Raw genomic sequence first — 66806 nt, forward strand, 5'->3', positions numbered from 1 at the left:
AATGTCCTGCTTACAGAGAAGGGATGGGGAGTAGTGGGCGCAAGGACAGAGCTGCCACTGTGTCCATACGTGGCTAACTGGGGTGGGGTGGTGTTTCTTGGTGTCCACAGGAGCCTCCAGCGCTGGCCCCACTGTGCTGGAGGACGTGATGGAAACTGGACAGGGCAGGCTGAGCTTCCTCGGGCTGCTCCTTAAGGACCTGGCTCAGGTGGGCTCACAGCAGGATCCCTTGTCGTTAGCAAGTTCTTGAAGAGCAAGGGGTTAGGGAACTAGCAGGTTAGATGGGGCCTGGCCAGAGAGCATGGGAAGGCTGGGCTTTGAGCCAGGGCAGTCTGAAACCCACCCCTGAGGCCAGGCCCTGAAGTTAGGGCCTGTGGGGTGACCAGGGACCAACGCTGGCTCCAGTTAATGGGCTGCTTGGAGGGAGGGCCAGGCTGCAGATGTTTCTTAGATCCTTCTGGGCCAGGACACAACCTGTGGGCGGCAGCAGCTGGCTTTCAGATCCCCCAGACTCTGTCAGGGGCTCAGCACCTGATACCCGTGGTGGAGGTAGGCCCCAGAGCTCTCCTGCATCGTGAGACCAGCTGACCCCTTGCTGTCCTTGGTTGTAGCCCCAAATGCATGCCTGTGGATGCTCCCGTCTCCCCATGTGGCTTCCTTCCCCCAGGGAAGGTGTGGTCCCGCTCCACCAGCTCCTCCCTGAGGCTGACCGGCCCCATCCCAGGCCTCCTGCCGTCCTCTCCTGCTGCTTGTCCGCCACCCTGCATGGCCCTGGCCTCCAGCCCCATGCTGCCTTCCCAGCTTGGATGCTGTCATTAGGATCTCTCAAAAGTTTGCCATTCTGAAGTGTACTTCATGCTGTCTCCTGTTCTAATTTAAATACTCCCATTAGTAACAGACTCGGGAGCCATTTGGACTTCGGTCTCTGCTCTCATGGTGTTTTCTAAAGGGTTTTCCTGGAAATTTGCAAAGCAGTCATTTCTAGATGCCAGCCCCTTGCTAGTTTTAAGCTTGCAATGGCCTTGTCCCAGTTAATCCCCGTCTATTAAATGCTGCTTATCATCCTTCATTTAACAGAAATTCTTGATTTCCATGTGGCCGAATCCATCAGTTATTTACGCTACAGCTTGTGCTTTTGGAGGCTACTGTATGAATGTCCTGTGGCTGCTGTAACAAAGGACTACAACTCTGGTGGCTTAAACCACAGAAATGGAGTCATATCCTGGAGGCCAGAAGTGGGAAACCAAGGTGTCAGCCAGGCCACGCTCCCTCTGAAGGCTCCCGGGGAGACGCTTCCTGCCTCTTCCAGGCCCTGGTGGCTGTTAACATCGCTCCAATCCTTGTCTCCGTCTTCACCTGGCCTCCTGCCCTGGGGCATCTCCTCTTCTTATAAGGTCACCAGTGGTTGGACTTGGATCCCATCTGAAATCTAGTAGATCTCATGTCAAGATCTTTAACCTCAATACCTTCGCCAAGACCCCATATCCGAATAAGGTCACATTCTGAAGTTCTGAGTGGACAGACTTTCAGCCAGGCAGATGCTAACACCATGCTCATCAGCCTGGGCTGCTCCATTCCCTTTCAGCTTCTGAGGTGGCCTTTCCGATGGAAGTATTTAATCCTAATGGGCTCCACCACCATGCACCTTGCATATGGTGTGAAGTGCAGACCAGGTTGAAGTCTCCACATAAGCAGACAGTTTCCCCATCCGCCTCCCAAGCTTTCCCATTGCCTGACAGCGCCATGCTCATTGTATGTCAAGTTCCTATAAACAACCCGGCTGTTTCTGCGCTCTTTCCTGTTGCTTGAGTCTGTTAGTCTGTGCACAAGTACCACCCTTTTTCAATGATGGTTTTGTGTGTATTACATTTAGGGAAGAGTCCTCATCAAACCCCTCACCCTTTGCTCTCGGTTTTCGGAATTATCTAAGCTGTAAACGGATCTCAAAACCAAACAAAAAACCAACATTAACCCAGCTGCAGTTTTGACTGGGAATGCATTGTATTTCTTAGTCTGGGAGACAAACGACACTTTAATCCAACAAGTCATCCCGTCCTTGACCGGCGTGTCTCTCCAGCCATTCGGATTTCTTTTATGTCTTTTCATGGACTTTAAATTTTTTCCACACGGTCTCGGATGTTCTTTCTCCAGTGCTTCCCTGTATTGTGGTGAATTGTGCCTCGTCTCCTGTTGCATCTCCCTGGTGGGATTTGTGGACACAGAGGAACGTAGCTGCTTTCGGTAGGGTGGGCTTGCATTTGGAAATCTTCTGATTTTCTTGTTAGTTCTAACAGTTTGTCTGCTGATTCTGTTAGATTTCCCTTGGAAATGATCATATCATCTGCAAAGGATGGTTATTTTAAATCTTCTCTTTCAATCTTAACAGCTCTGTTTTTTTCCCTTGTCAGGTAGCATTGGCCAGGACCTCCAATAATAGGATAAATGAGCATTTTTCAAACTGTTTCAAACTTATTTATTTATTTATTTATTTATTTAGGATGATTATCCCTGAGCTAACATCTGCCAATCCTCCTTTTTCTGAGGAAGACTGGCCCTGAGCTAACACCTACATTCTTTTGGGGAGTACTTCTTAGTATTCCATTCTAATTTCTCTATTGACTTTTTAGATAAGGCTCTTTGCATGATGCTTTTAGTGAGTATAATGTGAATCCAGAGCTTATTACAATAAACTTAAATTTAATATTTTACTACTGCACGTAAATTATAAGAACCTTGACTCAAAAACCTCCTGGGGCTGGCCCCGTGGCCAAGTGGTTAAGTTCACATGCTCCACTTTGGTGGCCCAGGGTTTCACTGGTTTGGATCCTGGGTGTGGACATGGCTCCGCTCATCAGGCCATGTTGAAGTGGTGCCCCACATAGCACAACCAGAATATGTAGCCATGTACTGGGGGGCTTTGGGGAGAAGAAGAAGAACAAGAAGAAAAAAAAAAAGATTGGCAACAGATGTTAGCTCAGGGCCAATCTTTAAAAAAAAAAACTCAGACAAAAGTCCAGGGCCAGACAACTTCCCCAGTGAATTCTACCAAATAGTCAAAGAAGATCTAAAACTTATCCTTCTCAAACTCTTCCAAAAAGTTGAATAGGAGAGGATGCTTCCTAACTCATTTTATGAGGCCAATGTTACGATGATTCCAAAACTGGACAAGGAAAACACAAAAAAAGAAAATTAGAGGCCAATTTCACTGATGAATATAGTTGCAAAAACCCTCAACAAAATATTAGCAAATCAAATACAACAATACATTAAAAGGATCATACCCCACAATCATGTGGGATTTATTCCAGGGATGCAAGGATGGTTCAACATCCTATCAGTCAACATGATACACCACATTAACAAAATGAAGAATAAAAATCACATGATCTTCTCAGTAGATGCAGAGGAAGCATTTGACAAGATACAGCATCCATTTATGATAAAAACTCTCAATAAAATGAACATAGAAGGAAAATACCTTAACATAATAAAGGCCATATATGATAAACCCATAGCCAACATCATACTCAACAGTGAAAAGTTGAAATCCATTTCTCTAAGAACAAGACAAGGATGCCCACTTTTGCCACTTTCATTCAAAATAGTAGTGGAATTCCTAGCCAAAGAAATTAGGCAAGAAAAAGAAATAAAAGGCATACAAATTGAAAAGGAAGAAGTAAAACTGTCACTATTTGTGGATGACATGATTTTATACATAGAAAACCCTAAAGAATTCACAAAAAAACTGTTGGAAATAATAAACAAATACAGTAAGGTTGCAGGATACAAAGTCAACATACAAAAATCTGTTGCTTTTCTATATACTAACAATTAAATAGCAGAAAGAGACCTCAAGAATACAATTCTGGGGCTGGCCCCATGGCCAAGTGGTTAAACTCGTTGTGCTCCACTTTGGCGGCCTGGGTTCATGGGTTCAGATCCCAGGTGCAGACCTATACCACTTGTCAGCCATGCTGTGGGGAGACCCACATATAAAATAGAGGAAGATTGGCACAGATGTTAGCTCAGGGACAATCTTCCTCAGAAAACAAAAAAAGAATACAATCTCATTTGTAATTGCAACACAAAGAATAAAATAACCTAGCAATAAACTTAACCAAGGAAATGAAAGATGTGTACCATGAAAACTACGTCATTGTTGAAAGAAGTTGAAGATGACAGAAACAAATGGAAAGATACTCCATGTTCATTAATTGGAAGAATTAATGTAGTTAAAATGTCCATATTATCTAAAGCAATCTACAGATTCAATGTAATCCCATTCAGAATCTCAATGATATTCTTCACAGAAAGAGAACAAAGAATCCTAAAATTTGTAGGGAACAACAAAAGATCCTGAATAGCAAAAACAATCCTGAGAAAAAAGAACAAAGCTGGAGGTATCACAATCCCTGATTTCAAAATATACTCTAAGATTGTAGTAATCAAAACAGCATGGTACTGGCAGAAAAACAGACACATAGATCAAAGGAACAGAACTGAGAACCCAGAAATAAACTCACACATTTCTGGATAACTAATTTTCGACAAAGGAGCCAAAAAGCTACATTGGAGAAAGGAAAGTCTCTTCAGTAAACGGTGTTGGGAAAGCTGGACAGCCATATGCAAAAGAATGAAAGTAGACCACTATCTTACACCACACACAAAAATTAACTCAAAATGGGTTAAAGACTTCAATGTAAAACCTGAAACTACAAAACTCCTAGAAGAAAACATAGGTAGTATGCTCTTTGACATTGATATTAGCAGCATCTTTTTGAATATCAGGTCTCCTCGGGCAAGGGAAATGAAAGAACAAATAAATGAATGGGACGACATCAAAGTAAAAAGCTTCTTCATAGCAAAGGAAACCATCAACAAAACAAAAATACAACCTACCAAGTGGGAGAAGATATTTGCAAACCATATATCAGATAAGGGGTTAATATCCAAAATATACAAAGAACTCATAGAACTCAACAACAAAAAAACAAATAACCCAATTAAAAAATGGGAAGAGGATCTGAATAGACATTTTTCCAAAGAAGAGAGACAGATGGCCAACAGGAACATGAACAAATGTTCAACATCATTAATTACTAGGGAAATGCAAATCAAAACCACAATGAGATATCACCTCACACCCACAAAAATGGCTATTAGTAAAAAGACAAGAAATAACAAGTGTTGGAGAGGATGTGGAGAAAAGGGAACCTTCATACACTGCTGGTGGGAATGCAAACTGGTGCAGCCACTGTAGACAATGGTATGGAGATTCCCCCCAAAATTAAAAATAGAAATATCACATGATACAGCTCTTCCACTTCTGGGTATCTATCCAAAGAACACAAAAACACTAATTCAAAAAGATATATGCACCCTATGTTTGTTGCAGCATTATTCACAATAGCCAAGACTTGAAACTACCTAAATGTCCATCGATGGATGAATGGATAAAAAAAGATGTGGTATATATATACAATAGAATACTACTCAGCCATAAAAAAGATGAAATCTTGGCATTTGTGACAACCTGGATGGTCCTGAAGGGTATTATGCTAAGTGAAATAAGTCAGACAGAGACAGGCAAATACCACATGATTTCACACATATGTGGAAGATAAACAAACACACACACACGTAGATACAGAGGACAGACTGGTGGTTACCAGAGGGGAAGAGAGGTGTGGGGGTGACAGGGCTAAAGGAGCACATGTGTACCACGATGGCCGGAAACTAGACTTATGGTGGTGAATTTTTATAATGTTATAAATTTACCTCCATGTCCCTCAATTAAAAAATAAGGGTTAAAATGGAAAAATTTTATGTTACATATATTTTGCCACAACAAAAAAATAAAAATTAAAAACATCAAAAAAAACCTTGAAAAAGTATGGTTTTATTTATCTACCTATCCTTTGCTTTAACTGTCATGTATTTTGCATCTATACGTGTTATAAACCCCAAAATACACTGTTAAAATTTTTACTTTAAACAACCAGGTTTTTTAAGGAAATAAGAGAAAGAGGGTAATTTTTTCACTTGCATGTTTACCATCTCTGATACTCTCCTTTCTATCCTGTAGACCTGCATTTCCATTTAGTGTCATTTTTTCTCAGCACAAAGATTCTCCGTTAGCTTTTCCTTCACTGCAGTTCTCCTGAAAACACACTCTCAGTTTCTGTGTATCTGAAAATGTCTATAACACATTCATTTTTGAAAGATATTTTCTCTGGATATAGAATTCTGGGTTGACCACCCCCCCCCCCCCCCCGCCCTTTAAGGATGCCATTCTATTGTTTTCTGGCTGCGATTTTTTCCAATGAGAAGCCAGATGTAATTTGTTCATGACATGTACGTGTCATTCTCTTGCTGCTTTGAAGGTATTCTCTTTATCTATGGTTTTCATCAGTTTGACACAATGTGACTAGGCATAGCACATCATGTTGGGTTTATTGTTAGGAATTGACTGAGCTTCTTAAATCTATAAATTGATATTTTCACCACATTTGGAGACTTCTGGTTTTTATTTCTTCAAAGACGTTTGCTGCCCCGTTCTATCTCTGGTCCTCTTCCAGGACTCCAATTTCGCATTTTTGAATGTTTCATAGTATCTGACAGGACATTGAGTCTCTTTTCATTTTTTTTTCAATATTTTTCTTGCTGTTATTTGGATTGGATCCCAAAGAATTTTTTATTGACATATAGGATATCTATATTATATAGATAAATATTACATATATAATATATAATACATATTATATATCTACATGTAAAAATATAGAATATCTATATATTGTTATAGAGATAGTTTTCTGATCTTATGCCTTCTCCAATCTGCTGTTAAGCTCATAAAGTAATTAAAAACATTCATAATTGTACTTTTCAGTTCTAAATTTTCATTTGGTTCTTGTAAACAGTTTAGATTTTTCTGTAGAGATTCTCCATCTAGTTACTCATTATGAGCATATTTTCCTTTAAGTCCTTGAACATATTTAAAGTAGCTGCTTTAAGAGCTTCGTCTGCTAATTGGGTCTGTGTCAGCATCATCTTGGGATTGAGCTCCATTGATACTTTGTATTTGTCTATGGTCACAATTTCTTATTTATTTGCAAATTTAGCAGTTTTTGAAAATGTATTGGGTGTTGGGGATGATACGTGGTACAGACCATGTTTTGTACTCTTCCTCAGTAAAGTGCCGGTTCTGACGTCAGGAGGCCGTCGGCTTGGCTGGACTCAGAGACTCCTCGTCTGCCTGCCGTGTGGTGGCTGGAGCTCAAATCCCAGCAGATGTCCCGACCTCCCAGCTGGTGCTTTGGCGGGGCCCTGTGGGGCTCCCTACACAGACCATTACAGGGCCAGCCCAGCACTGGAGCAGAGGCTACAGGCAGGTTTTGGGGTTCCCCTGCTGTGGCTCCCCCTTTTATGCACATCTCCCCACCTTGCCAGCTGCTCTTGAGATGCAGCCCTGAGTCCTGTGACCTGACCCCTCTCCGGGACGGCTGCAGCGTCAGCTGGGTTCCACTTGCAACTGTCGTGTGGAGGTGGGAGCACCTTCCGACAAAGGTTTCCAGGGGAGATCCTGTCCAGCGTCTGCCTCCTTGGCCGTTCCCCAGCGCCTTCACACCGTTGCCGCTTTGCACAGTTTCCCGAGTTCACGGTTGCGTCCGCAGGGGCTTCGTCTGGTGCAAGCTGCTCCCCCACCTGGGAATCGGAACTGCTTTCTCTCACGTGGTTTTCATTCTCATTCCCTTATAACCAGCGTGGCTCAGCCTCCTTTCCCTCAGTTTCAGGCTATTTGGATGTCTTCCAGGAGACGCCTGTTCAATGCTCTTGGCCATTTCTCTACGGAACTGTGTGGTTTCTGTAATTGATTTGCAGGAGTTCCCTGCATATTCTGGACACATTGTCAGTTGCATGTCTGTAGGAAATATTGGGACAGACTTTGAAATGGACCAAAGGTGACTTCTGTCTTCAGTGGGAAGCAAGACACTGTCCTGCCCCCCCCAGGTGATGCGAGTAGCGGGGGCTCCGCCCTTTCCACCCTCTTTGGGCTATTTTACAGCTCTGCCCGTTGTAGAGAATCAAGGCCATGGGAACGCTCTTCTTGGAAGGATGGTTGACTCCTCCCTCTCTCAGGAGGACAAATCAGATGCATTTGAAAATGGCTCTATTCACAAGGTCCTTTAGCATTCTTGGTTCCACTACATCCACGAGGTAGTTTGAATTCTACTTAGAGCTGGTTATAAGCCCTTAATTGCTGAGTTCAATGAAGTCTTTGAAATGTGTTCATTGTCTGTCTACATGAGCCTGGTGATCACACCATGATTTACAATCAGTCCTTTAACATGTTTGAAATGTCTTCTCCCACATGGGCCCATGTATCCTGGGCCCAGGAAGTTCTGTGACCGGGGCGGGGGTGCAGGTGACCTGGTGCTGAGGAGCAGAGCTGGGCGAGGCCGGGCACCCCGTTCCTCCAGAATCTGCGTCAGCTGCTCCCTGGGAAAGCCTCCCTCAGTCCCTTTGGTTGCGGGGCCTCTCAGCTCCCGGCACTTTCCCCCTATGCACTCATCATCGTGTCCTCACTTTGCTGTTTGCGGGATGATCTACTTTGTGTCTGGGGAGTGGACGCAGGGGGAGACTGAGTGGCAGAGGCCGGCACAGACCAGGCCCGGGGTGGTGGGGAGCGTTCTGCTGGGTGCATTATGGAAGACTGAGAGGAGGCCTGGAGCTCAGAGCTAAGAGAAGGGTGTGTAGGAGTTTGCGGGGTGTGTAGAGGGAAGGGACTCTGGCAGAAGGGCACAGCATGAGCAGAGACTCTGGGTGGGAGGCAGCGAGAGGGACCCAGGTAATTGATAGCTGAGCGTGTGGGACAGGGCGCTGTGTGTTTGTGTTGCTGGGACTGATGCCCCTGTGTTGAGCCGAATTGTGTCGTCCAAATTCCAGTCTTGAAGCCCTGACCAGGACCTCAGAATGTGGCTGTATCTGGAGCTAGGGTCCTTCAAGGGGTAATAAGTTACAATGGGGTGGGCCCTGATTCAATAGGATTGGGGTCCTTATAAGAAGAGGGGTCAGGACGCAGACACTCACAGATGGAGGACGATGTGAGGTCACAGGGAGAAGAGGCCGTCTACACGCCCCAGAGAGTGGCCTCAGGAGAATCCCCTGCTGACGCCCTGATCTGGGGTGTCCCGCCTCCAGAATGTGTGAGGACAAATGTCTGGTGTTCAGGCCGCCCAGGCTGGTTGTTACAGCCGCCCGTGCTGACTAATACACACCCCACATGCGGTCCTTCCTCTGGCCTGGGTCAGTGCTGGACGCTCCTCCTGCCTGGGCCCGGGCTGGTCCTGCTCCCCACAAGGCCTGTGTACCCCCTCCCTCCTCATCACACCGTTTCCGGGCCGCCCTCCTCACCCACGGAACCGCAGGGGCTGGAGAGCCGAAGGCAGGAGCGGAGGGAGGGCTGGAAGCTGTGAGGGTGTGGAGGGAGCCCCGATGCACGACTCAGCCAGGCTGTGGGTTCCACGAGGTGTCAACATGGGCAGTTATGGAACTTCCAGGATATTTTATTGTTGTTTTAGAAAAAGAAACTGTAAAGACAATCGATGGGCTATAGAAACTTCAAGAAAGAGAAAAGCTACCCAAGCTCCCACTGTGGGCTTTCCTTTGAGCCGTCTCTCTGCGCAGGGCCCTGGCAGGTGGGACGGGGCCGCCTCTGCTTCCCATGGGCAGCCGTGTCCTCCCCGTCCTTGATGCTGACTTGCCCTTTGTTCAGAGACGTGAGGCAGGGCACTGGTTCCGGGAGCGGTGAGGTCGGGGGTCTGGCTCAGTCCACCTGCCCTGCTCCCTGAGGTCCTGGCTCTCTCCTCGGTGTTCTTGTCTCTCCCCACTGCCCCGTGGAGCAACTCAGAGTTCCTGTGGAAGGGGACTCGGGCTCCTCCCCAGGAGGCCCTCTGGCTGAACGTGGACCCTCCCCAGGTGGTGCCGCCCCCACACTCCAGGGCTCCTCCCGCGGCCATGGGCGCAGGCCCTCTTCCCAGCAGTCTACTCAGGTGGCCGTGATCTGAGTGACCATTAGGGGCACACCTGGAAGCTTCCTTGCTGGTGGACGATGGCCCTGGGGCCTCCAGGCCTTGGGGCAGATGCTCCCAAGGATCTGAAACCAGGCGTCTCCTCCCATGTCCTGGAGCCTGGCACCATGGGGTTCGCATGCAGGCCTGTCCCTGCCCAGACATACACGGGAAGGCTGGCCCCTCCACCTCCTCCCTGGTGACTGACACACCGACCTGTGGCCGTCCTGGTGAGGGATGCTCGGCCCCAAGGCCTCAGCGTCCACACAGGTCTGGCAGCTCTTAGTGGCTGCTGTGGCTGGGCCTGTGGGAATCCATTAGCCCCGCTTGGTTACAGCTGCTGTCCACTCGATTGTCCACTGGGGGTCAGGGGGCAGGATGCAGCCTGTGGTGGCTCCAAGGCCCGAGGGCGAGGTAGGGGTAGAGGTGGCCACGAGGTCAGAGGGCAGTAGGTCAGCGTTTGGCGAGGTCAGAAGCAGAGGAGCAGGTCTGCACGGCAGCTGAGCAGCATGACCTGAGGGACCCGGATGCTGTCTGGGGTCTGGGGCGGCCCTGGACGTCTGCCCAGGAGGAACGGCCCTAGACCCCTCGCCCGATCATGTTCCTGTAGTCGGGGACGATCGTCCGCTTCAGCTCCACCACCGAGGAGAAGATCCATTTCACCTGCAGCGGGTGGGCCAGGGGTGAGCGCGGCCTGGACCCAACGCCGGCCTCCTCCAGGGCCTGCCTGCCCTGCACCCGGGCAACGTGACGGTGGGGGGATCGAGGGGAGGATGACATGGGGACATGGAGGGGACAGGGAGGACACAGCGATGGGAACGTGTTAGGACAGCGATGTCTTAGAGAGCCGTCAGCGAGGGAACAGTGAGGCGACATCAAAGGGACAATGATGTCGTGGCAAAAGGACAGTGATGAGACAATGAGGGGACAGTTGTGGACAGTGAGGAGACAGTGAGGGGAGAGTGAGGAGACAGTGTGGCGATATGAGTGGACAGTGATGGAACAATGAGGAGGCAGGGAGGGGACAGTGACAGACAGCAAAGAGACAGTGAGGAGATAGTGATGGGGTACTAATGGGACAGTTTGGGGAGAGTGATGAGGCAGCAAGGGGACGATGTGGGAACAGTGTGGGACAGTGTGAAAACATGGTGGGGACACTGGGGGACAGCATGGTGACAGCGAATGGACGATGTGGGGACGGCCTGGCCCACCTTGAAGAGGGTGACGGTGGCGCTGTAGCACACGCTGAGCAGGAAGAGCGTGATGAAGATGGAAATGGTGGTCCACAGCCCGTCCAGCTCCCCGTCCTGGGTCTCGGCACAGCTCTCATCCAGGGCCAATTCTGGACAGGGAGGGGGTGGTCAGTGCTGTGCCTGCCCGAGGGGGCTGGGCAGGGCCAGTGGATCCTGGGGGGGGTGATTCTGTCTGTGGCAGAGTGGGCGGGGCAGATGGGGTCCCTCAGCTGGGCTGGGCCAGCGGGTCCTGAGGTCAGTCTCTGGGCACCAAGCTCAACCCCTCTGTCCTCCAGCTGGGACCCCAAGTCTTGGCCAGTCACTCCTGACCCAGGTCTCAGCCAGGCCAGTGGGGTACCAACGGTCTCCTCTGTTCTTCTCTGCGCTGGGCCCTCTGGGAGAAGGTGCTGAGCCCTGCAGATGGAGGCTCAGGCCCTGCCTCCTCTCTCCTGGGGACCAGGCCCAAGGGTGGGAGGGTCAGCAGAGCCTGTGGCCAGCTGGGCCCCTGCCCCAGGGAAGGGCCAAGACAGGATTGGATGTGTCCCTAGTGCATGAGCCGTGGGAGTGCTGGGGACAGCTGGGTGTGGGGGTTTTCTGAGTGTTAGGGTGTGGGTTTGTGCCCTGGAGAAGTGTAGGGCTGGTTTTCGGAGTTGGTCAGTGTGGTCAGTGTGAGGAGGAGCACTGGGCAGCCCGTGGGGCGTGGGAGGGGATGGGGGCCAGCTGGTGTCCAGGCTGAGGGTTCAGGAGAGCAGGCTCCGTGCTCTGTTGGACATGTGCAGATTGCCCTTGTGTGAGGCCCCAGTGTGTAAGGCCAGGTCTGTGTGCGTGCGCGTGCGTGTGCACATGTGTGTATATGTGTGGAGCTGGTGTGTGGGCTGGCACTGCTCAGTGAGAGGGGCTTGTTTTCAATGGGTCCGGGCTCAGTGTCCACATGGCCATCAGGGACGGTCCCTACCCAGGCACTCAAGGCCTCCTGCTTCTGCCCCTTGGGGACCAGGAGTGAGTGTCCCCACGAGTGGACAGGCCTGGCCCCAGGCAGGACAAGGTCAGGTAGAGCCCCCTCGCCTGAGGGAGGGTGAGGGCCTGATCTTGGAGTGCCCGAGGGCAAAGGAGGGCCTGTCCCCACTCCACGGGCCTGCAAGCCTCTCGTGCAGGCCAGAGCCACCAGGCAGAGCTCTCGAGTGACCCAGTGGACAGGGATCCTGGGGGACAAGGATGGGCCATGGTCCCCCAGCTCTGGCTCCTACAGAGGAGGGATGCCCTCACGTGCATTTCCCTGATGGGCTCTGGAGGGGCTTCTCCTGTTCCCTGGCCACCCTCCAGCCCCGAGCTGCTGCTGGCAGGAGGGCGGCCCAGAGGAGCTGCCGCCTCTGGTGAGGCTACTCCCTGCTTGGCAGCCCTTCCAGCACTTCTGGGTGGCCTGCACAGGTTCCCACGCTTTGAGTCTGGCCTGAGTGGGACCCACTCTCGCCTAATAGTGACAATGTGGCCTCAGAGCCCAGCTGCCCTGCAGGCAGGCCGGACCAAGAGCTGGAGCTCTGCCTCAGAAAGAACCACGACCGCGTCGCAGGGTCCCAGGGCCATGCTGGGTGCTTTATTTCATGCTGGGTGCCCAGGAGGTATGTACACAGGGGTGGGGGCTCAGGTGTCCTCGCTGGACCCTGAGAGCCCGCGGGGAAGGAGGGACGGCTCGCCGGGTGCCGGGCGTGTGGCTCATTTACCCGGAGAGTGGGAGACGTTCTTCTGTGTGTAGTGATTTTCTACAGCCTCGTGCATCACCCCACACGTGAATGACTCTCCCTGCTTCCACCTGCTTGTCTCCACGGAGAGCTTGCTGTACAGAAAGTAGGACCCGTCGCTGTTCAGCTGGGCTGGGGTGGTGCTGTACTTGCCCTCTGGCTCTGGATGCTCATTGCTCTGCCACTCGACATCGATTTCAGGTGGGTAGAAGTCCTTGACCAGGCAGGTCACGCTGACCGTGTTCTTGGCCAGCTCGTCTGGGTGTGGGGCCAGGACGTACACCTGCGGCACCCGGAGCTGCCCTGTGGGGACAGGGGTCAGCACAGACAGTGACTCTGTGGCTGGCCCCGTGGTACCCTCCCCACACCCAAATGTGCTGTCCTCACCTTTGGCCTTGGAGGTGGTCCTCTCGACGGGGGCTGGGAGGGCTTTGCTGGTGACGCTACACTTGAACTCCTTTCCAGACAGCCAGTCCTGGTGCTGGATGGGGAGGACGCTGACTACACGGTAGGTGCTGTTGAACTGCTCCTCCTTTGGCTCCGTTGTGGCTGTGTGTGTCTCCACCCCATCCACAAACCAGGTGAACTGGACATCGGGGTCGTCATGACCCAAATCCACCACCACACAGGTGACCTCAGGCTTTCGGGAAATCTTGAGGACGTCCTTCGGTTTTGGGGGGAAGATGAAGACCGAAGGCCCTCCTGGGAGCTCAGGAGCTGGTGGGGGAGACATGGCGATGGGGGTCAGCACCTGGGTGGGCCTCCTCTTGGCCCCTTGTCCCCCATGGGCCACGCCTGTGCTTGGGCCACCTCCTGGGGGTGGAGGCCAAGGCCCGGCTGACTCACCTGGGCATTTGGGGCAGGGGGAGCCTTTTACGACTGCAGAGAGAACAGAGAGGTGTTACTGAGGATGGATGGAGGCGGCCTTGGGGTGAGCTAACATCAGGGCCAGGTTTTGGCAGGTCTGAGACCAACGCCCACCTCTGTGACCCGAGGGGCTGGGTCCGGGCTGTCCAGCCTGCCCCTGCTCTGGGCATGGCAGAAACACCCAGAGGACCCCTCCCTTTGCTCGGGAGGCCTCCCCTGCTGCCCTGGGGTCCAGGCAGGAGGGTGGAGCCCGGCCTGTCTCGCAGGGAATGCCCTCCCTGCGGCCCCTCCTCTCACCGATTCTCTTGTCCACCTTGGTGCTGCTGGCCGGGTGGGCTACGCTGCAGATGTAGGTCTGGTTCAAGCTGCTCCTAGGCACAGCCATCATGCTGCTGAGGGAGTGGTGAGCCGAGTTGCTCAGGTCCAACGGAAAGGTGTGTATGTCGCCTTTCAGGGCATCACAGTTCCAGGACACAGTCACTGGCTCTGGGAAGTAGTTGGAGACCAGGCAGCCCACGGGCACCTTGGGGTCAGGTGTGTTCCCACAGATGCTCAGCGGGAAGACGTCTGGGGCCTTAGGGCTCTCTGCAAGAGAGGAGGCGTGTGACACTGGGGTCTCACCCTGTGAGAGTCTGGGCAGGGCGTCAGGTGCCCAGGCCTGGAACACTGCTGAGCCCAGCGCCCACATACATCGAGAAAGTGTGCAGACTAGATGCCCCGCGTGACTCCCTGTCTCCCAAGGCTGGTGCGTCTGCAGCCACAGGCTCTGGACTGGTCACCCAGTCAGTACTGGATGCCCACCTGTATTAGAGCCCCCTGGGGCCCCTGCCCCTTGTCCCTGCTCAGGCCTCTTGCAGGTGGCCCGTCTGACTGAGCCCTCTGTCTGAGCCCTGACTGGAGGCCCCTCTCCTCGCCGGGTTCTGCTGGTCCCCCAACCCGCTGCCCTGTGGCCCCAGCCCGGCCCTGCCTGGTGCAGCAGCCCCTCCTCAGGTGTGGTGGGCCTCTGCTCTGCATGCCTGTGTTGGCTCCTGGCCCTCAGCCTGGAGCCCTTGTCACGGCCTGTCTCTGCTGGCCAGGCCCTGTGTCTTCTGAATAGGCTCTGTAGCCACAGCACCTGGGGTCCTCTTCCCTGACCCTCCCCTGAATCCCAACCCTGCCCTGTACCCCGTCTCTGCCCTGGACCCTCTCCCCGCCCATGACTGTGTCTGTGCTCTTGTCCTGTCCCTGCCCCGGACTCTGTCCTCACCCTGGACCCTGTCCCTGACCTTGAGCTTGTCCCTACACTGGATTCCGTCCCTGTCCAGGACCCCGTTTCTGTCCTAGACACTGTCTGTGCTCTTGTCCCTGTTCCTGCCCTAGAAACTTTTCCTGCCCTGGACCGCATCTCTGCCATGGACCCTCTCCCTGCTCTGGCTCTTCTCCCTTCCCTGGACCCCATCCCTTCTCTGGTCTCTGACACTTCCCTGGACCCCACCCCTGTCCTGGACCCTGTCCCTGGGAGTCTCCTTGTCCCCCTCCCCTCCCATCCCTGTGGGCCCCCAGCCCAGCCTCCGGCGTCTGCCTCTGGGCCCCCTCCCCCCTCAGGTCATCCTGGCCAGGCTTCTTGGGCTCACCTCCGGCCCCTCCCTGCCAGCGCCACCTGCCCTCCGCCCTCCCTGCTCTTGGGCCTGTCCAGCTCCTTGCTCACTGCAGAGCCCTCCTCCAGCCGTGGTCCTTCCCCAGCACAGCTGGCCCCTGGGCGCAGGCGGGAGCCGTGCACTGCCCTCGGCGCTCCTCTCCTCTCGGTGCTAGCCTCCCCAGGCCCCCCTGTGGGCCAGGGTGCAGCCTCCACCCCCAACAGCCAGGCCCGGCCTGTCCCCTCCTCCCCTGAGTCCTGTCTGCTCAGCCCCAGGGGCCTGCCGGGCCTCTCCTCACGCTGGTAGTTTGGGCTCAGGGCCCAAATGGGCCCCTTACTCTTCCATGCACTGAGCCCACTGCCCTGTGCCACCCCACTCTGAGTCCGCATGTCTACCTGTCCTGTCCCACGTCCCAACGAGCCCCCGGAACGGGGCTGGTGTCCCCAGACCCATCTGGTCCCCTCAGGGATGCCCCAAGCCTCTTCAGCCCCAGACACCTTCCATCCCAGGCACCCCCCCCGCCCCCGCAGGTAGTCACCACGCACCCAGCCCCTCAACCAGCTCACACTCTCCTCTGGGCACAGGGAGCCTCACCAGAGCCTCGGGAGCCTCCAGCTGTCCCTGCTCCTTGTACCTACTGAGCTCCTGCCTCTGCAGGGCCCTGTTTAGCTCAGGCCATCTGTCCCTGGTCCCCGGAGCTTCTGGACAGCACTCTCTGCCTACGGCCCTCCCACCTACCCTGCTCACTGGTAGCTGCTCTGCCTGCACTCCCAGAACTTCTGGGCAGCCCCCTGCCCCTCCTGCCCTCCCACCGGCCCCTTGCTCACCTGTAGCTACTCTGCCTGCTTCCCAAGAGCTCCTGGGCAGCCCCCTGCCCCTCCAGCACTCCCACCGGCCCCTTGCTCACCTGTAGCTACTCTGCCTGCTTCCCAAGAGCTCCTGGGCAGCCCCCTGCCCCTCCAGCACTCCCACCGGCCCCTGCTCACCTGTAGCTGCTCTGCCTGCTCCCCTGGAGCTCCTGGGCAGCCCCCTGCCCCACCAGCACTCCCACTGGCCCCTTGCTCACCTATAGCTGCTCTGCCAGCTTCCATGAGCTCCTGGGCAGCCCCTACCCCTTCAGCCCTCCCACCTGCCCCTGCTCACCTGTAGCTGCTCTGCCTGCTCCCCTGGAGCTCCTGGGCAGCCCCTACCCCTCCAGCCCTCCCACCTGCTGTGGTTCACTTATAGCTGCTCTGTCTGCTTCTATCCTGGAGATCCTCGACAACCCCCTGCCCGTCCTGCCCTCCCACCTGCCCCGGCTCACCTATAGCTGCTCTGCCAGCTTCCATGAGCTCCTGGGCAGCCCCCTGCCCCTCCAGCCCTCCCACCTGCCTCTGCTCACCTGTAGCTGCTCTGCCTGCTCCCCCAGAGCTCCTGGCCTGCCCCCTGCCCCTCCAGCCCTCCCACCTGCCCCTGCTCACCTGTAGCTGCCCTGCCTGCTCCCCCAGAACTCCTGGCCTGCCCCCTGCCCCTCCAGCACTCCCACCTGCCCCTGCTCACCTGTAGCTGCTTTCTCTGCCCCGACCCCAGAGCTCCTGGGCTGCCCCCTACCCCTTTAGCCCTTCCAGCCCCCTGCTTACATGCCGAGCTCTGCTCTCCACACCCATGGAGCTCCTGGGCTGTGCCCTGCCCCTCCTTGTCTCCCATCCCCCTGTTCACCTGTAGCTGCTCTGCCTGCCCCCATGCATCTCTTGGTGTAGGCTCCTGTCCTTTTGTGCCCTCCCACCTTCCCCTGCTCTTCAGTAGCTGTCCTTCCCGTTGTCCCTGGAACTCCAGGTCCACAGCACCCTTCTGCCCCTCCTGTCCTACGATCCCCTCCACACAGCTCAGGTCCCTGAGCTCAGCCCATGGCTGCCTCTGCCCCTCCTGCATCTCCCAGTGCCCTCAGCCCAGGTTTGCCCTCCATCCTGGGCACAGTCCTTTCCCAGCACTGGGCTTTGCCTCCTGGAGCCACAGGTGCCCACCCTCTCTCTGGCCAGCTCTCCCCTGGCAGAGCCCCTGCCTGCTGTGGTCCCCTCCTGGAGGAGCTCCTGGCCCCAGTCGGGCCTTGCCCTCTCCTCGCCCCTCACTGCCCTCAGAAACCCCATATGGAAGCCCCCTTGAGACCATGCTCCCTCTACAGCTGGGGCAGCTGCCCTCGTCTCCCAGCTGCCAGCCCTGTAGCTCCGGTTCCTGGTTCGGACCCTCACTGCCTGTCTCCCGATGCCTGCCTGTAGCCGCTGAGCTCCTGCCCAGCCCTGTGTGATCTGAGATCTGAGCCCTGGGAGTCCCCGCTGGCCCCTCGGGCTCTGCTCCTGGCTCACCTGCTGCCCTCGGTCCCAGTCGTAGCCCAGGACCCTGCGACTGCCCCCTCAGGCCCTGCCCTGGGGCTCGAGTCAGCTCCTTGGCGTGGACAGGACCCTTAGGCCACCTGGAGGTCCTCTTCCTCCCCTGCTCTGAGCCAGCCCCCTCTCTGTGCTCAGACCCATCTGTGCATCCTGGCGTCCGTGCTGCAGCAGCTCAGGTCCTGGCTGGTCCTGCCCTCAGCACAGCTGGCCAAGCGCAGCCCTCAGGCTTCTGGCCTCCAGGCCATCATGTTCCTTGAAGGCTCTGGGTCTTCCCGCCCAGTCGGCGTCCATAGCCTCTGGTGCGTCCAGCTCTTTTGGTGTGGATGTGCCCCGCTCATTACTCCCTGGTGCCTGCGTCCGGTTGGCACCGTGGCCTGTAGGCAGCCTGCCCTCCCCCGTGCTGGCTCAGCTGCTTGAGTCCCTTGGAGTCATCCCTGGGTGCCTGGTCTCCCCATAGCTCTGCAGCCGTTTCCACTGCCCTGACTCCACTCCCTTCTGCCTGCTCCGTGGGGACCCCACTCACCGAGGGTGGGGGCTGTGGAGATGGCTCCGGTGCAGCCCAGCCAGGGCCTCAGAGGAGCTCCCTCCACACCCCTGCTCTGGCTCCGGGCACATGTGGCTCCTCGCGGCCCCAGGCTTGTTGCCCTCTGCCCTGCTTCCTAGGAGTTGGTAGCTGGGTCCTGGAGGTGGGAACGCCCTCTCCACGACCCTGCAAAGACTAAGAACGGGATTGAAACCAGGGGGCACCGCTTGCTTCCTGAAGTTCCCTTTTCTTCTGGGTGGTTTCTGTCTTAGAGAGCCTGGGGGGAGTACAGACGAGGCCAATGCTGCCTCAGGTGGGTGCGTGGGAGTCGGGCGGTGGCGCTCGGGACCAGGGGAGAGCGCAGGAAGCCTGAGCTCGTGTGCCTCTCTTCACTCTCTCCCTCCCACAGGGATTGTGCCCTTGGCTCCACCAAAGGCCGGGGCACCTGGACCTCTCACCTGAACCCTCTGGTCCCCACACCCCAGAGACACCTCCCCCTGCCCCGCTTAGTGTGCAGTGTGGACATAGGCTGACCTGCTCACCACCTGCAGCCCAGCCCAGGGCCTCATCCTGTCCCCCCGCCATGACGGCCCCCCGAGTAGAAAGCTGTCTTCCTCTGGGTCCCTGCCTCTTCCCTCCATCCCTCTCTGGCTCCACCCGTGGCCAGATCTCTGACTCAAGGGTGGTAGCACCCAGGATCCGAGGTAAGCTATTCTCCCAGCCACAGCTGCCTTCTGGGGACAGACAGAAGTTATGTGCGAGGACAGAGTCCACGGTGGTCCCTGGGGCCCAAAGGTCTCCTCCGTCTGAGAGGCGGCGTGCTGTCCCTCCGGTGTGTGGGCGGTCCCAGCGTCCGTGTGTGGGATCATCAGTGTCTCATGACTTGCAGTCCCGCGGCTCACCCAAGGCCCTGCGTGCACCCCTGGGCCGTCCCGTATCTTCCATGTTAGGCCTTGGATCGAGGACCCCATGGGTCACTGTGGTCCCCACCCCAGAATTGCCAGGGGCCAGGAAGGTGAATGGTGGGGTGCCGGGCATGGCTCCTTCCAAGTGGCTGGTGGGCAGGGGCTTGTGCTGTGGCTCCTTAGTTGGGCCGAGAGCAGACTTCAAGGCTCTAGGAAGTGAACCTTCTAGGAGGTGCCCTCAGATGTAGAAGGGGAGTCGACCCTCCCACTCGTTGCTATTTGCAGCACCCTTTGGTCTCGGGTCTCCCCAGAGCCACCCGTGTCCCCCAGTGGTCTCCTCCGGGTCCCTCTGCCTCCCGTACTGTCAGATCCTCACTTTCCAGAGTTAGGGTTTCTCAGAGCAGCGCCCACATCCAGGTGCCATATCCTGTCTGGTGGTTCATGGGTGTGCGGTGGGCCACCCCACAGCGAGCGGCCTCTGCAGCTCCTCCGCTGGTTTGCTCCTGCGTTGGTGGTCTGCAGGCAGTGCCGGGCTCTATGGGTGTGTGTGTGTGTGGGGGGGCGCTCCTCTCTGCTCCACTCGCATCAGCGAGGGGCTGGAAGGCTCCACCTGGAGTCCAGCGCCGGGGCTGGGTGGGCGGCCATGTTCCTTCTGTCTCTGTGATCTTTGTGGGGATTCCCCACGCTGAGTGGTGCCCAGGCCTGACTCCCAGGAGGAGCCCTGTCTCCTTAGGTCCTGCTCTCACTGACCCAGCAGTGGTCCCTCAGTGGCCCTGTCCCCATGGAGGCCGTCACATAGGTACCGTGAGGTCTGGTGAGGGAAGTGAACCTCTGCATGGGGCAGGACCATGTGATGGAGGAGCCTGTGGTCCTGGGAATGTTGCTGTGGACACTCAGAAAATGCCATCGGCTGCAGCCTTGGTGAAAGGAGTGCCCTCTGGTCCCTCCAGGGATGAATTCATGATAACCCACTGCACACTCCCGGCTGCTCTGGCCCGGCCTCTTCTCCTCAGTGCCAACATAGCTCTGCTATCTCTCCCACTTAAGGCAGCCCAACCTTGAGTTTGTGACATGGACAACTGGTCACCAGCTTTGCAAGCTGTGAGCATCCCTGTGGTTGCCTAAGAAGCACGTTCACCTCCATAATTTCTGGTCAGGAAATTTGATGCAGTAATCCATAGTCAATGTATAAATCCAAATTGGGGAGAGTTTATTATATGAGCCAATTTAAGTACAACATAGCCCAGAAGAACGACCTTCCCCATGGAAGGAAGCACTCCGGAGAAGCCGGGTGTACAGCGTGGTTATGTATTGTCTTGGAACAAGGGACATACCTCACGTATTACGGGAACATCCCTTTTACTACAGTCACAAGATGTTTTCCCAGTACGGCAGGTCAGTGGTCGCCAGATGAGCGCAGAAGGTCAGTCAGGAATGCTTAGTTTCTGGGAAGAAATGATTATCTATAAAGAAATGATGATATTGGGGGGCATGTTTTTAAGAGCATCGTTCTTAAGGGACACGTTGTCAAATAAGTGATGCTAAGCATCCTTTATGAATATCCTTGCATGTATATTGCTATTAATATAAGTGTTTTAGAAATTACATGAATTTTTTGAAAAAATTTCTGCTATGTCCTGGGCTAATGCTATCATTTGTAATTTTAGTCATTATCTGAACCCTGCTACCTTGCCTCCAGCACTATGACTCAGCATGTGAGTGTAAGCACAGTTATTTAATAAATATTTCTGGGTGTAAATGTGTAAGGAGAAAACGACCATGCTGTATTTTGTTATCTAATTTGGTTTACAGATGGCTCTTACTTAGAGGATGAGCAGGGACATTACCAGGCTGGACATCCTGTACGACCTCAAGAGTGCCCACTACTTTCCATTATCTCTGCTAAACCAGTAAAGGATTTCCTTCTACAGCCTGAAGAAATCGCAGAAGAAGAGAAACAAACATGCAAAGAGAGAATTTTTACAGGACCATGCAGATGTCTTTTGGGCCCGATAAAAAAATCCATAGTGCCTATTGGAGCACAATTGCCACTGCTCCAGCATCTACATCAATTAGCCATGGGGCACCTGAAAAGATGATTTCATGGGGAAAACAATACTTTTGGAAACTTTCTCCCACTGTGGCTCATAAAGCCATGCTCGTTGTGCAATGTACACAGAGCATAATCCAGGGACACCGCTTCCTGGGGTACAAACAAACTTTCCCCTTCCTAAGGGACCCTCTGAGGTATGGCCATTGGACTTTGTTCAGATGCCACCATCTCCAGGATGTAAATGTCTTAGTGATGATCTGTGTGTTCTCACATTGAGTTGGGGCTTTTCCTTGTAGAAGAGCAACGGCTTTAACAGTAGATAAATTATTATTGCAAAGGATAGCTCCTGTTTGGGGAATTCCTACCGAGTTACACAGTGACCAGGGAACCCGTGTCACCAGACAAATAATGAAATCTATTTGCGATATTTGGCCCAATAATGCAACATTTTAACTGAAGGCACAATCAAAACTCAAACGGCAAAGTTTTCAGAAACATTTCATCTCTCATGGCCAAAAGCTCTTCCGCTGGAGCTCCTCAACCTTAGATTTACACACTTTGGGAAACATCGGCTGCCTCCTTTTGAAACAATAACAGGATGATCTATGCAATTAGAAGAGGGAATGTATGAACCAACTTTGCTCAAGGGAGATATCTTGCATTATTGTCAAGGTCTCATTCAGACACTTAAAAGAAATGAGAGGTTGGTAGTTGACTCCTTTCACAGTGGGAGACGAAGCTCCCAGGAGATGAAGATCTTAAGGATCATGGGCTACAACCTGGAGGTTTTCTTTATTGGAAAAGACACCTGATGAAAGACCTTTTGCAACCCGGGTGGAAAGGACCACACCAGGTACTCTTAACCAATCCATGCACTACAAAATTAAGATGCATAGACTCATGGATTCACAGTTCTCATTTTAAACAAAGGGCTTCTCCAGCTGCGTGGGTGTCAGTTCCTATCTCTGACACCCGACTTCAGGTGACCAAGACAAATGTCTCCAAACCAGGATGAAAAGAAGACGCATATTTGCAGAGAGCTGTTGCAAGACTCTAGACCAGGTCTGTGTTCCCAACTTTACGTCTCCTCATTTAGATCTTCATAACGCTCAAACGCTATGTAATCGCTGCAATATTCAATTTCTAGGTTGCTTTACATTTTTACCTACGATAATACTTTACTTTCCCTCCCAATTCTATAAGATGGATTCGAACTTAATTACAAAACCTTTAATTAACCACAAAAATGTCATTTAAGGTTTTCCTGTTGTGCATTTGTTTTTTCAGTCCGCATCTGAATGGGCCTCTGATGGCAATATCTTTTTACAATGGGCACATTCCTTTGCTACACACAAAAATCTGTCCAGTTGTTGGATATGCGGCCAACTTCTCCCTTCTAGTGCCTCTGGGTTACCGTGGTGGGTTTCTCTCTTTCAAGCTATGATTGAAAAGCCTTAAAGCAGATCATTATGAGGGAAAGATCTAGTCCAGTGTTCGCAGTTTATCCAACATTACTAATTTCGATCCTGAAACATGGCCGATAGCCCAAACTACTAATGATACAGGGCATGGCTACTCTTCTTCTGTTACTCAGACCATCCAATTATCCCAATAATTTGCAAGTAAACAAAAAAACCCCAGAGATTATGGTGAGAATTATGAGAAGTTTTACACAAAAATAGGGTGAATATCCCCCAAGTCATGTCAGAATACTATCATACATAAAGAAACTGAATGCTTTGAAACAGACTGGTCTCAATGGCCAGGCATTCCTTGGGTGGCTCCTAATGGAACTCGATGGTTGTGTGGAACAAACCTCTGGTCTTGGCTCCTGCCTGGATGGCTAGGACACTGCACCCTGGACTTTGCTTGGAGGCAGGGAAGGACTGACCCTGAGCTAACGCCTGTTGCCAATGTTCCTTGCATTAAGGCCAGAAGGGCTCATTCAGAGATTCACTGGCGTGACCGCTTAGCCACTATATTTGTTCCTTCCTTGGGACTAGAAGATGTCATATCACATATAGAGGCTCCGACTAAATTTATTCAACAACCCCTTTATGATAGTCAGGCAGGAATACCCTTATTAAATACTCAAATGTCTTTAGTGAGAAAGGCTGTCCTTCCCATTAGAATGGCCTTAGATAGTCTAACAGCATCCCAAGGTGGGACATGTGAAGTCATTCAAACTGAATGCTGTGTTTTTAGACCTGATGAGTTTTCTAATATATCGTCTCTGCTGAAGGCCCAGGGTCCTGCTGAAAATTTGCAGTTCCTTTCATGTCAAAAGAAAGACTTCATTTAGGATTTGGGTTTTGGGAAAGCTTGTCAAAAATATCAAAAGGTTTAAAAATACTTGGTCAAATAGGACCATATGTCACTGTGAAACAATCCTTAGTTATCCATTTAACCATGGTGACAATTAAAGATTTTCAGGCAAATACAGAAAATTAAGTAAATTTAAGAAAAACTTTAGCTGCTGTGATTAAAGACCTGACAGAAACAATGCAGGAAACTCCTCTTGATAAGACATAAAATCCTTTCCCTTCTGGCACACTGCTCAAAAGTAAAGAAAAACCTTTCACAACCTCTTTATGAAGAGCAGAGCAGAAGCCCAAGAAAATTATTCTGTTAAGAGAAAGAAAACCAAATTCTAATTTTTGCACCAGCTTACTTTTGAAATTAAAACTTATTTACTTAAATTCATTTTAATCTTAGCCAAATTGACAATGCACAAACTCTCTGCCCACGCCTCTTTTCCCACAAACCTTCTATAACTTTGTTTTTACTTTGAGAATTTTCCCCATGCCTTCTTTCCTCCTTCCCAGTACTTTAGGACAAATTTATCTTTCTTAAGAAAACAAACAAAAATATCTCTATTCCTTATATCTCCTTTGCTGAAAACATACACCTTTCTTTCCCTAATTTTTTATTCTGGCATCCTGTGTATTGGCAGACCCACAAATACTGTCTAGTAACATGTGCTTTCTTGTAGAAAATTTCTGTGTGGCACAAATCATTTTGTGAGTAAACCCAAGCATTTTTCTAGTTTCTCTGAAATAAGAACCCAAAGGTAGATAAATGTATATTTAGTAATTAGTCTAATATCTTTTATTATGTGGAAATGATCTAGTTACTCAATGAATTTTATCATTTAGTTTAGCAAAATTCTAAGTCTTCAAGCTACCAAAGGTTTTGAAGTTATTTTAGGTACATACACCAAAACACATAATTACTGTTAAAATGTTCACTTAAAAATTCATATTTTTCAAGACTATTTAGCTTACTTGTTCCTAATAATTATATTTAAATTGCCTACAAAACTTCATGAGACACTAGGCAAAGTCAGCTATTCTAAGTATTTTTTTGCTGACAAATTTTGTAAGAAGGACAACATGTCAGTATCATACTTAATGATGAAAACTCTGGAAATGTTTATTTAAATAAAACCAAAAAACTTAAATAAGACTTCATTTACCAAAGATTGTTTTATATCAGATTAAGTCGAAAGATGTTTGGGTTAGTTTCCATGACATATATATCAGCACTTACTTTAAGCTAATCAACCAGAGCTTTTATATAAATTATACCATCTGGAAATAAAATTATCACACATAGATAACATATATATAGACACACATACACAGAGACTCCACAGCTATTTTACAAAATTATTCCTGTAAGTCAGGTACAGTAAGGCAAAATTCACCAGTTACAGAAAAGTAACGAATCCAAATTTTGTTTTCAGCTTTTTCTACTAATATTTGTGGAGAAGACACTTAAGATGGCAGCTGTTGGGATCCCATGGGCCCCTGTTTGTTCCGAAGACTGGTTCAATGTAGATTCCAGCTGGCGTCCTGTTGGTTTTTCTGAAATTCTGCTGACTACATCAAGAATTGTTGACGCAAATAATAAATAATCAATCTATAAATAAAATTGGGGCGAATTAATTATATGAGCCAATCTGAAGTCTATATAGCCTGGGAGAATGACCTTCACCTAGGAGAGAAGCATTCCGAAGAAGTGAGGTGTACAGAGTGGTTGTATAACATCCTGGCCCAAGGGACATACATCACATAGGACAGGGATACCCTTTGTCTACAGTCACAAGGTTTTTTGCTAGTACAGCAGGTGAGTGGTCAGGAGATGAGCACAGTAGGTCAGTAATGAATCCGTAGTTTCTTGGAAGAAATGCTTCCCTATAAAGAAATGCTGATACGGGTTGTGAGGCATGCATTGCTATCTTTAAGTGTTTACTTTAAGTTAATCAACTAGAGCTCTTTTAGAAATTATACCATCCGGAGGTAAAACTATCACATATATATAACACATATATAGACACAGATACACAAAGATTTGATAGATACTGTTTTACAATTACTGCTGTGAATCAGGTACAGTAATACAAAGCTCACTAGTTATGAAAGAATAATTGAATCCAAATTTTGTTTTAAGATTTTTCTAGAAATATATTGTGGAGAAGACACTTAAGATGATAGATATTGGGCAAAAGCACTTCTATAGCTATTTTTCTCTTGATTTTCCTTTTTTCTTCTTCCGTCTTAGGAATTGGTGATGGACTCGATAACAGTTCCTGGTGAGTTTACAAGCTTTTCGAGATAAAGGAAATTGGTGGAATCTGAACTGCCTCTAGAGCTGCATTTCCAGTTTTGCAAAGATTTGTAAGTTAAGGACAGTTGCTCTTAATTCCTCAGAATTTGGGTTGTAACTTAAATGACATTATAGGTTTATCTACCTGTCCAAGTATGTCACCCTTAATTTGCTTCTCTCCCTCTGGGTGCTTAGTTTTATTTTGACTTAGGGAAGAATGTTTGTAAAAAAAATTCCTATCAGGCTCTGAGTGTCAGCTTCCAGTTGGGCCAAATTTCGCATGATAAGTGGCCAAATCCTTTCAAATATCTTATCAGGTTTCAGCCAAGACAAACAGTAACTATTCTTGGCAGTATTGAACAACTCCATTAATCTTTAATGTAGAGGTTGGTGTCAAGATGGCAGTGTAGGCAGACTCTGAACTCACCTCCTCCCATGAACACAACCAAGCTACAACTATTTTTGGAACAATTACCCTGAGAGAGAAGTGAAAACTGGATAAAAAGAACCCCTGCAACAAGGGTCAGTCCTGACTGAGGCAGAAGAGGCAGAAATTCCTTCTGGAGAGGAAAAGGCCACCTTCGTGAGCCATGCAGCTTCACAGCCGGGTTGGAGTAACCCTAAGGTGTGCAACCTTCTCTGGAGGAGTCAGGTACTTGAATGGGGTGTGCTACCACTATAAGCATCCTTCAGATTCAGCACAACTGAAATGGCTCTCATAATATCTGGCTTAGCTGGCTGTTAACTACAATGTGGAATACCTCAGAAAAGCTGTCAGACATAAGTGTAAAAAAGCTGCCCTTAAAGGGCCCACACACAAGTTCGCCAGCTTTGGAACAACCTAAAATCACCAGAAAGAAAGGTGCACAGTCCTTTGGTGAAAAGAGACTCACTTGATAGGCTCTGGGTGCATCTTGGTGAGAGGTGAGACCTCTCCAGGGACTGAGACATTGGTGGCAGCAATTATTGTGACCTAGTACAGGTGTGCTGACATACAAGCTGGCAGACTGCGTTGGAGTTCTTCCCTGGGCCTGTTAGCCCAGAGGTCTGCCACACCCATTAGAGTGCTGATTTAGACCAGTTCACCCAGGGTAGGCTGCCCATATAGGGACTGGCCCCACCCAACAGCAAGCCCTTGGGCAACTTTTCAACCTGCATAGACTAGGTGCCTGGGTTCACTGTAGGCAGGCAAGTGGTTCCATTCTGCAGGGCAGGGCATGTGTGAGGAGCATTGGGGTTAGTGAGGCATTGGGTGGAGTGTGTGAGGGCCTCTGTAGTGAGGTGACTGGGTCCAGTCCAGGGGGCTGGGATGTGTGCACGGGCCAGGACTGTGTTGACAGTGTGTGTGGACCTGTGGGCTGTGGGGCTTATGAGAAACAGAAGACCTGTGCTTCACAAACAGCCACATAGGAGACTGGCCCCACCTTCCAAAACCTGAAACAAGTGGGTGCTCCCATGCCTGGGGTCAGTCCTACTCAGCTGCAGTCCTAAGAGAGCTCACAACAGTCTTGCAGGCCAGAGGCCTACAGCAATTGTAAGCTCCTGAGCCTAGGAACCAGCCACACTGGGAACCTACTCACTTAGAAAAACTGCAACAGGAACACGCTATTAGACCTTGAAGCTAACTGTGATGGGGCTCCCCAAACCTGACAAAGTGACTGAAGGATCCATAGCAGCCATACACAGTTGGGAGTTACAACCAGCCAGCCAGGGGGACAGACTAGACTCTCTGGGCACCTGCAGCAAGAGCAACACTGCCACCATAGAAGGACACATGTAGCCCACACAGTGGTCGCTCCTGGAACATTTGGGACTGGTGATGAGAGGGAAGCACACTGCTTGGCCTCAAAAGGCATCTCATACATAAGGCCACTTCTCCTAGATCAGGAGACATAGCTGACCCACCTAATACATAGATATAAGCACAGAGAAAGAGACAAAATGAAGAGGCAAAGGAATATCTTCCAAGCAAGGGAACAGGACAAAACCCTAGAAAAAGAACTAAATAAAGCAGAAATAAATAATCTACTTGACAAAGAGTTCAAACAAAAAGTCATAAAGATGCTCAATGATCTTGGGAGAAGATTATGTGAACACAGAGAGAATGTCAACAAAGAATTGGAAAATATAAAAAAGAACCAATCAGAAATGAAGAATACAATATTGGAAATGAAAAATTCACCTAGGGGAACTCAATAGCAGAATAGATGACACAGAAGAATGGATCAGCAAGCTGGATGAAAGACTAGAGGAAATCACCTAAGCTGAACAGATAAAAGAAAAAAGAGTGAAAAAGAACGAGAACAGTATAAGGGACCTCTGGGACAACATCAAACACACTAACATTCTAATTATAGGTGTCCCAGAAGGAGAAGAGAGAAACAAAGGGGCAGAGAATCTATTTGAAGAAATAATAGCTGAAAACTTTCCTAACCTAAGGAAGGAAAGAGACATCTAAGTACAGGAAGCACAGAGAACACCAAACAAGATAAACCTAAAGAGGCCCACACCAAGACACATTGTAGTTAAAATGTCCAAAATTAAAGATAAAGAGAGAATCCTAAAAGCCACAAGAGAAAGGCAACAACTGACATACAAAGGAAACCACATAAGGCTGTCAGCTGACACCTTGTAGGCTAGAAGGGAGTGGCACAATGTATTTAAAGTGCTGAAAGGAAAAAACCCACAGCCAAGAATACTCTACCCGGCAAGGTTATCACTCAGAATGGAAGGAGAGATAAAGAGTTTCCCAGACAAGCAAAAATTAAAGGAGTTTATCACCAAGAAATCAGTTTTACAGGAAATGCTAAAGGGACTTATTTAAGTTAGAAAGAGAAGAACACAAATAGGAATAAGAAAATTAAAAAAAAAGACAATAAAACCACTGCTAAAGGCCAAAATACAATAAAGGAAGCAGATAAACCTCCTATGAAGATAATATGGAGGTCAAAAAACAAAAATACTAAAATTACCTATTTCAATGATAAGAAGGTAATGGATACACACACACAAAATAAGAGGTTAGATATGATATGAAAAGCATAAAATGTGGGAGGAGGGGAGTAAAAGAGTAGAGTTTTAAGTGAGAGGTCAAACTAAAGAGACCATCAACCCAATATAGATTGCTATATACATAGATTATTATATATGAACCTCATGGTAATCACAAATCAGAAACCTATAATAAATACACAAAAAATTAAGAGAAAAGAACCCAAACACAATACTGAAGAAAGCCACCAAACCACAAGGGAAGAAGAAAAGAACAGAGAAGAACTAGTAAAACACCCAGAAAGAAAAGTAACAAAATGACAATAAGTACATATTTATCAATAGCCACTTTAAATGTCAATGGACTTAATGTTCCAATCCAAAGACATAGGGTGGCCAATTAGTTAAAAAAACAAGACCTATATATTTGCTGCATACAAGTGACACACTTCAGAACTAAAGATACTCACAAACTGCAAGTGAAGGGATGAAAAAAGATACTCCATGCAAATGACAAAGAAGAGAAAGCTGGGGTAGCAATAGTCATATCAGATGAAATAGACTTTAAAACAAAAACTGCTTCAAGAGACAAAGAAAGGCACTACATAATGATAAAGGGAACAATCCAACAAGAGGATATAACACCTGTAAATATCTATGCTCCCAACATAGGAACACCTAAATATATAAAGCAATTATTAACAGACATAAAAGGAGAAATAGACAGTGACACAATAATAGTAGGGGACTTTAACACTCCACTTACACCAATGGATAGATCACCCAAACAGAAGATCAATAAGGAAACATTGACCTTAAATGACACACTTGACCAGATGGACTTAGTAGATATATATAGAACATTCCATCCAAAAACCACAGAGTATACACTCTTTTCAAATACATATGGAACATTCTCCAGGACTGATCACAGATTAGGCCACAAAACAAGTCTCAATAAATTTAAGAAGATTGAAATAATACCAAGCATCTTTTCTCACCACAAAGGTATGAAACTAGAAATCAACTATAGGAAGAAAAGCAGAAAAGCCACAAATAGGTGGAGATTAAACAAAATTCTACTGAACAAGGATTGGGCCAATGAAGAAATCAAAGGAGAAATAAAAAATTACCTAGAGACAAATGAAAATGAAAATATGACATGCCAAAATCTGTAGGATACAGCAAAAGTGGTTCTAAGAGGGAAGTGTATAGCAATTCTGACCTACCTCAACTAACAAGAAATGTCCCAAATAAACAATCTAACAGTGCACCTAAAGGAACTGGAAAAAGAAGAACAGACAAAGCCCAAAATCAGTAGAAGGAAGGAAATAATAAAAATCAGAGCAGAAATAAATGAAATAGAGAATAAAAAAACACTAGAAAAAAAATCAATGAAACCAAGAGCTGGTTCTTTGAAGAGATAAACAAAATTGACAAACCTTTAGCTAGACTCACCAAGAAAAAACGAGAGAAGTCTCAAATAAATAAAATCAGAAGTGAAAGAGGAGAAATTACAATGGACACCTCAGAAATACAGAGGATTTTAAGAGAATACTATGAAAATCTATATGCCAACAAATTGGATAATCTAGAAGAAACGGAAAATTCTTAGAAATGTACAACCTTCCAAAACTGAATGAAGAAGAAATATAGAATTTGAATAGACTAATCACCAGTAAGCAGATTGAAACAGCAATCAAAAACCTCCCAAAAAATAAAAGTCCAGGACCAGAGGGCTTCCCTGGTGAATTCTACCAAACATTCAAAGAAGACTTAATACCCATCCTTCTCAAACTCTTCCAAAAAACTGAAGAGGAGGGGAGGCTCCCCAACTCCTTCTGCGAAGCCAACATCATCCTGATACCAAAGCCAGACAAGGACAACACAAAAAAAGAAAATTACAGGCCAATATCAAAACACAATGCCCACTTTCACCACTCTTATTTAACATAGTACTGAAAGTCTTAGCCAGAGCAATCAGGCAAGAAAAAGGAATAAAAGGGATCCAAACTGGAAAAGAAGAAGTAAAATTGTCACTATTTGCAGGTGATATGATTATACATCAAGAAAATCCTAAAGAATCCATGAAAAAATTTGTAGAAATAATAAATGAATACAACCAAGTTGCAAGATACACAATCAACATACAAAAATCAGTTGTGTTTTTATACATTAAAATGAAGTAGCAGAAAAAGAAATTAAGAATACAATCCCATTTACAATTAAAACAAAAAGAATATAATATCTAGGAATAAACTTAACCAAAGAGGTGAAAGATATATGCACTGAAAACTATAAAACATTGTTTAAAGAAATTGAAGAACACACAAAGAAATGGAAAGCTATTCCATGCTCTTGGATTGGAAGAATTAACATAGTTAAAATGTCCATGCTTCCTAAGCAATCTACAGATTCAATGTACCCCTATCAAAGTTCCAACAACATTTTTACAGAAATAGAACAAAGAATCCTAAAATTTATATGGAGCAACAAAAGACCCCGAATAGCCAGAGGAATCTTGAGAAAAAAGAACAAAGTTGGAGGTATCACACTCCCTAATTGCAAAATATACTACAAAGTTATAGTAACCAAAATGGCATGGTACTGGCACAAAAACAGAAACATAGATCAATGGAACAGAATTGAGAGCCCAGAAATAAACCCACGCATCTACGGACAGTTAATTTTCGACAAGGGAGCCAAGAACATACAATGGAGAAAGGAAAGTCTCTTCCATAAATGGTTTTGGGAAAACTGGACAGCCACACACAAAAGAATGAAAGTAGACCATTATCTTACACCATACACAAAAATTAACTCAAAATGGATTAAAGACTTGAGTGTAAGACCTCAAACCATTAAACTTCTAGAAGAAAACATAGGCAGTACATTCTTTAACGTCAGTCTGAGCAGCATATTTTCAAGTACCATGTCTACCAGGGAAGGGAAACAATGGAAAAAATAAACAAATGGGACTACATCAAACTAAAAAGGTTCTGCACAGCAAAGGAAACCATAAACAAGACAAAAGACAACCTAACAATTAGGACAAGATATTAGCAAACCATATATATCTGATAAGTGGTTAATCTCCAAAATATACAAAGAACTCATACATCTCAACAACAAAAAACTAACAACCCAATTAAAAAATGGGCAAAAGATCTGAACAGACATTTCTCGGAAGAAGATATACAGATGGCCAACAGGCACATGAAGGGATATTCAGCAGCGTTAACTATCAGGGAAATGCAAAGCAAAACTACAATGAGATATCACCTCACTCTGGTCAGAATGGCTATAATTAACAAGACAGGAAACAACAAGTGTTGGAGAGGATGTGGAGAGAAGGGAACTCTCATACACTGCTGATGGGAGTGCAAACTGGTGCAGCCACTATGGAAAACAGTATGGTGATTGCTCAGAAAATTAAGAACAGATCTACCATATAATCCAGGTATCCCACTGCTGGGTATTTATCCAAAGAACATGAAAACAAGAATGCGTAAAGATACCTGCACCCCTATGTTCATTGCAGCATTATTCACAATAGCTAAGACTTGCAAGGAACGTAGGTGCCCATCAAGGGACTAATGGATAAAGAAAATGTCGTATATGTACACAATGGAATACTACTCAGCCACAAGAAATGATGAAATACAGCCATTTGTGACAACATGGATGGACCTTGAGGGTATTATGCTAAGTGAAATAAGTCAGAGGGAGAAAGTCAAATACCACATGATCTCACTCATAAGTGGAAGATAAAAACAATTGCAAACAATCACATAGAGACAGAGATTGGATTGGTGGTTACCAGAGGGGAAGGGGGAGGGGGGAGGACGAAAGGGGTGATCAGGCACACGTGTGGTGATGGATTGTGATTAGTCTTTGGATGGTGAACATGATGTAGTCTACACAGGAATCAAAATATAATGATGCACATCCGTAACTTATATAATGTTATAAACCAATGTTACCACAATAAAAAAATTTTAAAAAATGCCCCCAAAACCCAAAAACCTTAATGTAGCAGTTTCCCAGAAAATCTCTGTGTCTTATTAACTCTTGGAGGGGCTCATATTGGGCCCTCCTTTGAAGGTAGATTATGGGGGTGTCTGTAAAGCCATGACCTAAGAAGCTTTTTCTTTTGAAGATTGTCCATGAGCGAACATCCATTGCTAGTCTCCCTATTTTTCTCCCTTTTGTTTCTCCCCAAGCCCCAGAACAGAGTCGTGCATCCCCGCTGCAAGTCATTCTGGTTCTTCTACGTGGGATGCTGCCACAGAATGGCTTGATGAGTGGTGCTTACGTCTGCGCCCAGGATCTGAACCAGGGAACCCTGGGCTGCTGATGTGAGTGCACTAACCTGGCCAGAGGGCCAGATGGCCCGCCCCAAGCTTATTTTTTTTAGCTTTTTGGATCAAAACTTTCAAGAAGGTTATTTTGGAATTTTGACATCTTTGCTTTAAAGAGCACTTTTTAAATGATCTTATCTAATTGGAACGTTCCTTTTGATGGCCAATGTAATTCCCCTGAGGCTGGTGGCGGTTTGCTGGGACCCTAAGCTACAAATGGAGTGCATCCTGTATTTCTGTCCCACCATCTCTGAACTCAAAATGGGGTGCAAACGCTTATTTGTCTGGCCATAATTTGGGACCCTCACTGACGATGATCAAGACAAGCCCTCAGGATCAAAAAAAGGTTAGTAAGATTTTGCTGTTCTTTGTAAATATTTATGGCTTCTAGAACCTTAATTTTTGAGCAATGGTGCCAGAAGGTGACACGCTTAACTCTTTAAAGATTAAAGATTTCTCTGTTCCATGGCTCTTAAACCCAGTGCAAAAAAGGACAAGTTTTAGAAGCTCAAGAAGCTCCAACGTGGCCATTGTAATTTTAAATTATCCCGAGTTATCTGGCCAGCCATTTACAGTTATTCCTATTTTGTTAAGCACTTAACCAGCATCAGTACAAAGCCAGCCGGAGTTCCAAGGGGAGGCTGCCCATTTGGGAATTCGTTGGCTTTTAGAAGCGTGACTTCCATTTTAATTTTAGTTCTGTTTTACTGTAAAGTCTGAACACATTCTGGGGACAGTGTGGTGGCTCAGAAATGAGCTGTTTGCGAGTGTCGCTTCTAAAATGATATTGAACACCCTCTTACGTGCCTTAATTTCTTCTGCCGTCCTCTAAACCTGCTGTGGGTGCTCGGAGCGTCGGACAAGCAACGCTTACGTGCGCACCCCTGGAGGAGCCTTGAATTAATTAATGTGAACGATCACAACGGAGTTCCCTGTGGGACGGCGACGTGGCAGGAGGATTGATCCTCTGACACTGCCATTAGGTTCTCAGTCCCCTGAGAACAACTTTTGCTGGAAGGAGCTGGTGTCCCTTCTTTTCGGAGCTGAACAAGTTCAGACTCTGATTTCTCTATCAGTTTTTTGAGGCTTTGTAGAGGTAATTCTTTATTAAATTCAATTTAAAGCCAAATTAAAAAGGTCAGCCTGCCCCATTTACTCCAAAGTCCCCCTAGGCTGCCCGGGCCGAGGACATTCTCCCTAGGTTTCTCTTTCCTAGGAAATGAACTGATACCCCTTGTAAGAGACCTAGTCCTAAGACTGAAAGAACTCACTTAAAATTCTGGACGATTGACTTAAAATAAGGAGGCATGGGATTCAGGAGAACTCACCAGGGTCACCTGAAGAATGCAGTGAAGCTAGGTGGGGGGTGTGGTAGAATGGGCCCCTGCTTGTACCAAACACAGGTGCAAAGTAGATTCCAGGTGGTCTCATGAGGGATTCTCTGAAATCCTGCTGAATACGCCAAGAAATGTCAATGCAAAGAATCCATCATCAATCCATAAATCAAATTGGGGTGAGTCTATTATATGAGCCAGTTTTGAGGTCTATAACCCAGGAGAGTGACCATCCCCAATGAAGGTAGCGTTCTGAAGAAGCAGGGTGTACAGAACGGTTATATACCATGCTGGAACAAGGGACATACATCACACAGGACAGGAATATCCCTCATACCACAGTCACGAGATGTTATCCTAGCACAACAGGTCAGTGGCCACGAGATGAGCACAGTAGATCAGAAATGAATTCTTAGCTTCTGGGAAGGAATGTTTAGTTTCTGGGAAGAAATGCTTGTCCAGAAAGAAATGCTGATATGGGCGTGAGGCGTAATCCCTGTCTTTAAGGGCATCATTCTTGGCTTTGGGTCATTGACCATGTTTATGGCAGACAGACAATGCATGCTCAACAGGTCACGTCAGGCCTTTCTGGAAAAACAAGGTCAGGCTGAATTTGTTTTAAACTAAATGACTTCTTCATATTCCCCCCAATATTGACTTTTCTTATTACATTTCATTTCTTCATCATCACCAACGTTAAAGTGTGTGACAAAACCTCTGACAGTGTCCTGGCTAGTGGGTCTTAGGCCCATAGAGTTCAGGTCCCCCTGCTATGCCCAGGGTTCTGGCAAGACAAATCAGCACACGGAGTATTGAGTTGGGGTGCTCGGTACCCCTCCTGCTCCCCGTGCTGTCTGCCCCTGGTTATGGCGGTGGGGCTGGTGTGGAGGATGAGCAGTCCTTCTTGGGATCATGACAGGGTTTTCAGGCACCAGGCCACTGCCATCCCCAGATCCACGTAGGGGGCTGGCTGCTTTGGTGGGAGAGGGCACAATCACGCAATTTGGGCATTCAAACCACTGGGCTTTATCAGGATCCACACACATGTCCCTATCCGGCTCTGAAGGTCCCATTCTTTCAGACAAACCCTTTCTTGTGGGAAAGCCGGTGAGGCTGTGAACTCGTGCTGAGATGCTGTGACCTGTCGAGTGGGGCTCTGGGGCTGGCTTTCAGGAACAGTCGCCCTGTGGTCACAGAGCAAAGAGATGCTTTGAAGGTGTTCACAGAAGACTTCCTCTGGCCCTGGCCCGAACTGGGATGTCAGAGTCGAGGCATCATGCGTCTCTGCACGCCCTGCCGAGCAGAGATAAGACTCCCGCCCCGCCCGAGACCCGGCAGCCCTCATTCCTCACCTCACCTCACCTCACCTGTCTGGACAGCATCTGCCCCACCCCCAGCCTTGCCTCCATTCCGCCCCTCACTCCAGGCCGCTGCAGAGGCCACCTCAGAGCCGATGGTCGCCATGAGCCTCGGCCCACCAGCTCTCATTCCCGCCGTGGCCCCCTCTCTGCTGCTTCCATGGGCACCAGGCCAGCTCAGCCACGCCAGCTCTGCCTGTGAGGTCTGCTTGCGGGAGCACCTTTCCCAATTTCAGGGCGACTGACGCTCCCAGGGGCCTGGACATGTATGAACTCGTAAGGGGAGCTGGGGGTGCGGTCAGGAGGAGCCCGTGCTGGCTTCCCGAGTCGCCCAGGTTGGGGTCCCGGGGAAGCTCCTGATATTTGGATGCAGGAGGCTGCTCCATCCCACCCAGCGCTGCGCCAAGGACCCCTGGCTGGCCCCTCGCTCCAAATCTCAAGGAAACGCACCGATTGTCTTCGTGGTGTGGTTCAGGGTGCCCTTCTCCGGTTCGTGCAGTCCCAGCTGTGTGACAGGTCCAGGAGGATGAGGCCGCGCGGACAGGGCCACTGTCTACATCCATCTTCTAGCACTGGGTTCTACAATTGCTGGGAGGGAGCTCCCTGCAGACCTGCTGCTCTGGGGTTCTGGGGGCCCTTGGTCTGCCCGTCTCTGCCTATTTCTTCAGGTGACCCACCTCCCAGCCCTTGTCCCCCTCCACCTTATGCTGGATGCTTGCCAGCTTCCCCTTTGTCCCTGTTGTGTCCAGGACTGAAGGCATATTTGGGGTTGGTTGTGACCGTGATTGTGAGTTATTGTCACAAAACTCATGTCTCCTAAAACAGTGTGGAAATGAATATCGCCCTAAAGGGAAGAACCAAGGCTGATTATCCGCAGCTGCTGCCGCCAGGGCTCCGGGGCGCCTTTGCTGTGCTGTTGCATGCGCAATGTGAGTTGTTACTGTGTGCGTACATCGTATGTCCTAGACGTGTCTATAACGTATATGTGTAATGTAAAGATATTATATAACATCCATGTTGATAGGTTAAAATGTTTCCTATGTATAGAAAGCTTCTTTATAGGACGGGGGGGCTCGGGGGCACCTGATGGGGTCCTGGGGAGGCGGGGTGTCCATGATTGCTGGGAGCGCATTGGGCTCTCTCTGGTCCATCCTAAATCCGTAGTGGGGACGAAATCAGTGAAGCCGGCAGTTGCTGACCAGGCCCGGAGGTTTGGGGCGATGCACGGGTGGCTGTTCACTCCTGGGCTGTCCTGGAGACCGAGGCCTGACGTCCTGCAGGTCTGAGCGCAGAGAGCAGGCTGCTGCCCCCCGGTTCCTGGGATGAAGGCTCGGCTGCCTGGGCGGCTGCAGGTGGTGGTCAGGGCTCTGTGCTCAAGAGCAGTCTGGCCGCTGTCCATTCGTGTGTTCAGTGTCTCACCAATAATTGTGGTGTTTTCTGAACATGTGTGTCCGTGAGGATCGCCGGGCAGCGTGAATGTCCAGGGCGCCGGGCCCTCCTGGAGCGACTCCTGCAGACTGCTGTGTGCACGTGTGGGAAGTGGGGTGGGCAGTGGGTCCTTATTTTTAAGTAACCCCCAGGCCACGCATGCAGTCTGCGGCCCATGGGATGGCCATGGCTGCTCCACGGTCCTCATCAGCACCCAGAGCGGACCCTTTCTTGGCCGAGCAGGGAGTTGAGGGCATTTGAGTAAGAAGGAAACAAAGGCTTATCTTGGGCTCATAAAAATACGCACAAAAATTAAGCCCCCTCCTCTGTAACTGAGATGTTGGCAGCTTTCTGCTGAGACCCCGGGTGTGCTGGGCATGCACGTCCCACTCCTGAACCCCAGGCCCTCTGTCCAGCAACAGGTGCAGGGCGACTGCTGCGTCCTGACCGTTTCTTGGCCTGGCCCACTGTCCCTGGATCTCAGAACAGCTGGTGCCAGGTACCCCCTTTTGGCCTGAGCAGGTGTGGTCGAGACAGGTAGAGGGAGTCCTCCGGTCTCCAGACCACACAGCCCTCTCGGGGTTATGCACTCGGGGAGCTTCACAGCGAGAGTCTTGTCCCAGTCCTTCCAGAACCTTCCGTGTTGACCAAAGTCATCCCTGGAGGTGTGGGGTGAACAGTACCCTGAGTGTCCTGTCACACCTCACCCCTAAGTCCACCTGGAAGAAACATGAGGATCTTCTGCATCTGAGTCCATGGCCCCCTGAGGAGAGAACATTCTAGAAGCAGGGACGGAGGTCAGGTAAGGGGTACCTGTCCCTGGCGTCCACCCCTGATAACTTCAGTAGATTGTCTTCCCGAACAGGAGGCCCGGTGGGATCTGCACAGATGGCCGCTCTGGACTCAGCTCTGAAGGGCCTGACCCTCAGCCTCTGTCCACGTGGGACCCCGGTTCTCTTCCTCAGGCTGTGGTGCCCGGCCCCTGGCTGTGCAAAGGGTCTGCTCCTGCCCCAAACCCCACTGTCGGGCAGATGCTGACCTGCTGGCTCCCTGGCTGCAGGGTATCTGCTTGTCTGGAGGAGTGGCCAGCCGGCCAGCTGGCAGGCGACCTAAGGGTGGTGATGTGGAGGACGAGACCCCGCCTGGCCATGTCCGAGCAGGGCCGAGGGCTGCCCGGGGCTTGCCGGCTCCCTCAGCAGATGGCCGGCTCCTCCCCAGGGGCCTGGACCCGGCCTCCCCTCGCAGGTCCCAGCCTGCCCACTCCTCCTCCTTCCCGTCTGGGAGGGCTGGCTCCTGTCGGGAGGAGGAAGTTTCGCTGCTGCCGTCTGAGGTCCCTGGCCTAGAATAGTGCTGGTTCTGACGTCAGGAGGCCGTCAGCTCGACGAGACTCAGACTCCTTGTCTGCCTGCCGTGTGGTGGCCGGAGCTCAAATCCCGGCAGATGTCCCGACGTCCCAGCTGGTGTTTTGGCGGGGCCCCGTGGGGCTCCCTACACAGGCCATTAGGGGCCAGCCCAGCCCTGGAGCAAAAGTTACAAGCAGGTTTTTGGGTTCCCCTGCTGTGGCTCCCCCTTTTATGCACATCTCCCCGCCTTGCCAGCTGCTCTTGAGATGCAGCCCTGAATCCTGTGACCTGACCCCTCTCCGGGACGGCTGCAGTGTCAGCTGTGTTCCACTTGCACCTGTCCCGTGGAGGCGGGAGCACCTTCCGACAAAGCTTTCGAGGGGAGAGCCTGTCCAGCGTCTGCCTCCTTGGCCGTTCCCCAGCGCCTTCACACCGTTGCCGCTTTGCACAGTTTCCCGAGTTCACGGTTGCGTCCGCAGGGGCTTCGTCTGGTGCAAGCTGCTCCCCCACCTGGGAATCGGAACTGCTTTCTCTCACGTGGTTTTCATTCTCATTCCCTTATAACCAGCGTGGCTCAGCCTCCTTTCCCTCGGTTTCAGGCTATTTGGATGTCTTCCGTGAAACGCCTGTTCAATGCTCTTGGCCATTTCTCTACGGAACTGTGTGGTTTCTGTAATTGATTTGCAGGAGTTCCCTGCATATTCTGGACACGTTGTCAGTTGCATGTTTGTAGAAAATATTGGGACAGACTTTGAAATGGACCAAAGGTGACTTCTGTCTTCAGTGGGAAGCAAGGCACTGTCCCGCCCCCCCCAGGTGATGTGAGTGGCGGGGGCTCCGCCCTTTCCACCATCTTTGGGCTATTTTACAACTCTGTCCGTTGTAGAGAATCAAGGCCATGGGAACGCTCTTCTTGGAAGGATGGTTGACTCCTCCCTCTCAGGAGGACAAATCAGATGCATTTGAAAATGCCTCTATTCACAAGGTCCTTTAGCATTCTCGGTTCCACTACATCCACGAGGTAGTTTGAATTCTGCTTAGAGCTGGTTATAAGCCCTTAATTGCTGAGTTCAATGAAGTCTTTGAAATGTGTTCATTGTCTGTCTACATGAGATGGTGATCACACCATGATTTACAATCAGTCCTTTAACATGTTTCAAATGTCTTCTCCCACATGGGCCCATGTATCCTGGGCCCAGGAAGTTCTGTGACAGGGCAGGGACGCAGGTGACCTGGTGCTGAGGAGCAGAGCGGGGCGAGGCCGGGCACCCCGTTCCTCCAGAATCTGCGTCAGCTGCTCCCTGGGAAAGCCTCCCTCAGTCCCTTTGGTTGCGGGGCCTCTCAGCTCCCGGCACTTTCCCCCTATGCACTCATCATGGTGTCCTCACTTTGCTGTTTGCGGGACGATCTTCTTCGTGTTTGGGGAGTGGACGCAGGGGGAGACTGAGTGGCAGAGGCCGGCACAGACCAGGCCCGGGGTGGTGGGGAGCGTTCTGCTGGGTGCATTTGAGAAGACTGAGAGGAGGCCTGGAGCTCAGAGCTAAGAGAAGGGTGTGTAGGAGTTTGCGGGGTGTGTAGAGGGAAGGGACTGCGGCAGAAGGGAACAGCATGAGCAGAGACTCTGGGTGGGAGGCAGCGTGAGGGACCCGCGTAACCGATAGCTGAGTGTTCGGGACAGGGCGCTGTGTGTGTGTGTTGCTGGGACTGACGCCCCTGTTTGGGGCTTAATTGTGTCGTCCAAATTCCAATCTTGAAGCCCTGACCCCAGGACCTCAGAATGTGGCTGTATGTGGAGCTAGGGTCCTTCAAGGGGTAATAAGTTACAAAGGGGTCCATAGCGTGGGCCCTGATCCAATAGGACTGGGGTCCTTACAAGATAAGGGGTCAGGACGCAGACACTCACAGACGGAGGACGATGCGAGGACGTAGGGAGAAGAGGCCATCTACACGCCCCAGAGAGTGGCCTCAGGAGAATCCCCTGCTGACCCCCTGATCTGGGGTGTCCCGCCTCCAGAAAGTGTGAGGACAAATGTCTGGTGTTCAGGCCGCCCAGGCTGGTTGTTACAGCCGCCCGTGCTGACTAATACACACCCCACATGCGGTCCTTCCTCTGGCCTGGGCCAGTGCTGGACGCTCCTCCTGCCCGGGCCCGGGCTGGTCCTGCTCCCAACAAGGCCCGTGTACCCCCTCCCTCCTCATCACACCGTTTCCGGGCCGCCCTCCTCACCCAGGGAACCCCGGGGGCTGGAGAGCCGAGGGCAGGAGGGGAGGGAGGGCTGGAAGGCCATGGAGCTGTGAGGGTGTGGAGGGAGCCCCGATGCACGACTCGGCCAGGCTGTGGGTTCCACGAGGCGTCAACATGGGCAGTTATGGAATTTTCCAGGTATTTTATTGTTGTTTTAGAAAAAGAAACTGTAAAGGCAATCGATGGGCTACAGAAACTTCAAGAAGGCGAAAAGCTACCCAAGCTCCCACTGTGGGCTTTCCTTTGAGCCGTCTCTCTGCAGGGCCCTGGCAGGCGGGGCGGGGCCGCCTCTGCTTCCTGTCGGCAGCCGTGTCCTCCCAGTCCAGAGATGCTGACTTGCCCTTTGCTCAGAGACGTGAGGGGGCACTGGTTCCTGGGTTGGTGAGGTCGGGGGTCTCGTTGGGTCCACCTGCCTTGACTACCTGAGGCCCCGGCTCTCTCCTCGGTGTTCTTGTCTCTTCCCCACTGCCCCGTGGAGCAACTTGGAGTTCCTGTGGAAGGGGACTCGGGCCCCTCCCCATGGGGCCGTCTGGCTGGAGGCTGACCCTCCCCAGTGGTGCTACCCCCACCTGCCAGGGTTCCTGCCATGGCCATGGGTGCAGGCCCTCCTCCTAGCAGTCTCTTCAGGTGACGGTGATCCGAGTGACCGTGAGGGGCACATCGAGAAGCTTCCCTGCTGGTGGACGATGGCCCCGGGGCCTCCGGGCCTTGTGGCAGATGCTCCCACTCAAGGATCTGAAACCAGGTGTTTCCTCCTGCATCCAGGAGCCCAGCAGGGATGTGATTCACAGGAAGGCCTGTCCCTGCCCAGACAGCCACAGGAAGGCTGGCCCTCCACCTTCTCCAGGGTGACTGACACTGCAACCCTGGGTCTGTCCTGGTAAGGGACACTTGGCCCCAAGGCCTCAGCGTCCACATGGCCCTGGCCTTTTGTGGTGGCTGCTATGCAGGGGCCAGTCGTGGTCCATCAGCTGTGCTTGGGTTTCAACTCCTGTTCACTCCATTCTCCGCTGGCAGTCAAGGGGCAGGATGTAGCGTGCAGTGGCTGCAAGGCCAGAGGGTGCGGTGCAGGCCAAAGGTGGCCATAAGGTCAGAGGGTGGTAGGTCCGAGTCTGGCGAGGTCTGAAGGCAGAGGAACAGGTCTGCACAGCATGAGCTGCTGGATCTGGATGCTGGCTAACGTCTGGGGTGGCCTTGGACGCCCGCCGAGGTGAGTGACCCTAGGCCCCCTGCCCGATCATGTTCATATAGTCAGGGACGATCGTCCGCTTCAGCTCCACCACCGAGGAGAAGATCCATTTCACCTGCAGCGGGCGGGCCAGGGGTGAGCATGGCCTGGACCCAACGCCGGCCTCCGCCAGGGCCTGCCTGCCCTGCACCCGGGCCACATGACGGTGGGCGGGCCAGGGGTGAGCGTGGCCTGGACCCAACGCCGGCCTCTGCCAGGGCCTGCCTGCCCTGCACCCGGGCCACCTGACGGTGGGGGTTAAAGGGGGGACAGCAAGGGGACAAAGTGGGGACAGTGAGGGGATAAAGAGGGGACATGGTGCAGTTAATGATGTGATAGCAAGGGGAGTGAGGGGACAGTGAGGGGACTGTGAGGACAGTGCAGTGAAAATTTTGGGACAGTCAGTGGTAATTTGGGGACAGTGATGGGATAGTGTGGTACAGTGTGGAGAAATTGAGGGGACGGTGATGGGACAGCAATGGGATGGTGTGGGAAGAGTGTGGGACAGTGTGAAAACATGATGGGGAGAGTGAGGGGACATGGTGAGGACCGTGTGGGGACAGCATGGTGACAGTGAGGGGGTGACATGGGGACGGCCTGGCCCACCTTAAAGAGGGTGACGGTGGCGCTGTAGCACACGCTGAGCAGGAAGAGCGTGATGAAGATGGAAATGGTGGTCCACAGCCCGTCCAGCTCCCCGTCCTGGGTCTCGGCACAGCTCTCATCCAGGACCATCTCTGCACAGGGAGGGGGTGGTCAGTGCTGTGCCTGCCCGAGGGGGCTGGGCAGGGTCAGCGGGGCCTCGGGGGGTGATTCTCTCTGTAGTAGAGTGGGCGGGGCAGGTGGGATCCCTCAGCTGGGCTGGGCCAGCGGGTCCTGAGGTCAGTCTCTGTGCTGTAACCTCAGTCCCCCATTCCTCCAGCTGGGACCCCAAGTCTCAGCCAGTCACCCCTGACCCAGGACTCAGGCAGGCCAGTGGGGGACCAACTGTCTCCTCTGCTCTGCCTTGAGCTGGGCCCTCTGGCGAGAAGGCGCCCGAGCCCTGCAGGATGGAGGCTCAGGCCCCGCCTCCTCTCTCCTGGGGACCAGGCCCGAGGGCAGGAGGGTCAGCAGAGCCTGTGGCCCACTGGGCCTCTGCCCCAGGGAAGGGCTGAGACAGGATTGGATGTGTCCCCAGTGCATGAGCCGTGGGAGTGCTGGGGACAGCTGGGTGTGGGGTTTTCTGAGTGTTAGGGTGTGGGTTTGTGCCCTGGAGAAGTGTAGGGCTGGTTTTCGGAGCTGGTCATGTGGTCAGTGTGAGGACAAGCACTGGGCAGCCCACCGGGTGTGGGAAGGGGTGGGGCCATCTGGTGTCCAGGCTGAGGGTTCAGGAGACGAGGCTCAATGCTCTGTTGGGCATGTGCAGATTGCCCTTGTGTGAGGCCCCAGTGTGCAAGGCCAGGTCTGTGTGCGTGTGTGTGGAGCTGGTGTGTGGGCTGGCACTGCTCAGTGAGAGGAGCTGGTTTTCAATGGCTGTGGGCTCAGTATCCACATGGGAGTGAGGGACGGCCCCTCCCCGGGCACTCTGGGCCACCTCTTCGCCCCTTGGGGATCGGGAGTGTTGTCCCCTTGAGTAGATAGGCCTGGCCCCAGGCAGGACAAGGTCAGGCAGAGCCCCCTCACCTGAGGGAGGGTGAGGGCCTGATCTTGGAGTGCCTGAGGGCAAAGGAGGGCCTGTCCCCACACCACGGGCCTGCAAGCCTCTCGTGCGGGCCAGAGCCACCAGGCAGAGCTCTCGAGTGACTCAGTGGACAGGGATCCTGGGGGACAAGGATGGGCCATGGTCCCACAGCTCGGGCTCCTACAGAGGAGAAGCATTTCCCTGATGGCTCTGGAGGGGCTTCTCCTGTTCCCTGGCCACCCTCCAGCCCCGAGCTGCTGCTGGCAGGAGGGCGGCCCAGAGGAGCTGCCGCCTCTGACGAGGCCCTTGCCCGCTCGGCAGCCCCTCCTGCTCTCCTGGGTGGCCTGCACAGGTTCCCACACCCTGGGTCTGATCTGAATGGGACCCACTCTCTGTAATAGTGACAATGTGGCCTTGGAGCCTGGCTGCCCCGCTGCCTGCAGGCCTGGCCAAATGCCAGAGCTCTGCCTCAGAAAGAACCACGACCGCGTCGCAGGGTCCCAGGGCCATGCTGGGTGCTTTATTTCATGCTGGGTGCCCGGGAGGTATGTACACAGGGGTGGGGGCTCAGGCGTCCTCGCGGGTCCCGGAGAGCCTGTGGGGAAGGAGGGACAGCTCTCCGGGTGCTGGGCGCGTGGCTCATTTACCCGGAGACTTGGTGATGCTCTTCTGCCTGTAGGTATGGCGGATAGCTTCGTGCATCACCACACACGTGAATGACTCTCCCTGCTCCCACCTGTCCGTCTCCACAGTGAGCTTGCTGTACAGGAAGTAGGACCCGTCTCCATCCAGCTGGGCTGGGGTGGTGCTGTACTTGACCTCTGGCTCTGGCTCCTCGTTACTCTGCCACTCGACGTTGATGTCAGGTGGGTAGAAGTCCTTGACGAGGCAGGTCACGCTGACCGTGTTCTTGGTCACCTCCTCTCGGTGTGGGGCCAGGATGTACACCTTTGGGTCCTGAAGCTCTCCTGTTGGGTAGGGGTCAGCACAGATGGTCACTCCCTGGGTGGCCCCGTGGCATGCTCCCCATGCTTGTCTGCCCTGCCCTCACCTTTGGCCTTGGTGATGGTCCTCTCGACGGGGGCTGGGAGGGCTCTGTTGTTGACCTTACACTTGAACTCCTTACCCCTCCGCCAGTCCTGGTGCTGGATGGGGAGGACGCTGACCACGCGGTAAGTGCTGTTATCCTGCTTCTCCTTCGCCTTTGTCGTGGCTGTGTGTGCCTCCACCCCGTCCACGTACCAGTTGAACTTGACATCGGGGTTCTCCTGGCTCACGTCCACCACCACGCAGGTGACCTCGGGCGTTCGGGAGATCATGAGGGTGTCCTTGGGATTCGGGGGGAAGATGAAGACCGAAGGCCTTCCTAGGAATTTAGAATCTGACATGGGAGACATGGTGACAGGGGATCAGTTCCTGAGCGGGCCTTCTCTCGGGTCCCCCATAGGCCACACTTGTGCTCGGGCCAATTCCTGGGGGTAAAGGATGAGGCTTGGCTGACTCACCTGGACATTTGGGGCAGCAGCAAGGCTCTTTTATGACTGCAGAGAGAACAGACGGGGGTTACTGGGCCTGGAGGGAGACAGCCCTGGGGTGAGCTGACGTCAGGGCCAGGTTTTGGCAGGTCTGAGACCAGCATGCCTCCTGTGGCCCGAGGGGCTGGGTTAGGGCTGTCCAGCCTGCCCCTGCTCTGGGCAAGGCAGAAACGCCCAGAGGACCCCTCCCTTTGCTCGGGAGGCCTCCCCTGCTGCCCTGGGGTCCAGGCAGGAGGGCAGAGCCTGGCCTGTCTCGCAGGAAATGCCCTCCCTGCAGCCCCTCCTCTCACCGATTCTCTTGTCCACCTTGGTGCTGCTGGCCGGGTGGGCTACGTTGCAGATGTAGGTCTGGCTCTTCAAGCTGCTGGCAGGCACGGTCACCATGCTGCTGAGGGAGTAGAGCCCCGAGGACTGCCGGACAGATGGGAAGGTGTGCACGCCGCTGGTCAGGGCTCCTGAGTTCCAGGACACGGTCACCGGCTCTGGGAAGTAGCTGGAGACCAGGCAGCCCAGGGCCACCGTGGAGTCAGATGTGCCCGCAGAGTGTGAGGCCAGCTGGAAGACCTTCGGGGGCGTGGTGGAGGCTGCAGGAGAGGAGGCATGTTACACCAGGGCCTTCCCCTGTGAGGGTCCGGGGAGGGCGTCAGGTGCCCAGGCCTGAGCACTGCTGAGTCCAGCGCCTATGTGCTTCCGGATAGTCTTCAGACTAAATGCCCTGCGTGGCTCTCTGTCCCCCAGCGCTGGCACCTCTGCAGCTATGGGCTCTAGACTGGTCACCCACTCAGCACTGGTTGACCACCTGGATTAAAGCCCCCAGGGCCTCTTCCCCTCGTCCCTGCGCAGGCCGCATGCTCCTGTCTGAGCCCTGACCGGAGACCCCTCTCCTGGCCCTCTTCTGCTGGTCCCACAATCTACTCCTGTGGCCCCAGCCTGGCCCTGCCTGGAGCAGTGGCCCCTCCTCAGGTGTGGTGGGCCTCTGCCCCACATGCCTGTGTCGGCTCCTGGCCCTCAGCCCGGAGCCCTCATCATGGCCTGTCTGCTCGCCAGGCCCTGTGTCTTCTGAGTCGGCTCTGCAGTCACAGCACCATGAGTGCTCATCCCCGACCCTCCCCGAGCCTGCTGTGTACCCGTCCCCTCCCTGGACCCCGTCCCCTCCCTGGACCCCATCCCTGTCCTGGACCCCGTCCCTGGGAGTCTCCTTGTCCCCCTCCCTTCCTGTCTCTGTGGGCCCCCAGCCCAGACTCTTGCGTCTGCTTCTGGGCCCCCTCCCTCCTCAGGTCCTCCTGGCCCGGCTTCCTGAGCTCACCTCCGGCCCCTCCCTGCCAGCGCCACCTGCCCTCCGCCCTCCCTGCTCTTGGGCCTGTCCAGCTCCTTGCTCACTGCAGAGCCCTCCTCCAGCTGTGGTCCTTCCCCAGCACAGCCGGCCCCTGGGCGCAGGTGGGAGCCCTGCACTGCCCTCGGCGCTCCTCTCTTCTCGGTGCCAGCCTCCCCAGGCCCCCCTGTGGGCCAGGGTGCAGCTTCCAACCCCAACAGCCAGGCCCGGCCTGTCCCCTCCTCCCCTGAGTCCTGTCTGCTCAGCCCCAGGGCCCTGCCTGGACTCTCCCCAGGCTGGCAGCACTGGCTTAGGCCCCAAGGGGACCCTCGCTCTTCCCTCTGCCATGTTGACAGCCATGTGCCACCCCACACTGCTTCTGCACGTCTACCCCTCCTGTCTCATATCCCCACAAGCCCCTGGAACAGGGCTGGTGCCCCTGGGCCCTGGAACTGCATCTCATGCTGTCCCCTCAGGGATGCCCCCAGCCCATTCAGCCCCAGACACCTTCCATCCCAGGGTCACCTCTCTATCCCAAGTCACCACCCACCCGGCCCTCTACCAGCTCACACTCTCCTCTTGGCACAGGGAGCTCCACTTGAGCCCTGGGAGCCACCTGCTGTCTCTGCTCCTTGTACCTACTTTGCTCCTGCCTCTGCAGGGCCCTGTTTACCTCAGGCCATCTGCCTCACTGTCCCTGGAGATCCTGGGCTGCCACCCGCCCCTTCTGCCAAGCTCGGCCTGGCCTAATGTAGTTACAGCGCAGCCCCTTGCCACTGGCCCTCCCACCTGCCCCTGCTCACCTGTAGCTGCCCTGCCTGCTCCCCTGGAGCTCCAGGACAGCCCCATGCCCCTCCTGCCCTCCCACCTGCCCCTGCTCACCTGTAGCTGCTCTGCCTGCTCCCCACGAGCTCCAGGACAGGCCCCTGCCCCTCCAGCCCTCCCATCTGCCCTGGCTCCCCTATAACTGCTTTGCCTGCTCCCTCGGAGCTCCTGGAAAGCCCCCTGCCCCTCCTGCCCTCCCACCTGCCCCTGCTCACCTGTAGCTGCTCTGCCTGCTCCCCACCCCCCCCGAGCTCCAGGACAGCCCCCTGCACTTCCTGCCCTCCCACCTGCCTCGGCTCACCTGTAGCTGCTCTGCCTGCTCCCCACCGAGCTCCAGGACAGCCCCTGCCCCTCCTGCCCTCCCAGCCTTCTGCTCACCTGTAGCTGCTCTACCTGCCCCACTTCATCTCTTGGGGCCGTCTACTGCCCGCTTGTGTCCTTCTACCTTCCCCTGCTCACCTGTAGCTGTTCTGCCCCTCATTCCTGGAGCTCCAGGTCCACAGCAGCGTCCTTCCTGCCCTGACCTACAATCCCTTTCCCACAGCGCAGGTCCCTGAGCTCAGCCCCAGGCTGCTGGGTCAGCCCAGGGCTGCCTCTGCCCCTCCTGCATCTCCCAGCGCCCTTGGCCCAGGTTTGCCCTCCATCCTGGGCACAGTCCTTTCCCAGCACTGGGCTTTGCCTCCTGGAGCCACCTGGTGCCCACATTCTCTCTGGCCAGCTCTCCCCTGGCAGAGCCCTTCCTGCCCTGGTGTCCTCCTGGAGGAGCTCCTGGCCCCAGCCTGGCCTCACCCTCTCTGCGCCCCTCACTGCCCTCAGAAGCCCCATCTGGAAGCCCCCTCGGGAGCGTGCTCTCTCCGTTGCTGGGTCATCTTGCCTTGCCCACCAGCTCCCAGCCCTGCAGCCCAGGCTCCTGCTCTGGATCCTCACTGCCTGGCTTCTGATGCCCCACCTGTAACCACTGAGCTCCTGCCCAGCACTGAGTGATCTGAGTGCTGAGCACACAGGAGCCCCCATTGGTCCCTTGGGCTCTGCTCCTGGCTCACCTGCTGCCCTCGGTCCCAGTCGTAGCCCAGGACCCTGCGACTGCCCCCTCAGGCCCTGCCCTGGAGCTTGAGTCAGCTCCTAGGCCTGGACAGGACGCTTAGGCCACCTGGAGGTCCTCTTCCTCCCCTGCTCTGAGCCAGCCCCCTCTCTGTGCTCAGACCCATCTGTGCATCCTGGCGTCCATGCTGCAGCAGCTCAGCTCCTGGCTGGTCCTGCCCTCAGCACAGCTGGCCAAGCGCAGCCCTCAGGCTTCTGGCCTCCAGCCCATCACATTCCTTTAAGGCCTTGGGTCCTCCCGCCCAGTCGACATCCCTGGTCTCTGCTGCGTCCATCTCTGTTGGTGTGGGCGCATCTGCTAATGGCTCCATGGTGCCTCTGTTGGGGCGGCACTGTGGCCCGTGGGCAGCCTACTCTCCCTTGTGCTGGCTCAGCTGCTCGAGCCCCTCAGAGTCGTCCCTGGGTGCCTGGGCTCCCCGCAGCTCCTGTTGCCTGCTCCAGTGCCTCCACTCTACTCCCTTCCCCCCGCTCCGTGGGGACCCCACTCACCAAGGGTTGGGGCCATGGAGGTGGCTCCTGCATGCCCAGCCTGGCTCGCTGAGGAGCCCCCTCCCATCCCTGCTCTAGCCCCAGGCGATGTGGCTCCTCGTGGCTTCGTGCTCTGTGTCCACTGCTGCTTACAGGAGTTCATAGCCGGGTCCTGGAGGTGTGAATGCCCTCTCCACGACCCTGCAAAGAATAAGAATGGGTCTGAAAGCAGGGCGCACCGCTTGCTTCCTGAAGTTCTCTTTTCTTCTGGGTAGTTTCTGTGTTAGAGAGCCTGGGGGGAGTACAGACGAGGCCGAGGCTGCCTCACGTGGGTGCGTGGGGGTGGTGTGAATTGATGCCAGGGTCCCAGGGGAGAGTGCAGGAAGCCTGGGCTCATGTGCCTCTCTTCGCTCTCTCCCTCCCACAGGGATTGTGCCCGACGGCCCCAATGCAGGCAGGGGCATCTGGGCCTCTCGCCTGAGCCCTCTGGTCCCCATACCCAGAGGACACCTCCCCCTGCCCCAGTCGGCATGCAGTGTGGACACAGGCTGACCTGCTCACAGCCCGCAGCCCAGCCCAGGGCCTCATCCTGTCCTCCCGCCAGGACAGCCCCCCGAGTAGAAAGCCGTCTTCCTCTGGGTCCCTGCCTCTTCCCTCTGTCCCTCTCTGGCTCCATCTGTGGCCGAAATTCTGACGGAAGGCTGGTAGCACCCAGGGTCCCAGGGAAGCTTTCTTCCAGGCACAGCTGTCCTCTGGGGACAGACAGAAGTTATGTGCAAGGACAGAGTCCATGGTGGTCCCTGGGACCCAAAGGTCTCCTCTGTCAGAGAGAGAGTGTGCTGTCCCTGTCCTTCCATGTGTGCTCCAGGACCCAGCTGTCTGTGTGTGGGGGGATGCAGACCCTCAGTGTCTCATGACTTGCAGTGCCTCGGCACACCCAAGGCCCTGTGTGCACCCCTGGGCCATCTCGTATTCTCCACGTTAGGCCTTGGATCGGGGACCCCTGGGGGGCACAGTGGTCCCCACCCCCGAATTGCCAGGGGCCAGGACTGGATGAGACTGGACATGAGGGCGGGCTTGGCTCCTTCCAAGGTTGGTGGGCGGGGGCTTGTACTGTGACTCCTTAGGGTGGCCAAGAGCAGAGTCCAAGGCTTTAGGAAGTGAAACTTCTAGGAGGCCCCCTCAGATGTAGAAGGGGAATTGGCCCTCCCACCCATTGCTATCTGTCGCACTTTTTGGCCACGGGTGTCCCCAGAGCCACCCACGTCCTCCAATGGTCTCCTCCGGGTCCCTCTGCCTCCCCTACTGTCAGATCCTCACTTTCCACAGTTGGGGTTTCTCAGAGCAGCGCCCATGTCCAGGTCCCATATCCTGTCTGGTGGTTCATGGGTGTGCTGTGGGCCGCCCCACAGCGAGTGGCTTCTGCAGCTACTCTGCTGGTTTGCTCCTGCGTTGATGGCCTGCAGGCAGCTCCAGGCTCTGTGGGCGGGGGCGCTCCTCTCTGCTCCACTCACATCAATGAGGGGCTTGAAGGCTCCACCTGGAGTCTGGCGCCTGGGCTGGGTGGATGCCCTTGTTCCCCTCTATCTTCCTGATCCTTCCGTGGGGATTCCCTACGCTGAGCGGTGCCCGGGCCTGACTCCCAGGAGGAGCCCTGTCTCCTTAGGTCCTGCTCTCAGAGACCCAGCAGTGGTCCCTCAGTGGCCCTGTCCTCATGGAGGCCGTCACATGGGTACCCTGGGGTCTGGTGAGGGAAGTGAACCTCTGCATGGGGCAGGGCCAGGTGATGGAGGAGCCTGTGGTCCTGGGAATGTTGCTGTGGACACCCAGAAAACGCCGTCAGCAGCAGCCTTGGTGAAGGGAGTGCCCTCTGGTCCCTCCGGGATGAATTCATGATAATCCACCTCACACTCCCGGCGGCTCTGGCCCGGCCTCCTCTCCGTGGTGCCCACGCAGTTTTGCCATCTCTCCCACGGAAGGCAGCCTCCCTCAGTCATGGGCTCAGCATGCTGTGAGCATCGCTGCCGTTACATAAGAAGCACGTTCATCTATGTAATTTCTGGTCAGGAAATGTTGATGCAAATAGTCCATAGTCAATGTATAAATCAAAATGGGGGAGAGTTTATTACATGAGCCAATCTGAGGGCTACATAGCCCAGGAGAACGACCTTCCCCAAGGAAGGAAGCACTCGGGAGCAGCCGGGTGTACAGGGAACATACATCACATATGACAGGAATATCCCTTTTTCTAGCGTCACAAGATGGTTTCCCAGCACAGCAGGTCAGTGGCCATGAGAAGAGCACAGATGGTCAGTCGTGAACCCTTAGTTTCTGGGAAGAAATGCTCATCTATAAAGAAATGCCGATATTGGGGGCATATCTTTAAGGGCATCATTCTCACCTTTGACGCACCATAAATGTTTAAAGCAGATGTACAATGCATGCTTGACAGGCCATGGCAGGCCTTTCCATAACACCAAGGTCCAGTGGAATTAGGTTTAAAACAAATGACTTTCTCATATACCTCAATATATTAACTTTTCTTATTGCTTTTCATTTGTTATTTTCCCTTTTGAATTAATAATGTTTTGATAGAAAGCATTGATGATCAAAATATTGTCTCTTGGTGCCAGAGCGGTTGCTGCCTGCCGTGGGTCCATCGTGTCCCTTGATACTAGGCCTCTGTCTCATTGATTTGCCCTGTTATCCATGTTGGGGGAAAACAGTCAGATGAGTGGACGAGCATAGAGGTACATATTAGCAGGGGATGCATGTGACAGGTTATGTAACCTTTCAGTAATTTTACATTTTTGCACAAACATTGCACATGTGCTTTTACATGAGTCCTTATGCTTACATTGTTTACAATTATAGAACAGGTACAGTAACAATCATGATGACTGAATATTTGAAATGATTATTTTACAAATGATATTTTAGGCATAGTCTTACCAGAAGAGGAGATTCATCCAGGTTTGTAAGATCTGTCAGCCACCTCAAGTCGCTGGACAATCGTGGCTCAGGCCTGCATGCCAGTCTTACAGCACTGAGTAAGGGACATGTGATTAGTTTGAATATTGTGACTACTACAAGAATTTCAAGGAGTACCAGAAATAGGAATTGTAATCTGGATGTCAAAAGGGAAGCAGTACCTGAAAGGAGTCAATCAAACAAATGCAGACTGGGGGTGGGGGTCGCTTAAGGCATTCACCTGCTTTTCCATGTGCTTTAGCAGACTGGACACATTGGAAGATTCATCAGGTCTAAAAACAGCATTCAGTTTGAATGAGTGCACATGTCCCACCTTGGGATGCTGTTAGACTATCTAAGGCCATTCTAATTGGAAGGACAGCCCTTCCCACTAAAGACATTTCAGTATTTTATAAGGCTATTCCAGGTTGACTACCATTAAGGGGTTGTTGAGTAAATTTAGTCAGAGCCTCTATGTGATACGATGTCTTCTAGCCCCAAGGAAGGAAAGAATATAGCCACTAGATGATCATACCAGTGGAATAGTAAATGAGTCCATCTGGCCATAAGGAGAGGAAGATCAACAACAGATGTTGGCTCAGGGCAAATCCTTCTCTGCATCCATTAGAAGCCCATGGTGCAGTGTCCTAGCCATCCGGGTGGTAGCCAAGACCAGAAATTTGATCACATAGCAATTGAGTTCCTTTAGGAGACTGCCAATGAATGCCTGGCCCATGAGACCAGTCTGTTCCAAACCAATCACTTTCCTTACATATGATAGTGTTCTCACATGACTTGGGCAATAGGCATCCCACATTTGCGTCCAACTTCCCATAGTTTTCACTGTAATAGCTGTTTTTTTGTTTATCTGAAAATTGTTGGGATAATTGGATGGTCTGAATAACAGAAAAAGAGTAGCCATGCCTGGGATCATTAATAGGATGGGCTATTGGCATGTGTCAGGATCATAATTGGTAATGTTGGATGAACTTTGCACACCAGAACTAGATCTTTCCATCATAATAAATTGCTTTAAGGCTTTCCGTTCATACCTTGAAAGAGAGCAACCAACCAAGGTACCCAAGATGTATTAGAAAGGGGAAGTTGGCCACATATCCAACAACTGGACTGATTTTTGTGTGTAGCAAAGGAATGTGAGCATTGTAAGACATTGCCATCAGAGGCCCATTCTGATGTGGATTGAAAAAACAAACATAGTATCAGGAAAACCTTAAATGGCATTTTTGTGTTTAATTAAATGATTTTGAAATTAGGTTATAATCTATCTTATAGATTTGGAGGGGAAGAAAGTAAAGTATTGCATAGGGAACAGTTGCAAGAGTTTAAATGAGGAGATATAAGGTTGGGAATACAGGCCTGGTCCGCAGTCTTGGGACATCTGTCTACAACAGATCCATCTTCTTCTCATCCTGTTGTGGAGGGATTTGTCTTGGTCAGTTGAAGTCAGTGTCAGAAATAGGAGCTGAAACCCACACAAGTGGAGAAGTCCTTTTTAAAAACGAGAACTGTGAATCCACGAGTCTATGCCTCTTAATTTTGCTGTGCAAGATTGGTTAAGAGTACCTGGTGTGGTCCTTTCCAACCAGGTTGCAAAGAGTCTTTTTCAGGTGTCTTTTCCAATAAGGGAAATCTCCAGGTTGTAGCCCATGACCCTTAAGGTCTTCATCTCCTGGGAGCTTTGTCTCCTGCTGTGAAAGGAGTCAGCTACCGATGTTTCATGTCTTTTAGATGTATGAATGGCTACCAACCTTTCTTTCTTTTAAGTGCCTGAATGAGACCTTGACAATAATGTCAGATATCTCCCTTGAGCAAAGGTGGATCACACATTCCCTCAGGTAATTGCATAGTCATCCTGTTATTGTTTCAAAAGGAGGCAGCCGATATTTCCCAAACTGTGTAGATCTAAGGCCGTGGAGCTCCAGCAGAAGAGGTTCTGACCATGAGGGACGAAATGCTTCCCAAAGCTTTTCAAACTGAGTTTTGATTGTGCTGTTAGTTAAAATGTTGCATTGTTTGGCCAAATCTCACAAATAGATTTCATTATTTGTCTTGCAAAGTGAGTTCCCCGGTAACTCAGTAGGAATTCCCCAAACAGGAATTGTCCTTTCCAATAATAATATATCTACTGCTAAAGCCATTGCTCTTCTACAAGGAAAAGCACCAACCCGATGTGAGAACACACGGATCATCACTAAGACATTTACATCCTGGAGATGGTGGCATGTGGACAAAGTCCCATGGCCATACCTCAGAGGGTCCCTTAGGAAGGGGAAAGTTGGTTTGTGACCCAGGAAGTGGTTTCCTTGGATTATACTTTGTGCATATTGCAAAACAAGCATGGCTTTATGAGCCACTGTGGGAGAAAGTTTCTAAAAGTATTGTTTTCCCCATGAAATCAACTTGTCAGGTGCCCCATGGCTAATTTATGTATCTGCTGGAGCAGTGACAATTGTGTTCTATTAAGCACCAAGAATATTTTATTGGGCCAAAAACACATCTGTGTGGTGGTGTCAAAAATTCTTTTTGTTGCCATGTTTAACAGAGTTATTAGAAAGTGGTGGACATTCTTGAGCCTGGACAGCATGTCTATCCCAGTAACGTCCCTGCTCATCCTTTAAGTAAGACACATTTGTAAGTCAAATTACATGATAAAACGCAACCATGATCAGTTTTCTCCTGTGGTGCTGATGAAAGGTAGCAGGGTTAAGCTATTGACTAGAATTACAACTAATAGTGTTATACAAAGCCGTAGAAAATTTTTTCGAGAATTTCATATAGTTTCTAAAATGCTTATGTTAATAACATATGCATGCAACAGTATCAAGAAGAATGCTTAGCATACTCATTTGACAGTACCTCCCACGTAACCTAACATACCAAACAAGCCTAGTTAGTGGAGTATCTCCCTCTTTCTAGGAGATGAGAACATATTCTATGAGATATTCCAAGGGCCCACTGGTAATTCTCAAAATTACTTTCAGGTTAAAAGTTAGTCTTTATTTAGTGTTTGAATTTTGGGGAAGCTTGTCAAAAATATCAAAGAGTTTTCAAACACTTGGTCAAGTAGAATCTTAGGTCACTGTGAAACAATGCTTAGTTATCCATTTAACCATGGTGACAATTAAGGATTTTCAGGCAAATATAGAAAATAAGAAATCTGTCAGGAAATCCTTAGCTGCTGTGATTAAAGACCTGACAGAAACAATGCAGGAAACTCATCTTGATAAGACATAAAATCCTTTCCCTTCTGGCACACTGCTCAAAAGTAAAGAAAAACCTTTCACAAACTCTCTATGAAGAGCAGAGCAGAAGCCCAACCGTATCCCTTTAAGAGAAAGAAACCAAATTCTAATTTTTGCACCAGATTACTTTTAATATTAAAACTTATTCACTTGGTTAAATTCATTTTAGTCGTAGCCAAGCTGACAATGCACAAACTCTCTGCTCAGGGCTCCTTTCCACAAACCTATAACTTTAGTTTTACTTGGAGAATTTTTCCCACGTCTTCTTTCCTCCATACTAGAACTTGAGGGCAAATTTAACCTTCTTAGGAAAACAAACAAACAAAATCATTTCCATTCCTTATATCTTCTTTACTGAAAACATACATCTTGCTTTCTTTAATTTTTTACATTACCTTCCTGTGTATTGGTGGACCCACAGATACTGTCTAGAAACCTATAGTTTCTCATAGAAAATTTCTCAGCATGGCACAAAACATGAATAAACCCAAGTGTTTTTCTAATACTTGTATGTTGTACTTGTAAGTTAAGGACAGTTGCTCTTAATTTCTAGGAATTTGGGTTGTAACTTAAACATATGTCACAGGTTGATCTACCCGTCCAAGCACATCACCCTTCTTGCTTCATTCCCTCTCGGTGCTTAGTTTTATTTTAACTTGGGGAAGGAGGCCTGTATTAGAAAATTCCTATCAGCCTCTGAATATCAGTTTCTAGTTTGGCCAATTCCTGATCATAAGTTGCTAAATCTTTTCAAATCTCTTATCCGGTTTCACTGTGAAAAACAGTTACCATCCCTGGCCGTGTTCATTCCTGGTGATAAATCCATGAATGTTTAATGTAGCAGTTTCCCAGAAAATCTCTCAGTGTCTTGTCAACTTTGGGAGGGTCTCATATTGCATCCTCCTTCAAAGAAAGGTTATGGGGGCATCTGTGAAGCCATGACCTAACAGACTTTTCTTTCACTTCTCTCTTATAACTTAATTTTTTGTTAGCTTTTTGCAACAAAACTTTCAACAAAATTATTTTGTAATTTTGAAGTCATTGCTTTTAAGTGCGTTTTTAAAATGATATTAGCTAATTGGAGTGCTCCTTCGAATGGCCAACGTAACTCCCCCAAGGCTGGTGGCAGTTTGGTGGGGCCCTTAGCCACGGATGGAGTGCAAGTCGCATTTCTGTCCAAGCATCTGTGACCACAAAATGGGGTGTAAATGCACTTTTGACCAACAGCTATCATGCCAAGCCTTCAGGACAGGGGACAAGCTTAGTAAGAATTTCTGTTCTTTGCAAATCTTTATAGATTCCAGAATATTGGGGTTTTGAGCAATTGTGATGGAAGGTGGCACACTTAACTCTTTATGGATTAAAGCTTTCTCTGGTCCATGGCTTTAAACCTAGTGTGAAGAAGATAAGTGCTGGAAGCTCAAAGCATCCCCAGTGTGGCCACTGTAATTTTAATTTATCTGGGAGTATCTTGCCGGTTGTTTCCAGTTTTGCCCATTTTGTGAAGCACTTTCAAGTGTCCGCGTGAGGTCAGCCAGAATTTCAATGAGAGGCTGCCCATTTGAGAAGTGGTTGGTTTTTAGAAGAGTGGTTTCCCATTTTTCTTTTAGTTTCATTTTACCATAAAGTCTGAACAATTTCTAGCGATGGTGTAGTGGGTCAGAAATGTGCTGTTTGTGAGAGTCACTCCTTAGAAAGGTGTGAACACCCTCCTGCATGCCTTGGTTTCCCTCTCCAGCAGTCTAAAACTGCCTTGGGGACTCGGATTGCTGGATGACCGATCTTTATGTGCAGGTAGCCGGAAGAGCCTTTAATCAGTTAACGTGAATGATCACGAAGGAGTTTCCTGTGGGACGGCTGCATGTTTCGTGGACTGATCCTTCGATACTTCCACCAAGTTCTCCATCACCTGAGAACAACTTTTGGCCAGAAGGAGCTGGTGTCCCTTCTCTTGGGAGCTGAACATGTTCAGACTCTCATTTCTCTATCAAACGATTTGTTCAGAATCTATAGACACAATTATTTCCAATTTAAAGCCAAATCAAAAAGGTCAGCTTGCCCCACACCCTCCAAAGTTCCCTCTAGGGTCCCCTGGCCCAGGACAACCCCCCCTAGTTTGCTCTTGCCTGGGACATTCCCTCTTGGTTCCTGTTGCCTAGGACAACCCCCTTAGATTTCTCTTACCTAGTGAATGTACCAGTACCCCTTTAAGGCAGCTAGTCTTAAGGCTTGAAACAGCCCATATAAATCTCTGGACTATCAACCTAGCATAAGGAGGTCCAGATTTCAGGAGAGCTCAGTGGGGGCACAAGAAGCATGTAGTGAAGCCTGGGTAGGGGTTCCAATGGGCCTCTATGGGTTCCAAACACTGGTTCAATGAAGATTCCAGCTGGTGTCTGGTTGGTTTTTCTGAACTTCTGCTGGCTATGCCAAGAACTGTCAATGCAAACAATTGATAATCAATCTATGAATCAAACTGGGGTGAGTTAATTACATGAGCCACTTTGAGGTCTATATAGCCTGGCAGAATAAGCTTCACCCAGGATGGAAGCATTCTGAGAAGAGGGGTGTACGGAGTGGTTATATACCATCCTGGAACAAGGGACGCACATCACACAGGACAGGAATATCCCTCTTACTACAGTCACGAGATTTTTTACTAGCACAGCAGGTCAGCAGTCATGAGATGAGCACAGTAGGTCAGCAATGAATCCTTAGTTTCTTGGAAGAAATGCTTATCTATAAAGAAATGCTGATGTGGGGGTGAGACGTACATCCCTGTCTTTAAGGGCATCATTCTTGGCTTTGGGTCATTGTACAAGTTTACAGCAGATGGACAATGCATGCTCGACAGGTCACATCAGGCCTTTCTGGAAAATCAAGGTCAGGCTGAATAGTTTTACACCAAATTCCTTCCTCCTATTCCTCAGGATATTAACTTTTTTTACTGCTTTCTTTTTTTTGTTGGTGAGGTAGATTGGCTCTGAGCTAACATCTGTCACCGATCTTCCTCTTTGCGCTTGAGGAAGATTGCTGTTGAGCTAACATCTGTCCGAATGTTCCTGATTTTGTATGTGGGATGCAGCCACTGCATGGCTTGATGAGCAGTGTGTAGGTCCATGCCCGGGATTTGAACCTGTGAATCCCAGGCCGCCAAAGAGGTGCACGCAAACTTAACCACTCTGCCACTGGGCTGGCCACTGATAGTGCTTTTTTTCATCATCGCCAATGTTGAAGAATTTGGAAAAATCCCTGATGGTGTCCTGGCTCTTGGGTGTTAGACCCAAAGAACCCACTCTCTCCTCTGTGCCAGAGAGTCTAGCAAGGCAAATTGGCACATCATGCATTGACTTTGGGTGCTCGGTACCCCTCCTGGTCCCCATGCTCTCTGCCCCTGGTTATGGTGGTGGGGCTGGTGTCGAGGATGAGCAGTCCCTCTTGGGATCATGACAGGGTTTTCAGGCACCAGGCCACTGCTGTCCCTGGATCCCTGTGGGGCGTGGGCCACTTGGCTGGAGAGGGCGTGACCATAAGGTCTGGGTGTTCAAGCCACAGGGCTTTTCAGGATCCACACACACGTCCCCATCGGGCTCTGAAGGTCCCATTCTTTCGGGACAAATCCTTTCACATGGGAAAGCCGGCGAGGCTGTGAACTTACCTCGTGCTGAGATGCTGTGACCTGTCGAGTTGGGGCTCTGGGGCTGGCTTTCAGGAACAGTCGCCCTGTGGTCACAGAGCAAAGAGATGCTTTGAAGGTGTTCACAGAAGCCCTTCCTCTGGCCCTGTCCCGAACTGGGATGTCAGAGCCGAGGCGTCATGCATCGCTGCAGGTCCTCCCGAGCAGAGATAAGACGCCCGCCCAGCCCGTGACCTGGCAGCGCTCATTCCTCACCTCACCTCACCTGTCTGGACAGCATCTGCCCCACCCCCAGCCTTACCTCCATTCCGCCCCTCACTCCAGGCCGCTGCAGAGGCCACCTCAGAGCCGGATGGCCACCGTGAGCCTTGGCCCACCAGCTCTCATTCCCACTGTGGCCTCTCTCTGCTGCTTCCATGGGCACCAGGCCAGCTCAGCCACGCCAGCTCCGCCTGGGAGGTCTGCTTGTGGGAGCACCTTTCCCGATTGCTGTGTGCGTCCGGGTGGATGTAGGAGCATGACCCCTGCAGGCATTTCAGGGGGACTGACGCTCCCAGGGGCCTGGACACGTATGAACTCGTAAGGGGAGCTGGGGGTGCAGTTAGGAGGAGCCCGCGATGGCTTCCCGAGTCGCCCAGGTTCGGGTCCCGGGGAAGCTCCTGATGTTTGCTCCTGAAGTTCCTGATGAGGCTGCTCCATCCCTCCCAGCGCCGCGCCAAGGACCCCTGGCAGGCCCCTCGCTCCAAATCTCAAGGAAACGCACTGATTCTCTTTGTGGTGTGGTTCAGGGTGCCCTTCTCGGGTGCATGCAGTCCCAGCTGTGTGACAGGTCCACAAGGATGAGGCCGCATGGGCAGGGCCACTGTCTACATCCCTCTTCTGGCACTGGGTCCTGCAATCACTGGGAGGGAGCTCCCTGCCCACCTGCTGCTCTGGGGGTGCTGGGGGCCCTTGATCCCCACTTCTCTGCTAATTTCTGCAGGTGACCCGCCTCCCCGCCCTTGCCCAGGTCCGCCTTGTACTTGATGCTCAGCAGCTTCCCCTTTGTCCCTGTTGTGTCCAGGACTGAAGGCATATTTGGGGTTGGTTGTGACTGTGATTGTGAGCTATTGTCACAAGACCTCAGGCCCCAAACACTGGAAATGAAGACCACACAAATGGGAAAAGCAAAGGCTGAATATTCGCAGCTGCTGCCGCCAAGGAGTCAAGGCGGGAGGGAGTGGGGGCGCCTTTGCAGCTTTATTCCACGCACATGTGTGAGTTGTTACTGTGTACTTCTATAGTTACCCATAGACGTGTCTATAATGTATACATGAAAACATATTACATGATATATGTTGATACATTAAAATGTTTTCTATGTATAGAAAGCTTCTTTATAGGAAAAAGGGGCCTCAGAGGCACCTGATGGGGTCCTGGGGAGGTGGGGTGTCCGTGATTGCTGGGAGCGCATTGGGCTCTCTCTGGTCATCCTAAATCCGTAGTGGGGATGAAATCAGAGAGGCTGCAGTCACTGATCAGGCCCGGAGGTTTGGGGTGATGCACGGGTGGCTGTTCACTCCTGGGCTGTCCTGGAGACCGAGGTCTGACATCCTGCAGGTCTGAGCGCAGAGAGCAGGCTGCTGCTCCCCGGTTCCTGGGATGAGGGCTCGGCTGCCTGGGTGGCTGCAGGTGGTGGTCAGGCCTCCGTGCTCGTGAGCAGTCTGGCCGCTGTCCATTCGTGTGTTCAGTGTCTCACTGATAATTGTGGTGTTTTCTGAACATGTGTGTCCGTGAGGATCGCCGGGCAGCGTGAATGTCCAGGGCGCCGGGCCCTCCTGGAGCGACTCCTGCAGACGGCTGTATGCACGTGTGGGAAGTGGGGTGGGCAGCATGTCCTTATTTTTAAGTAAACCCCAGGCCATGCATGCAGTCTGCGGCCCATGGGATGACCACGGCTGCTCCACGGTCCTCATCAGCGCCCAGACCGGACCCGGTCCCGACTGAGCAGGCAGTTGAGGGCATTTGAGTAAGAACGGAAACAAAGGCTTATCTTGTGCCCATATAATACGTAAAAAGGGCTGGTCTGTTGGTATATTGGTTAAGTTTGCATGCTCCGCTTCAGTGACCAGGGGTTAAAAGTTTCAGATCCTGGGTGTGGTCCTACACACCGCTCATCCAGCCATGCTGTCGTGGCGTCCCCCATACAAAATGGAGGAAGACTGGCACAGATGTTAGCTCAGGGCCCGTCTTCCTCACAAGAAACAAAACAAAACACAAAAATTAAGGGCCCTCCCTGTAACTGAGATCTTTGCAGCTTTCTGCTGAGACCCTGGGTGTGCTGGGCATGCAAGTCACACTCCTGAACCCCAGGCCCTCTGTCCAGCAACAGGTGTAGGACGACTGCTGTGTCCTGACCATTTCTCGGCCTGGTCCACTGTCCCAGGATCTCAGAACAGCCGCTGCCAGGTCCTGCCTTTTGGCCTGAGCAGGTGTGGTCGAGACAGGTAGAGGGAGTCCTCCGGTCTCCAGGCCACGCAGCCCTCTCGGGGTCATGCACTCGGGGAGCTTCACAGCGAGAGTCTTGTCCCAGTCCCTCCAGAACCTTCCGTGTTGACCAAAGTCATCCCTGGAGGTGTGGGGTGAACAATACCCTGAGGGTCCTATCATACCTCACCCCCAAGTCCACCTGGAAGAAACAGGAGGATTGTCTGCATCTGAGTCCATGGCCCCCTGAGGAGAGAACATTCTAGAAGCAGGGAAGGAGGTCAGGGAAGGGGTACCTGTTCCTGGTGTCCACCCCTGATAACTTCAGTGGGTTGACTTCCTGAACAGCAGGCCCAGTGTGGTCTGCACAGATGGCCGCTCTGGCCTCAGTTCCGAAGGGCCTGACGCTCAGCCTCTGTCCAGGTGGGTACCCTGTTCTCATCTTCAGGCTGTGGTGCTTGGCTTCTGGCTGTGCCGTCAACCTGATCCTGCCCAAAACCCCACCGTCCGCAGACTCAGACCTACCGGGTCCTGGCTGCAGGGTATCTGCTTGTCTGGAGGAGCGGCCGGCTGGCCAGCAGGCAGGAGACCCGAGGGCGGTGATGATGAGGCTGAGACCCTGCCTGGCTGTGTCTGCGCAGGGCCGAGGGCTGCCCAGGGCTTGCTGGCTCCCTCAGCAGATGGCTGGATCCTCCCGAGGGGCCTGGACCTGGCCTCCCCTCGCAGGTCCCAGCCAGCCCCCTCGTCCTCCTTCCCATCGGGGAGGGCTGGCTCCTGTCGGGAGGAGGAAGTTTCGCTGCTGCCATCTGAGGTCCTCGGCCTAGAACATTGCTGGTTCTGATGTCAGAAGGCCGTTGGCTCGACGGGCCTCAGACTCCTCGTCTGCCTGCCGTGTGGTGGCTGGAGCTCAAATCCTGGCAGGTGTCCTGACCTCCCAGCTGGTGTTTTGGTGGGGCCCTGTGGGGCTCCCTACACAGGCCGTTATGGGGCCAGCCCAGCACTAGAGCAGAGATTACAGGCAGGTTTTGGGGTTCCCCTGCTGTGGCTCCCCCTTTTATGCACATCTCCCTGCCTTGCCAGCTGCTCTTGAGATGCAGCCCTGAATCCTGTGACCAGACCCCACTCCGGGACGGTCGCAGCGTCAGCTGGGTTCCACTTACACTGTTGCATGGACGCGGGAGCACCTTCCGACAAAGCTTTCGAGGGGAGAGCCTGTCCAGCGTCTGCCTCCTTGGCCGTTCCCCAGCGCCTTCACACCGTTGCCCCTTCGCACAGTTTCCCGAGTTCATGGTTGCGTCCGCAGGGGCTTCGTCTGGTGCAAGCTGCTCCCCGACCTGGGAATCGGAACTGCTTTCTCTCACGTGGTTTTCATTCTCATTCCCTTATAACCAGCGTGGCTCAGCTTCCTTTCCCTCGGTTTCAGGCTATTTGGATGTCTTCCGGGAGACGCCTGTTCAATGCTCTTGGCCATTTCTCTACTGAACTGTGTGGTTTCTGTAATTGATTTGCAGGAGTTCCCTGCATATTCTGGACACATTGTCAGTTGCATGTTTGTAGAAAATATTGGGACAGACTTTGAAATGGACCAAAGGTGACTTCTGTCTTCAGTGGGAAGCAAGGCACTGTCCCGCCCCCCCAGGTGATGTGAGCAGCGGGGGCTCCACACTTTCCACCCTCTTTGGGCTATTTTACAACTCTGCCCATTGTAGAGAATCAAGGCCATGGGAACGCTCTTCTTGGAAGGATGGTTGACTCCTCCCTCTCTCAGGAGGACAAATCAGATGCATTTGAAAATGCCTCTATTCACAAGGTCCTTTAGCATTCTTGGTTCCACTACATCCACGAGGTAGTTTGAATTCTGCTTAGAGCTGGTTATAAGCCCTTAATTGCTGTGTTCAATGAAGTCTTTGAAATGTGTTCATTGTCTGTCTACATGAGTCTGGTGATCATACCATGATTTACAATCAGTCCTTTAACATGTTTCAAATGTCTTCTCCCACGTGGGCCCACGTATCCTGGGCCCAGGAAGTTCTGTGACAGTGCGGGGGCGCAGGTGACCTGGTGCTGAGGAGCAGAGCGGGGCGAGGCCGGGCACCCCGTTCCTCCAGAATCTGCGTCAGCTGCTCCCTGGGAAAGCCTCCCTCAGTCCCTTTGGTTGTGGGGCCTCTCAGCTCCCGGCACTTTCCCCCTATGCACTCATCATGGTGTCCTCACTTTGCTGTTTGCGGGATGATCTACTTTGTGTCTGGGGAGTGGACGCAGGGGGAGACTGAGTGGCAGAGGCCGGCACAGACCAGGCCCGGGGTGGTGGGGAGCGTTCTGCTGGGTGCATTAGGGAAGACTGAGAGGAGGCCTGGAGCTCAGAGCTAAGAGAAGGGTGTGTAGGAGTTTGTGGGGTGTGTAGAGGGAAGGGACCCCGGGAGAAGGGAACAGCATGAGCAGAGACTCTGGGTGGGAGGCAGCGAGAGGGACCCAGGTAATCGATAGCTGAGTGTGCGGGACAGGGCGCTGTGTGTGTGTGTGTGTGTGTGTTGGGACCGACGCCCCTGTTTGGGGCTTAATTGTGTCGTCCAAATTCCAATCTTGAAGCCCTGACCCCAGGACCTCAGAATGTGGCTGTATCTGGAGCTAGGGTCCTTCAAGGGGTAATAAGTTACAACGGGGTCCATAGCGTGGGCCCTGATCCAATAGGATTGGTATCCTTACAAGAAGAGGGGTGAGAACGCTGACACTCACAGAGGGAGGATGATGTGAGGACGTGGGGAGAAGAGGCCATCTACATGCCCCAGTGAGTGGCCTCAGGAGAATCCCCTGCTGCCGCCCTGATCTGGGGTGTCCCGCCTCCAGAAAGTGTGAGGACAAATGTCTGGTGTTCAGCCCCCACAGGTGGGTTGTTACAGCCGCCCATGCTGACTAATACACACCCCACACGCGGTCCTGCTTCTGGCCTGGGCCAGCGCTGGACGCTCCTCCTGCCCGGGCCCGGGCTGGTCCCGCTCCCCACAAGGCCCGTGTACCCCCGCCCTCCTCATCACATTGTTTCCGGGCCGCCCTCCTCACCCAGGGAACCCCGGGGGCTGGAGAGCCGAGGGCAGGAGTGGAGGGAGGGCTGGAAGGTCATGGAGCTGTGAGGGTGTGGAGGGAGCCCCGATGCACGACTCGGCCAGGCTGTGGGTTCCACGAGGCGTCAACATAGGCAGTTATGGAATTTTCCAGGTATTTTATTGTTGTTTTAGAAAAAGAAACTGTAAAGACAATCGATGGGCTATAGAAACTTCAAGAAGGAGAAAAGCTACCCAAGCTCCCACTGTGGGCTTTCCTTTGAGCCGTCTCTCTGCAGGGCCCTGGCAGGTGGGGCGGGGCCACCTCTGCTTCCTGTGGGCAGCCGTGTCCTCCCCGTCCAGAGACACTGACTTGCCCTTTGCTCAGAGACGTGAGGGGGCACTGGTTCCCGGGGCGGTGAGGTCAGGGGTCTGGCTCGGTCCCCCTGCCCGGTTCCCTGAGGCCCCAGCTCTCTCCTCGGTGGTCTTGTCTCTCCTCCCTGCCCCGTGGAGCAACTCGGAGTTCCTGTGGAAGGGGACTCGGGCCCCTCCCCAGGAGGCCCTCTGGCCAGATATGGACTCTTCCCAGGTGATGCCACCTCCACCCTCCAGGGGTCCTGCTGCGGTTGTGGGCGCAGGCCCTCTTCCAGCAGTCTACTCAGGTGGCCGTGATCTGAGTGACCGTGAGGGGCACATCCGGAAGCTTCCCTGCTGGTGGACGATGGCCCCGAGGCCTCCGGGGCCTGGGGCAGATGCTCCCACTCCAGGATCTGAAACCAGGCGTCTCCTTCCGGCACCCCGCGTCCTGGAGCCTGGCAGAGATGCTGTTTGCATGCTGGCCTGTCCCTGCCCAGACGGCCATGGGAAGGCCGGCCCTCCACATCGTCCATGGTGACCGACATGCCAACCTAGGGCAGTCCCGGTGAGGGATTCTCCGCCCCAATGCTGCAGTGTCCACATGGCCCCATCAACTCTTAATGGCTGCTGTACGTGGGCCCATGGGCTTCCAGTAGCTCTGCTCAGGGTTACAACTGCCGTCTCCTCTGTTCTCCACTGGGCGTCAGGGGGCAGGATGCAGCCTCCGGTGGCTTGAGGCCAGAAGGCGAGGTGCAGGTAGTGGTGGCCATGAGGTCACAGGGCAGTAGGTCAGCATTTGGTGAGGTCAGAAGCAGAGGAGCAGGTCTGCATGGCGGCTGAGCAGCATGAACGGCTGGACGTGGATGCCATCTACAGTCTGGGGCGGCCATGGACACCCGCCCAGGTGGAGTGGCCCTAGGCTGCCTGCCCGATCATGTTCCTGTAGTCGGGGACGATCGTCCGCTTCAGCTCCACCACCGAGGAGAAGATCCATTTCACCTGCAGCGGGCGGGCCAGGGGTGAGCGTGGCCTGGACCCAACGCCGGCCTCCGCCAGGGCCTGCCTTCCCTGCACCCGGGCCACGTGATGGTGGGCGGGCCAGGGGTGAGCGTGGCCTGGACCCAATGCTGGCCTCCGCCAGGGCCTGCCTTCCCTGCACCCGGGCCACCTCACAGTGGGTGGTCACGGGGGGACAGCAAGGGGACATGGTGGGGACAAAGAGGAGACAGAGTAGACAGTGAACAGTGAGGGCACAGTGGAGGGACAGCATAGGGACAGTGAAGGACAGCGTGGAGATAATGTTGGAACAGCCAAGTGTCAATTTGGAGATGGGGGGAATAGTGATGAGGTAGCAAGATGACAGAGTGGGGACATGGTGAGGACAGTGTGGGGACAGCATGGTGACAGAGAAGGGACGATGTGGGGACGGCCTGGCCCACCTTGTAGACGGTGACGGTGGCGCTGTAGCACACGCTGAGCAGGAAGAGCGTGATGAAGATGGAAATGGTGGTCCACAGCCCGTCCAGCTCCCCATCCTGGGTCTCGGTACAGTTCTCGTCCAGGACCATCTCTGCACAGGGAGCGGGTAGTCAGTGCTGTGCCTGCCCGAGGGGGCTGGGCAGGGCCAGCGGGGCCTGCAGGGTGGGGACTCTCTCAGTGGCAGAGTGGGCAGGGCAGGTTGGATCCCTCAGCTGGGCTGGGCCAGCGGGTCCTGAGGTCAGTGTCTGGGCACCAAGCTCAACCCCTCTTTCCTCCAGCTGGGACCCCAAGTCTTGGCCAGTCACTCCGGACCCAGGTCTCAGCCAGGCCAGTGGGGGACCAACCATCTCCTCTGCTCTGCCCTGCACTGGGCCCTTTAGGCAGAAGGCACGCAAGCCCTGCAGGATGGAGGCTCAGGCCCTGCC

The 66806-nt window shown here is 52.1% G+C and overlaps 3 long non-coding RNA genes and 2 gene segments (V, D, J or C); 1 reads left to right on the top strand and 4 right to left on the bottom strand.

Annotated features, from left to right (window-relative positions):
- Positions 1-9540: 9540 nt before the first annotated feature.
- LOC103544403 (immunoglobulin heavy constant gamma 1-like) lies at positions 9541-14611 on the bottom strand. The segment is given in 6 exon segments: positions 9541-10733; positions 11282-11412; positions 13024-13344; positions 13429-13758; positions 13888-13920; positions 14206-14611. Coding segments are annotated over 6 exon segments (1290 nt in total).
- A 6519-nt stretch (positions 14612-21130) lies between these two features.
- Positions 21131-34467, top strand: LOC139079251 (uncharacterized). Its single transcript, XR_011532690.1, has 4 exons — positions 21131-22433; positions 25117-25499; positions 25935-26050; positions 33194-34467. It is a non-coding gene; the product is annotated as an uncharacterized lncRNA (long non-coding RNA).
- Positions 34468-41161: 6694 nt separating this feature from the next.
- Positions 41162-43005, bottom strand: LOC139079247 (uncharacterized). Of its 2 annotated transcripts, none has more exons than XR_011532685.1 (3): positions 42874-43005; positions 41631-42343; positions 41162-41305 (listed from the first exon to the last, which is right to left on the bottom strand). It is a non-coding gene; the product is annotated as an uncharacterized lncRNA (long non-coding RNA). The 2 variants fall into 2 exon arrangements; XR_011532684.1 differs by having other exon boundaries at positions 41162-41295; positions 41609-42343.
- A 1412-nt stretch (positions 43006-44417) lies between these two features.
- On the bottom strand, positions 44418-49461 carry LOC103544848 (Ig gamma chain C region-like). The segment is given in 5 exon segments: positions 44418-44895; positions 44979-45308; positions 45433-45468; positions 45753-46046; positions 49190-49461. Coding segments are annotated over 5 exon segments (1131 nt in total).
- Positions 49462-64704: 15243 nt separating this feature from the next.
- On the bottom strand, positions 64705-66473 carry LOC139079248 (uncharacterized). The gene is made up of 2 exons (XR_011532686.1): positions 66342-66473; positions 64705-65901 (listed from the first exon to the last, which is right to left on the bottom strand). It is a non-coding gene; the product is annotated as an uncharacterized lncRNA (long non-coding RNA).
- Positions 66474-66806: the final 333 nt, after the last annotated feature.

The sequence above is a fragment of the Equus przewalskii genome, chromosome 25 (assembly GCF_037783145.1).
Source record: "Equus przewalskii isolate Varuska chromosome 25, EquPr2, whole genome shotgun sequence".
In the NCBI taxonomy this organism is placed as follows: Eukaryota; Metazoa; Chordata; class Mammalia; order Perissodactyla; family Equidae; genus Equus; species Equus przewalskii.